Raw genomic sequence first — 72,089 nt, 5'->3', positions numbered from 1 at the left:
CACATGATATATAATTAATACTGAAACGACCTTCAGACGGCTATCCGATATCCCACCAGACAACATCCAAATCGAGGAAAAGGAAATAGGGCGTGCGACCTTCCTAAGCCTTTTAAACATTTCTTATATAATTATACATATACGGGCATGCAATTTATAATAAGTATAAAAAAGTTTAAGTAAAATTATTTGATAAGTAAAAGAGTTCGTAAAACATTTTGAAGTAAAACAACTTTGATAAACAGTTTGAAGTAAAACAGCTTTGATAAACAGTTTGAATAGTAGTAAAATCATTGGTTTTGTAGTTATTAATCACATGTGATTGATGTAATAACTATAATTATTCAACTTATATTCCCCCCCCCCCATAAAAGCATTTAAAACATTTAAAGTATTTCAAAGGTTAATTACAGGGGTATGAACTCACTTGTGGTGAGTGGATTGGATTGAAGTGTCGGGTACAATGCTAGGTGACAATTGAAGACTTGTACACATGCACGAGCCTAGTTATCACATAATGAACATATATATAACTAATTAGACAATTTATAACTAATAAATTAGGTTAGGATACCCTAGAACATAAAAACACTTTGTTTCAAGTGTTAAAGATCACAAGGATTGCATCCAAGTGTTGGTAGGGCAAGGCTAGGGTGTTTGGAGTTCAAGGGTAAACTCCCTTGGAGTTTATGGTTTTTATGGTCAAGACTAAGGGAGTTTACGACAGTAAACTCTAGAGTTTACGGTCATAAGCTCTAGGTCTTAATGTCCAAGTGTTGTTTTGTGGTTTAGCAAGCCTATTGAAGCCTTTCTACTAAGTGGTTTGGCCTTTTGAATGGACTAGGGCAACAAAACACCTCTTTTGAGGAGTTTACGGCCTCATGGCATTTTCCTTTGGGTTTAAAACCGTAAACCCATGTGGAGGAGTGTATAGCCATATTTTCAAGTCCCTAACACAATTAGGTAAGTGTATGTGCTAGTTTCTAAGCCTAAGGTAGGAAAATAACCCATTTAGACACACTTTAGGGTGTTTATGGTTTTGGGAGATCCCCAAACCGTAAACACCTATATTTGTGGGTATTTGATGTTTTTCAAGGCTTAAACACAATAAAGGAAGGTTTAAACATGTCAAGGATGGTTTATACATCAAACTAGGGCTTAGATAAGGACTTACGCATACTTTGGTGCACTTTATGGTGTTTAGGGCTTAGATTAAGTGTTTTACTAACTTGAAATGGTTAGAACACTTACAGGGTTGAAGATTTGGAATTAAATCTTGGATGATACTTGAGAGAGTTTTTGGAGTTTACTCTTTTGACTTTTGGGGAGTAAACACAAATGACTAACTTTTTGGGGAGTAAACTCATACATAGGCATGAGTTCACGATTTTGGGTGATTTCTAAACCCAAACCATAAAAGTTTGGTCGGGTGTTTCTAATACATGAAGTGTTTGTGGTTTTCAAAAATCAAAACCCGAGACGACACTTTCTTTCACCCATTCATTTAAAAATAATATTAAAATAATCAAACAGACTTTTCATTTCTTAAAAATAAGAAATAATGATATTAATTTATGATATGAAGTGGTTGACTTTTAGGGTTTGACCTAAAGGAAATTTCGGGTTGTCACATCATCCCCCTGTTAAAGGGAATTTCGTCCCAAAATTAAAGTCTAAACAAATAAAGTAGTTACACATAAATAAGCAAGAAGATGAGGGTATTTCAGTTTTATCTGATCCTCACGCTCCCAAGTGTATTCCGGTCCTCGCTTGGCGTTCCAGCGGACTTTCACAATCGGGATACGGCTTTGCTTCATCTGCTTGACTTCTCGGTCCATGACCTTCTTCCATGAAATTGAGGCTCTCGTTGATCTCGATCTCGTCGAGTGGGATTACGAGAGTCTCATCGGACATAAACTTCTTTAAGTTAGATACGTGGAATGTAGAATGTACGTTACGAAGTTCATCGGGTAGATTGAGTTTGTATGCTACAGGGCCGATTGCTGTGAGAATCTCGAAGGGCCCTATGTATCTTGGATTAAGCTTTCCATGCTTACCGAAGCGTATCAAGCCCTTCCAAGGTGAGACTTTGAGAAGGACTCAGTCTTCCACCTGGAATTCCAAAGGTTTCCTTCGCTTATCAGCGTAGCTATTCTATCGGTCTCTAGAGGCTTTCAATCGTTCACGGATCTGAACGATCTTCTCTGTCGTTTCCCGAATGATTTCAGGGCCGGTGAGAGGAGTGTCAGAAGCTTGCCCCCTAGCTAATTAGGTATCACCCACTTCAGCCCAGCACAGAGGGGATCTGCACTTTCGGCCATAGAGGGCTTCGAATGGAGCAGCCTTGATGCTCGTGTGATAATTGTTATTGTAGGAAAAATCGACGAGGGGTAAATGAGTATCCCACACCTTTCCAAAGTCAATCACACAGGCTCTCAATATATCTTCCAATGTTTGGATGGTCCTCTCACTTTTCCCGTCGGTATGTGCATGGTAGGCCGTACTCATATCCAGCCTAGTTCCTAGGGAACTTTGTAACGGCTGCCAGAACCTCAAAGTGAATCTACTATCTCTATCCGAGATAATAGATAAGGGAACACCGTGTAGTCTTAGAATCTCCCTAATGTAAGTTCTTGTAAGTTTCTCCATCTTGTCAGTTTCTTTGATAGGCAGGAAATGTGCAGACTTGGTCAATCTATTGACGATGACCCATATGGTATCAAGTCCACCCGTTGTCTTAGGAAACTTGGTTATGAAATCCATAGTGATCCGCTCCCACTTCCATTCTGGAGTCTCTGGTTGTTGTAATAAACCGAAGGGCTTGTAGTATTCGACCTTAACCTTCGTGCAAGTAAGGCATTTACTTACGAAGGTAGCCATCTCTGCTTTCATATTAGGCCACCAGCATAGCTTTTTGAGATCCAGATACATCTTATCTGAACCTGGGTGGATGGAATACTGAGTATTGTGTGCCTTGGTCATGACCAAGTCTTGGAAACGACCGTGTTTTGGTATCCAAATCCGGTCCATGAGATAATAAGCTCCGCCACCCTTAACCTCTAAGTTCTTATCCATTCCTCTCAGTGATTCACCTGCCACGTTTTCAGGTTTCAAAGCGTCGAGCCACGCTACCTTAATTTGTGTGGACAAGTGTGAATGGATATTCATAGTCAAAGATTTGACTCTTCGACCAAAATATTCTTTCTGATTTAGGGCGTCAGCTACTACATTGGCTTTACCCGAATGATAACGAATTTTGCATTCATAGTCACTAAGTAGCTCAACCCACCGTCGTTGTCTCATGTTAAGCTCCTTCTGATTGAATATGTGTTGTAAACTCTTATGGTCAGTAAACATAGTGCTTTTCGTTCCGTACAAGTAATGTCTCCAGATCTTTAGTGCAAATACAACTGCTCCTAGTTCGAGATCATGGGTCGTGTAGTTGACCTCATGTGTATTTAGATGTCTCGAGGCATAGGCGATGACTTTACCTCGCTGTATCAGAACACACCCGAGCCCTTGGTTCGATGCATCGCAATAGACTACGAGGTCTTCTATCCCTTCGGGGAGGGATAGTACTGGTGCACTGCACAAGGCTCGTTTGAGCGTTTTGAACGCTCTCTCCTATTTCTCTTCCCAGTCAAAGACCACACCTTTCTGGGTCAGTGTTGTAAGAGGTTTCGCAATTCGGGAGAGTTCTGTATAAACCTGCGGTAGTAGCCAGCGAGACCTAGAAATTGATGAAATTATGTAGGCGTCTTCGGTGCTGACCAGTTCTCGATGGCCTTAATTTTGGATGGGTTCACATGGATTCCCTCCTCGCTTACCACGTGTCCTAAGAATTCGACTCTTCGGATCCAAGATTCGCATTGAGCTTCTCCGTTCGTAAAGTTCCTACAACTTGTCGCAGGTGATCGCCATGCTCTTCCTTACTTCAGGAGTAGATCAGGATGTCATCTATGAAGACAATGACGAATTGATCCAAGTAAGGTCGACATACTCTATTCATCAAATCCATGAAAACTGCAGGCGCATTGGTCAATCCGAACGGCATCACCACGAACTCGTAGTGTCCGTAACGAACGGCATCACACGTAATTGGTGATATCCGGATCTTAGATCAATTTTGGAAAGGTAGTTTGCCCCTTGCAGTTGGTCAAATAGATCGTCTATGCGAGGCAGAGGGTAACGATTCTTGACCGTCAGTTTGTTGAGTTCTCTGTAGTCGATACACATACGGAATGATCCGTCTTTCTTCTTAACGAACAAGGCCGGTGCTCCCCAAGGCGAGAAACTTGGTCTTATATAGCTCTTGCTGAGCAGCTCGTTAAGTTGACCAGATATTTCCTGCATCTCTGCTGGTGCTAATTGGTAAGGCGACTTGGCTACTAGGGTAGCTCCTTGGACTATGTCGATTCTGAACTCAACTTGTCATTGCGGAGGTAATCCAGGTAGCTCTTCTGGGAAGATGTCGGGAGAGTCGCTCACTACTGGAATGTTCTTTAGTTCTTTCGTTTTCGAGGCTCATATCGACAACGTGAACAAGGACTGCATGGTATTCTTTACGTAGATACTTCTGTGCTCGAATACTTGATATAATAGGAAGACTCGCACCGGGTTTGTCGCAGTAGACGATAAGAGTTTCATTAGAGGGGCGGTTTAGATGGACTGCTTTCTCGTTGCACATGATGTCGGCACGATGAAGACTCAACCAATCCATGTCGATGATAACATCGAAGCTTTTAATCGAGACCAACATAAGTTCGATTGGAAATGAATGGTTATCTAGAGTTAGGGTACATCCTAAGTATATGCTATTTGCACTTTCGGTTTTTCCATTAGCCGTTTCTACGGTGAATAGTGCTTTAAGTGTGTGTGGTTGCTGTTTAAGCATGCGAGCAAATTTATGGTTCACGAAGCTTCGCTCCGCTCCACTAACGAACAGAATGCATGCATAGGAGTTATCGAGGAGGAATGTACCAGTCACCACTGTCGGGTCAGCAACTACTTCCCCATGGCCTATTGCTAGTACCCTCCCTACTCCACCAGCATTCTTTGCTTTTGGCCAGTCCCTCTTATAGTGTCCTGCCTTGCCACATCCATAACAGGTCTGGCTCACGCCAGAGCTGGAGACTTGGGTGATCGGCCTTGCCGGAGATTTACAGAAATGGACTGTGTGTCCTTTCCTGTTGCAGTTAGTGCACTGCATTTCACGGCAGGGGCTGTTGTGGTGGTAATTTCATTTGCCGCATTTAGGCAAAATTCCGGCATACTGCCCCACTAGAGCAGTAGCAGCAGCAGAGGTTGTTGCGGCATGCACTTTCACAATTTGCTACTTTTTGGCAGCTTGCTGTTTCTTCTTCTCCTCCCAGAACTTCCGCTTACTTTCAGCGGGTTTGGAGGGTTCTGAAATGGCTAGGGTTGTTGTTGCAGGGGTTTTGACTCCGTGGTCAAGGAGTCGCTGTGCCACTCGCTTGGCATTGTCGAAGGTAGCGGGTTTTGATGATAGGACATTCCCTTGATACGGAGGCACTAGCCCCCATATGTACCTTTCGATCTTTTTCCCTTTAGTGGGAACCGTATTGGGGCAGAGGGCCACCAGTTCGCTGAAGCTAGTGGTATATGCGTCTATGTTGGAGCCCTTCATGGTTAGGCTCCAAAGCTCATTCTCCAATTTCTGGATCTTGCCCCTCGGGCAGTATTCCTCAATCATGAGGTCTTTCATGGTTTCCCATCCCATGTCATTCGCCACCACGAGAGTTAGTGCCTTAACATGGTCGTTCCACCACGTCAGGGCTTTTCCTTCAAAGGTGCATGCGGCATATTTGACTTTGCTCGCAGCAGGACATGAATAGATTTTGAAGACTAATGCAGTCTTCTCGAACCATTGCGAGAGAGCAATGACTCCGCCGGTTCCCTAGAAGGATTTCTGCTTGCAGTTGGTGAAATCCTTGTAAGAGCACTCTTTCGAGCGCATAGGGATTTCAACTGGAATACAGTTAACAGGGGTTCCACCTCTGCTGGTATCAATAGAGTGATACTGAGCCATGGCAGTTGCCACTCCTACAGCTACGATAGCGTTCATGGCTTTAGTATCGATGACCAGAGGAGGAGGTGGTGGAGGTACAGGGTTATTCCTAGGAGATTTGCGAGGAGGCATCTTTCAGCTATAGGTTTATAAAGATAAACAAAATGGTAAGAATCAATTGTAAGTGGGGTGAGGGTGACACATAGACTAACTAACCATAGCCTAACAGTTGAATGAGTGTTTGAGATCACAACAAGCAAGATTTGTAGGAAAACACAGGTGTATAGATTTTTGGTATTATCGATGTAATAAGTTTAAGGAAAATCGACCTAACACTAAGTCTTACATCATACCATACAGAAAGTTTGACAGTTCCTAGGTTCCTAGTTAGAGTACTAAAAGTTAGGAATATTTACAGATAAGTGCTACTCAGAGAATAGATACTAAAGGCTAATCCTTAACCCAAAGGATAAAGATGTACTAGACTTCTCCTAACGGCAATGGGAATTCCTCGGGCGAACCCTGAGGTCTCCCACTTGACGGACCACCTCTTGAAGGTGTCGTTCATGAGCCCTTTGACGAACTCGAAGTTTTATGACCTCTTGAAGGTGTCGTTCATTGGTTCTCCTGGTTCGTTCCATTTCCTCCTCAAGACGGTGGATGCGGACTGTGTTGACACCAGAATTGGCATCAATCTCCATGACTCGGTCGATGGCCGCTCGACCTTGTTCAACATTACGGGCTATTCTGCGGATGATGATGGGCAGAGTTCGATCCGCAGAGCCACCTTCGCTGAGGTTGTAAAAGCTTCGGTCCCCAAAGTATGGTAAGGGTTGACCCTGTTCATCGCTCCAGCGATTCATGTTGGTTGCCCACAAAGGTGTAGGACCTGGGAAAACTGGTCGGGGGTTGTTGTTTGGGGCTTGACCTACTAGTGGTAGGTTGTTGACTTCAGGCTCAGAGTCAGATCTATCAGAAAAGCCTTCTGCTTGATGATCATCCAAAGGGATTTGATGTTCATCATCGGACTCTGCCTCAAGCCATCCAACATTTCCGTTGGGTGGAAAGTATGGGTCGCCATGATGGAATCCAGCCATTTGAATCTACGCGAGAAGAGAGGTATAAGAATTTAGTGCATAAATAGCTTGTAGTAGCACAAAATACTCCTATAGTATTTTAAGTTTAATGTTATGTTCTAGTGTTCTCATTGTGGTATTGTTGGTAAGATTTTAGACTTGTTGCAACCACACAACTACACTCAGGTACATGCTAGTCAACCCTCGGATAATATAGTTGATCAGTCCATATCTTTCCAGTTTTGACTATATGTCTCTAAGTCCACCTGTATTGTTCAACAATCGTAATTCTTTTGTACTGTCCTAGTGACACTGATTTTAGTATGAATGCAGACTTGTATACTTAATTAAATATTTTATTATTTATAAGTATAAACTCTTGGTCAGAGTATTCTAATCCCAATGTATTTACAGTTAGTATATCTTTTATGGGTTGATATACTAAATTCACTATAAATAATGCTTTGATACCAATCTGTCACACCCTAAAACCAAAAATGGTAGAAACGTTCTGTCGGCGGAGGACGTCATGTATAGTATCACAACATAGTATAACAGTAAAGAAGCAAACAACATCATCCATTGGATTAAATATATAATTTTAATACAAGCGTGTTCCGTACAGTTATAGACACAAAAAATGAAAATCAAAATAATAAGATGAGTCTTGAATGCGCTCCATCTTCTCAAAAGCTGGTCACGGTACGTGTCTACTGATGACCCGAGAATACAAGTTATTTTGAAAGAGTTTATCAGCATTAAGCTGGTGAGTACATAAGTATTTTAGTATCGGTGGTTGTATCAAAATGTTTGAACGTATTTATAAGTATGAGTTTGTAAACGTTTGTAAGTGTTTGTAAATGTTCGAATCTCCTAGAAAAACCTATATTTTCTATTGAAAAGTAGCCTTCTACCAATGCGTAATTGTTTTGTATGTTCATTTACTGTAAAAGTGTGTAATTTTCCCACCGTACTATTATCATTCTCAAAATATAGTTTGTACATTAATGTTTAAGTGAAAAAATCACTAAATATGCAAAGGGTAAATTAATGTAGTACTGTAGTGTTGTATTATAGGAACCACTGCTGTACTAACTACCTTAAACCGGATTTATATTAAGGTATCATGTGATTAATTGTACCATACTATCGACTGGAAAAACAACGACAAATGTAGATCGTAAAATGAAATGACGTTTGGCACCCGCAGACCTGCAGGTCCGCCTGTAGCTAGCAGCAAGGTGTAGGATACTCAATCCAGTATAGATCTATACGCAAACTCACGTTCTCTCTTCAAAGACTCTAGCTACAACACGGGTCATGACATTGAAGTCATGCTCCGATACGGATCACAATGGTTAATGTATTGATGTATATGTAATGTAATGTTACTTGTACTAGTATCGTTGTATATGTTCTCTTTCTAGTATAGTTGTATATGTTCTCCTTCTAGTATAGTTGTATATGTTCTCGTTCTAGTATAGTTGTATATGTTCTCTTTCTAGTATGGTTGTATATGTTCTCTTTCTAGTATAGTTGCATATGTTCTCTTTCTAGTATAGTGTATATGTTCTCTTTCTAGTATAGTTGTATATGTTCTCATAGTAATAAGTATTGACTCATGAATTAACTGACTCATTGATCTAACAATAGTATAAGTATGATCATGTGTTATCCCGATGGTAACTTACAAATGATGTAACTAGTATGTGTGAACATGGAAGAACTTCTATGACTATATATGTACACATGATATATAATTAATATTGAAACGACCTTCGGACGGTTATCCGATATCCCACCAGACCACATCCAAATCGAGGAAAAGGAAATAGGGTGTGCGACCTTCCTAAGCCTTCTAAATATTTCTTATATAACTATACATATACGGGCATGCAATTAATAATAAGTATAACAAAGTTTAAGTAAAAGTATTTGATAAGTAAAGGAGTTCATAAAACATTTTGAAGTAAAACAACTTTGATAAACAGTTTGAATAATAGTAAAATCATTGGTTTTGTAGTTATTAATCACATGTGATTGATGTAATAACTATAAGTATTCAACTTGTATTCCCCCCATAAAATTATATAAAACATTTAAAAGTATTTCAAAGGTTAATTAAAGGGGTATGAACTCACTTGTGGTGAGTGGATTGGATTGAAGTGTCGGGTACGATGCTAGGTGACAACTGAAGACTTGTACACATGCACGAGCCTAGTTATCATATAATGAACATATATATAACTAATTAGACAATTTATAACTAATAAATTAGGTTGGGACACTGTGGAACATAAAAACACTTTGTTTCAAGTGTTAAAGATCACAAGGATTGCATCCAAGTGTTGGTAGGGAAGGCTAGGGTGTTTGTAGTTCAAGGGTAAACTCCCTTGGAGTTTACGGTTTTGATGGTCAAGACTAAGGGAGTTTACGCCAATACACTCTAGAGTTTACGGTCATAAGCTCTAGGTCTTAATGTCCAAGTGTTGTTTTGTGGTTTAGCAAGCCTATTGAAGCCTTTCTACTAAATGGTTTGGCCTTTGGAATGGACTAGGGCAACAAAACACCTATTTTGAGGAGTTTACAGCCTCATGGAGTTTTCCTTTGGGTTTAAAACCGTAAACCCATATGGAGGAGTGTATAGCCATGTTTTCAAGTCCCTAACACAATTAGGTAAGTGTATGTGCTAGTTTCTAAGCCTAAGGAAGGAAATTAACCCATTTAGACACACTTTAGGGTGTTTACGATTTTGGGAGATCCCCAAACCGTAAACACCTATATTTGTGGGTATTTGATGTTTTTCAAGGCTTAAACACAATAAAGGAAGGTTTAAACATGTCAAGGATGGTTTATACATCAAACTAGGGCTTAGATAAGGACTTGGGCACACTTTGGTGCACTTTATGGTGTTTACGGCCCAAGCATCTCCTTGGACCGTGAACACCCCTAGACTTGTGTTCTTGACATATTTTCTTGGTGTTTAAATGTAATACTAGCTTAAAATCACTCAAGGATGGAAGCACTTACTATTAGAAGGCTTGATTTCAGCTAAAAGACCAAGAACACTTAGTGTGTGTTCTTGGTGTTCTTGGTGTTTTGGAAAATCTAAACAAAATACATAAATGAATGGATGAATAGATGCAAAAACACTAGATTAAGTGTTTTACTAACTTGAAATGGTTAGAACACTTACACAATTGAAGATTTGGAATTAAATCTTGGATGATACTTGAGAGAGTTTTTCGAGTTTACTCTTTTGACTTTAGGGGAGTAAACACAAATGACTAACTTTTCAGGAGTAATCTCATACATAGGCACGAGTTCACGGTTTTGGGTGATTTCTAAACCCAAAACATAAAAGTTTGGTCAGGTGTTTCTAATACGCGAAGTGTTTGCGGTTTTCAAAAATCAAAACCCGAGATGACACTTTCTTTCACCCGTTCGTTTAAAAATAATATTAAAATAATCAAACGAACTTTTCATTTCTTAAAAGTAAGAAATAATGATATTAATTTATGATATGAAGTGGTTGACTTTTAGGGTTTGACCGAAAGAAAATTTTGGGTTGTCACACCCGAGAAGTCTCATGAGCTCTCTTCCGCAATCGCATAAATGTGCTGACCCTGCCCTAGCATCCTCGGGTTGGGAACCCAACGCACTTACGGTACCTCCAGACATCCCCCAGGATGAACTTCACTACATACATAACCTCCTGATCACAATTATACTGAGAATCCAAGACTCCACCCTTGCATCCCTTTTGAACTCCTCTGGTTCTTCATCACCGGAAATCCTTCCGCAAACCTCAATAGACACTCAACGCGAATGTGTTTCCATACCACTGGTATAAACCCAGTACCTAGTACCAATAGTTGAAGCATTGACAACAATCCACTTATTCCACTTCATCCTCTTTTGAAGTACCCACGCTTCTTCCGGAGCTACATGCCCTTCCTTTCCAGGAGATCCAGTCATTCACCCTGCACCGGCACGTGCCACTAAGCTACACTTTTCTTTACATTATCCATGTAGAGCAACCACTACCCTCGAATTTCCATATATTCTAAATCTGCTCGCAAGGACTCTCGGTTCCATGCACTGCTTCCCACTAACATGATCAACACTTGGGGCCAGATCGTATCAATTATCACCCTTGGCGACGCGTTTCCTCAATCTCCTCATACCTAATCCACTTACACTTATAGAGTCTTCAACATGACTGGACTGCCTTACCAGGCCTTCATCCTATCTGGACCACTCTCGCAACCTTCAGCATGTTTGGACTGCCCTCTTGGGCCTTCAGCTTGTTTGGACCATTCTCCGAGCCTTCGGCCTGACTAGTACGCCCACAGGCCTTCAGTCTCCCAGACCGCTTAGACTATCATATATCATCCTAAGCTATCCTTCCTAGGAATCTCTCCCGAACATATTGTTCAAGCCCTCAAGGGGTTCCGAACTCTAACTCCATTCCGATCCCAGAATCCTTTCCATGGCCTAAACCCAGACCTAACATCATACACCATCTACCCTGAATCCATGGTTTGCTTCCTCCCCCCACTCGTCTGCCACTTACTCATACCAGCCCACACTCTTGGATGAGTGAAACACCGCTGACTTCCAAACAACTAATCAAACTCAAATACTTGTCGATCCTCCTGAGAATCTTCCAATTCTCCCCCACTTAGAACACTGACCTCCAAATACCGGTGACTCATCCGGCCTAGAAATATCATCTCTATCCCATACCTTCCTTATCCACAAACTGCTTTCCTCTAAATGAGTAACCTTCACAAATCTGCTCTCCTAACATTGCGCATCGTGAATCCCAAGGGAGTCCGACTCCCAGCTAAACACTTCTCACATCGCGAATGCTATACCCAACAAGACCACACAACCAATCCTGGCCATCCATCCCTTGGATACTTACTAGTTACAACTCCTTGCTATAAAACCTTCTACCAAAAGATAACCTAGATGAAAAGGCGAACAATACAACACTATAAATCATGCAAACAAGACTAGCATATGTAATAGTCCACAATAACCACAAGAAAACAAGATACCAAAATGAAAAGATACCCGTAGCTGCATATGGCTCTGCCCTAATCTACTCTGTAGTAAGCTGAAAAGAGCGCCCCTGAGCCCTGGAAGGCTCTGCTTCACCTTGTCCCCCGCCGATAATCCTCAACGTGGCTGGTGCTGGAGCCTGCACCGACCTCCCAACCAACTGTGGACAGTTGGCCCTCATGTGACCAACCTGATGACACAGATAGCAAATCCTCATATCCTGGACTGGGACTGACTGACATCAATCGCTAGTATAGTGCCCCTCTCTCCCGCACTTGCGGCACGCACCACCGGACCTACAAACTCCAATGTGACCCTTCCTGCACATTCCACAGGTGCGGCTACTCTGATCTCCCAACCTAGTATCAACGGTTTGGGACTGTTTCGGCACTGGATGCGACTGTGCTAGGGCCTGCCTTTGCTCCCTTATTTGTAACTCAATCTCCAACTCCACCGTCGAGCCGCAACCTACAACTCCAATAAGGTCTCGCACCTCTGTGTAGACACAAACTGCCTGATATCCCTCTTGAGCATACTCAGATATCGGGACATCTGAGCCTGCTCTGAAGTAAACTGTGGGAAAATCATCACCCTCTTAGTAAACATACTGGTGATCTCCGTCACCGACTCTGTATCCTGCTTCAGCTCCAGGAACTCCTGTGCCAACCTCTCTCTCTCAACCCGTGGAATATAACGAGTACTGAACATGTCTCAGAAATGATCCCAAGTAACAGTAGCCCGTTGTGCATCAGAAAAAGATCACGTAGTCAATGTCCACCAATCCTTTACCCTGAGCCTCAACAGGTTCAAAGCACACCTCACCCTCTGATCAACAGGGCATGAGCACGTGAAGAAACATCCCTCCACATCAGACAACCATCTCATAACAACGATCGGATCCTAAACTCCATCAAAGGTAGGGGCTTTGTGTCATCAAAGTCCAGATACTAGAAACCCCGACTGGCTCCTCCCCCTGCCGCAGTTACAGCCGCTGCGGCTGCTGCGGGCGCTGTCTCTGCTAGAGCTGCATAGCGCTCATCAAAATACTTGACCATGGCAGTCTTGATCGACCCAAACAGTTCCGGCACCTCGGCCCAGAACATAGCATCAACCTTATCATGCAAGATCTCGCGAATCGTAGCATCCAACTCATCCGTACTCATCTGACCGATGACCTCAGGTGGCACCGATCCACCCTAACCGCCCTATCCAGCTCCCGATCCTGACTCGGATCCACTCCCAGCATGTCTCGTAACCACCATACTGTAAACACCGCAATCATCAGATTACTCTCACAAACCTTGGAACCAACCCCCAACCCAACCCTAGGGGTTATGACTTCCTTGATGCGCGTATGGGTCCTGTGCTTTCAGTAGTACGGGCCCATACTACCTTCCACACCTACCAATATTTACATCAAGTATCACCACAACACCCTAAAGATGAACTAACATAACAACAACAAATCCTCACTCCTATAGGAAAACTAAATATCTCATACTTACCTACCGGTCCTACAACTCACCCGATCATGAAACTTCCACCAACTCCTGCAGCACTAGTGTATGCTAGTCATACATAACGCTGGACCCTATAGACTTTCGAATATTCAATCCTACCCTAAGCTCCCAATCAAAAAAGAACAGAACATAAGGCCAAATCAATCATTCTCGGGCTATAAGATCTTAGTTACATACAGCCGTGATGCATACACTAAATAACTACAGTAATGATGTCAATTTCATACAAGAAAACCCTAGGCTAGCAGGCATCATATAATTAGGAAATTTTATCATGCAATTCCTGAAGATCCCTAGCCTAGTACTAGCATGTTGTTCTATCATATCGCATAAACAAATAACTTGTATGGTATTTTGGGGCTACTTACTGGCTCCGGATGATCATACCTCCGTGTCCTCCTTTATTCCTTTTTTTTTAAAATCATTTTAAATTCTTATTTGAAAACTCTCCTTGATTTGAGACTGGATTCACACAAATGTTTCTCCAATTCACTTAAACCAAGGCTCTGATACCAACTTGTAACACTCTAAAAATTCAAGGCAATTTAAAATTTTCAAAAACAACTCATATTCATTAATTCATTGCAAAAAGGTTTTCAATACAAATATTATCCGAGTCTTCCCATAACCATATCATAAAACATAAACATGAGGAGCAGTACGATCATGCCTTCGCCTTGCCACGGTCTCCTAAAGTACCTGAAAAACATTAAACTACAACTGTAAGCCCGAAAGCTTAGTGAGATACCCCTAAAATACCAACCACATATACCATACACGTAACATATCATTCAGAACAGAAACAGAACAACATGCATTGGGTCCACAGCTTTACAAGATGAACTACCCCATGGGCCCTCAGTACGAGTCTGGAATGCCTACCGGGCCCTCAGCTCGTATCTGGAATCCCATCGAGCCCTCATTACGAGTCTTGAATGCCTACCGGGCCCTCAGCTCATATCTGGAATGCTCCCGAGTCCTCAGTATGAGTCAGGAATGCCTTCCGGGCCCTCAGCTCATGTCTGGAATACTCCCGAGTCCTCAGTATGAGTCTAGAATGCCTTCTGGGCCCTCAGCTCATATCTGGAATACTCCCGAGTCCTCAGTATGAGTCTGTAATGCCTTCTGGGCCCTCAGCTCATATCTGGAATACTCGAGGGTTTGTTGGCTACCACAATGAACAATATAACCTCAACCCATACCACATAACATGTCGACATGTAACAGATAAATGTATATACAGGTAATCAATAAGTATCACAGGCAGTCCTACAGATCTACCCGGCTAGCATATCAACTGGCATACATTACTAACTCAACTCAACATATCAACAACTACTAGGATATCAAATCCATTGGGCCAGCCTTGGTGCGTTAGACCCCTTAGTATAGTAAGGATAACTCCCTTCGCAACTGCTGGCTGAAAAGATAAGATCACGCTGCTCCAACCTCCGACACGAACTCTACCACTGATAATACCAAAAGACTGAACCCAATAAATACCAATAATTACCAAATTACCCCTGGAAGTCAACTGGTCAACTCTTGGTCAAAGTTGGCTCTACTCGCCGAGTCAGCCCGCTGACTCGTCGAGTCCCTAGGCTCTGAAAATTCCCATATCGCGACCCAACTCGCTGAGTCGCCCCAACACTCGTTGAGTCCCACAAACTCTATGTCACTTCCTTCTCAACTCACCGAGTCGTCCCTCGACTCATTGATTCACCGCTCAACCAAAAAAAGTTAGGACTTCGTGACCAGACTCGCCGAGTCCAAGATCATACTCATCGAGTCCAAGGCAATCTTCAACAGACTCGCCGAGTTGTTCTTCCAACTCGTCGAGTCCCTGCCTATCTTCATCTAACTAGCCGAGTACACCCATGTGACTCGCTGAGTACCTCTGGTTCTTAACCCATGCAGTGGATTTTTAAGCCATTCTGGAGCTCCAATCCATAGATCTACCCTTCCACAAGCTATTCCTCACGTAAAGTTGCAAACTTTACGTGAATCCAAAGAGATCTAAGCATAAAACACACTTGGGCTAGGGTTTTAGACAAAAGGGGCTTCACCAATCATCCAAGGACTGAAACTTTATGAACTTAGGACTCAAAAGAGGTTCAGATCTGAAGTTTCAGCTTCAGATCTAGTTTCTATAACAATTCCCTTAACCAAGGAAAACCCTAGCCTCTACATATGAATGATTCTAGTAGAAAAGGGTCAAGGTAACAGCTCAATACCTTACAAACGTGCCCTAAACTGGAGTGGATTTTGGATCCACACAAAATCCTTGATGGTTGCCTCTTGTTTCTTCAAGTCTCCTCCACCAAATTCACTTCTCAAAGCTCCAAACACTCTCCAAGCTCTAACTCACAACTATCAGGGTTTCTAGGACTCAAAGGGAGTGTAGAAGGGTTGAAGATAGGGTATTATGTCCTTTATATAAAGCACAAACTCCAGATTCGGGTTTTTCTCCACCCAGCACCAACTTGCCGAGTGACTCCTCCGACTAGCCGAGTTGGTCACTTAACGCATAACCAAATGTAACATCCCGAAATTCAGAAGTAAAGTGGAAGGGCTAAAAGTGTAAATAAGAAGGTTGAATCGGAGAATCTATGGATAGACTCGGCGAGCCGAGTCGCGTTTGAGGTCGCGTGATAAGTGACCAACTCGGTGAGTCGCATGGGTGGACTCGGCGAGTTGGTGCTATATGGAGAAAACCCTAATCCCAGGGGTTGAGCCCTATATAAAGAACATAATACCCTCTCCCCAGCCTCTTTACCTTCCCTTTAAGTTCCAGAGGCCCTATATTCGTGTGAGCTTTCCTTTGTGAGTAATTAGTGCCTTGGAGGAGGAAATCTTGGAGGGGAATTGAAGAGCAAGAAGATTTGGAGCAAGGGGCTTTGCAGAGATTTGGTTCATTCGCTAGTGGGAGCTTGCATTGGACGTAAGAGATCTGTTCTAGAGCTTTTGTGCATCTAGATTTATCAATTGTGGGGTTTTTGGAGCATAAATGAGGTCCATGTCGAGTTTGGTGTAAGATCTGAGGTTGCTACCTCAGATCTGGGATTTGTAATGGACCATGAAGCCATAAATTCATGCCCAACAGTTGTAGTGAAGCCTTCTTGTCCCAAACCCAAGCCCAAGAGTGTTTTATGCTTAGATGTCCTTGGATTCACGTAAAGTTTGCCACTTTACATGATGGATGGCTTGTAGAAGAGTAGATCTATGGATTTGAGACCCTACATGGCTTGGAAAGCCACTGTATGGGTTAAGAGCTAGTGGTACTCGGCAAGTCACATGGGTGTACTCGGCGAGTTGCTTGAAGATAGGAAGTAACTCGACGAGTTGGAAGAGCAACTCGGCGAGTTGGTTGAAGCTAGCCTTGGACTCGGCGAGTTTGTTCTTGGACTCGGCGAGTCTGGTCGTGAGGTCCTAATTTGTGACAACCCGAAATTTCCATTTGTACGAACATTATCTATTCAATAAAAGCTAGTCCAGTTTCAGGGATTTTCAGACTTGTCCGAACAAGTTTGTGTACATTAGGGTTTACGTTTCTGGATATATCAGGAGAGTGGATGCTCTTGTATTTGTGAAACTTGAACGTTGTAAGTTTCATAATGTTATAGTCCGACTTCCGGAATAAAAATATTTTTTGTCAAAATATTTCAGGACTATAAATAGATTTCTGAATTTAATTAATTCATTATTCACAATTCCAACTAGAGAAAAGCCATTTTCTCTCTGACGGATCTTCGGGTTTTCATCCCGGATTGTGAGTCTACTTTCCTAAATGTGTTTTAATGCTTGTTATATGCTTTATAACATTGTTTACATGTATAAAATACAAGATCCGAGAGCTTACGGCCCAAGAACGTTATTGGGGTGTAAACTCCAAAACAAAGCCTAAAGGCTTCCTAGTCCCGATTCCTTGTTAGACAACTTGTATAGGACTTATTGTATGATCTATTGAGGCTAGAAATCATCCAAGATCATAAGACTTTTGGAGTTTATGGCCCAAGAGTTTCTTGGACCGTAAACACCATTTCCAAGGGCCAAAGTGTGCCCTAATCACCCCTAAAGCTTAAGGACTTTACCCTCTAATGCTTGTAGTTAATTTGGACACCAAAACACTTCAAAATCATAGGGTTTTAGGAGTTTACAGCCAAGGAAGGATCTTGGGCTATAAACCCCTTTTTCAAGGGTTAAAGATGCCCTAAACACCCTTAAAGCCTCAAGACAATTACCCTTAAATACTTAGGACTTGAATGGGGAACAACTTACATCAAAATCATCCCTAAAAGGGAGTTTACGGCCAAGGAACATATCTTGGGCCGTAAACTCCAAGTAAAGGCACAAAGGTGTGCCTAATGTCCCCTTTAGCCTTAAGCAAAAACATGGAAGTTATCCTACATGTGCAAGGGCCTTAAATGAATTAAAACCAACACCCCATAGGCGTTTACGGCCGTAAACTCTAGGGAATATGGTCCTTTGGCCGTAAGCTCCCCAAAGGATCATTCCAAGGCCTTAAACTACTTCAAGGATCATTCCAACAAGGCTAGGCTTATTCTAGGATCAAGATAGCACTTCAAAACACCCAAAACCACGAAGTGAGGAGTTCACGGACGTAAACTCATGGGTTCACGGCCGTAAACTCCAAAGGGTGGGGTTTGTTGGGTGGTGAACTCATATACAAGGTCATTGGTGCATTAAACCCCTTTTGCCTTGTCCCGTATCAACTTAGATGCAACCATTAGGACCTATAACACTTATATAAAGTGTTTACATGTTCCTAAGTGTTTCAACTTACTTTGTTAAGTTATTATTTGGCTAATTAGTTATATATATGCTCATTATATGATAACTAGGCTCGAACGTGTGAACAAGTCTCCGTTTGCCACCTAGCACGGTACCCGATACATCAATCCAATCTACTCACCACAAGTGAGTTCATACCCCTTTAATCAGCCTTTGAAATACTCTTAAATGTTTTAAATACTTTATGGGGGGGATACAAGTTAAATACTTATAGTTATTGCATCAATCACATGTGATTAATAACTAGAAAACCAATGATTTTATCACTATTCAAACTGTTTATCAAACTGCTTTAATTGAAAATGTTTTACAAACTCTTTACTTATCAAATGCTTTTATTTAAACTTCGTTTTACTACTTATAAATTGCATGCCCATATATGTATAGATATATAAGTAATGTTTAAAGGGCTTAGGAAGGCCATCCGCCCTATTTCCTTTTCGCGCACTGAGATGTGTCTGGTGGGATTTCGGGTGACCATCCGAAGGTCGTTTCAATATTAGTTATATATCATATATACATGTATAGACATAAAAGTACTTCCATATTCATAATTATCAGTACATCAATAGCTAGTTACAATTGGGGTAACACAGAACATATACAGCTATACTAGAAACATAACATATACAACTATACTAGAAACAGTAGAAATACAATTATACTAGAAACAGTACATATACAACCATACTAGAAACAATACATATACAATTATACTAGAAACAGTACATATACAACTATACTAGAAACAATACATATACAACTATACTAGAAACAGTACATATACAACTATACTAGAACGAGAAACATTACATATACATGAAAACGTTAACAATTGTGATCCACTGTGTCGGAGCATGCCTTAAATGTCATGGCCCGAGTTGTAGCCAGAATTCTCTTGGAGGGAGAGCGTGAGTTTGCGTATAGATCTATACTGGATTGACTATCCTACACCTTGCTGCTAGCTACAGCCGGACCTGCAGGTCTGCGGGTGCCAAACGTCATTCCGTTATTACGACCATTCATTATGTCGTTGTTACCAGTCGGTAGCATGGTGCAATTTATCACATTATACCTTAATATAAATCCGGTTTAAGGTAGTTAGTACAGTAGTAGTTCTTATAATACAAAACTACAGTACTACAATGATTTACCCATTACATATTTTAGTGATAACCTCACTTAAACATTTATGTACAAACTATATTTTGTCAAATGATAGTTACACTTGGTAAATCACACACTTTTAAAATAAACGAGCATACAAAATAGTTAAGCCTTGGTAGAAGGCTACTTTAATAGAAAATATAGGTTTTTCTGAGAGATTCAAACTTTTACAAACAATTACAAACCTTTACATACATTTTACAAACTTATACTTGATACATGTTCATACATTTGTGGATGACAAATACCGACACAAAAATACTTATGAACTCACCAGCTTAATGCTGATAAACTCTTTCAGAATAACCTGTATTCTCAGGTCATCAGTAGACAGGTACCGAGGCCAGCTTTTGAGAAGATGGAGCGCATCCAAGACTCATCTTATTATTTTGATATACATTATTTTTGGTGTCTATATTGTACAGAACACGCTTGTACTAAAATTATATATTTAATGCAATGGATGATGTTGTTTGCTTATTTACATTTACTGTGTTGTGATACATTACATGACGTCCTCCGCCCCAGAACGTTTCCGCCGTTCTTGGTTTTGGGGTGTGATAGATTGGTATCAGAGCATTGTTTATAGTGAATCAAGTATATCAACCCATAAAAGATATACTAAACTATAAACCCATTTGGGATTAAAACACTCTGACCAAGAGTCTATACTTTAAATACTAAAATATTTAATTAAGTATACAAGTCTACATTCATACTAAAATCAGTGTCACAATGACAAGAACAAAAGTATTACGATTGTTAAATATCACAAGTAAGCTCGGGGATATATGGTCAGTCCCGGGAATGGCATAGCCTGATCAACTATGCTGGTCCGAGGAGTGATTAGCATATGCCCTAGAATGGTTGTGATGTGTTAACGAGTCTAAAAACTTACCAACAATACCACAAGAAGATCAATAGAAACTAAAATTAAAATACTATAGGTGTATTTTGTACTACTAACTACATATATACTATATCCTTATACCTCTCTTCTCGCGTAGATTTAAATGGCTGGATTCCATCACGGCGACCCGTACTTTACAAATGAAGGCAACGCATGATGGCTCGAAGCAGAGTCTGAAGATGAACACCAAATCCCGTTGGATGATCATCAAGCTGAAGGTTTCTCAGATGGATCAGACTCTGAGCCCGAAGTCAACAACCTACATCCAGTAGGTCAAGCCCCGAACAACAACCCTCGACCAACTTTTCCAGGTCCCACTCCCTTGTGGGTAGATAACTTAAATCGCTGGAGTGACGAACAGGGTCAACCCTTACCATACATTGGGGACCGAACCTTTTACAACGTCAGCGATGGTGGCTCTGTTGACCGAGCTCTACCTGTCATTATCCGCAGAATAGCTCGAAATGTCGAGCAAGGTCGAGCAGCCATCGACCGGGTCGTGGAGATTGATGCCAACTCTGGTGTCAACACAGTCCACATTTGCCGTCTCGAAGAAGACATGGAACGGACCTAGAGAACCAATGAAACCCTACAGCAACATCTGGTTGCCTCTCAAGCTGAAGTCATGGAACTACGAGCTCGTCAAAGGGCTCATGAACGACACCTTCAAGAGGTGGTCCGACAAATGAGAGACCTCAGGCTTCTCCCGAGGAATACTCATCGCTGTTAGATGATGTCTAGTACATCGTTATCTTTTGGGTTAAGGATTAGCCTTTAACATCTGTGCTCTAAGTAGCACTTATCTGTAAAATATTCCTAACTTTCAGTACTCTAATTAGGAATCTAAGAATTGTCAAACTTTATGTATGGTATGATGTAAGACCTACTGTTAGGTCAATTTTCATTGAACTCATTACATCAGTAATACCAGTATTATTGACAACTACCTACTCTGTGGGGAGAATCTTTACATTTGGGTTTTCCTACACATCTTTCTGGTTATGATCTCAAACACCCATTCAATTGTTGGGCTATGGTTAGTTAGTCCATGTGTCATTCGCACATTACATACAAATTGATTCTTACCACTTTTCTCATCTTTATAAACTTATACTACCCGGTTTAGCGAACTGGTGGCCCTCTGCCCTAATATGGTTCCCACTGAAAGGAAAAAGATCGAACGGTACATATGGGGGCTAGTGCCTCCGTATCAGGGGAATGTCCTATCGTCAAACCCCGCTACCTTCGACAGTGCCAAGCGACTGGCACAGCGACTCATTGACCATGGTGTCAAAACCCCTGCAACCACAACAACCCTAGCCATCTCGGAACCTTCCAAACGCGCTAACACCAAGCGGAAGTTCTAGGATGACAAGAAGAGGTAGCGAGCTGCCAAGAAGCAGCAAATTGTGGCAGTACATGTCGCGGTAACCCCTGCTGCTACTACTGCTCCGATGAAGCAGTATGCTGGAAGTCTGCCGAAGTGAAACAAATACAACTTCCAGCACAACGGCCCCTGCCGTGAAATGCAGTGCTCTAACTGCAATAGGAAAGGACACACCGTCCGTTTCTATAAGTTCCCGGCACAACCGATCACACAAGTCCCTGGCTCTGGCGCGAGCCCAACTTGCTATGGATGTGGCGAAACGGGCCACTATAAGAGGGACTGCCCCAAAGCGAGAAATGTTGGAGGAGCAGGGAGGGTACTGGCTATAGGCCACGGGGAAGCAGTTGCTGACCCGACAGTGGTGACTGGTACGTTCCTCCTCGATAACTCCTATGCATGCATTTTGTCCGATAGTGGAGCGGAGCAAAGCTTCGTGAACCATAAATATGCTCGCATGCTTAAACCACAACCACACGCACTTAAAGAACAATTCACAGTAGAAATGGCTAATAGAAAAACAGAAAACACCAGTAGCATATACTTAGGATGTATCCTAACCCTAGATAACCATCCATTCCCAATCGACCTTATGCCGGTCTCAATAAAAAGCTTCGACATTATCATCGGCATGGATTGGTTGATTCTTCATCGCGCCGACATCATGTGCTTCGAGAAAGCAGTCCGACTAAACCTTCCGTCTAACGAAACTCTTATAGTCTACGGCGACAAACCTGGTGCGAGTCTTCGCATTATATCAAGTATTCAAGCACAGAAATATCTGCGCAAAGAATACCACGCATTCCTTGCTCACGTCGTCGACACAAACCTCGAAACGAAAGAACTAAAGAACATTCCAGTAGTGAGCGACTTCCCCGACATTTTCCCAGAAGAACTACCTAGATTACCTCCACAACGATAGGTCGAGTTCAGAATTGACTTAGTCCCAGGAGCTACCCCAGTAGCCAAGTCGCCCTACCGCTTAGTACCAGCAGAGATGCAGGAATTATCTGGTCAACTTAACGAACTACTCAGCAAGGGCTTCATAAGACCAAGCTTCTCACCTTGGGGAGCACCGGTCTTGTTTGTTAAGAAGAAAGACGGATCATTCCGTATGTGTATCGACTACAGAGAACTCAACAAACTGACGGTCAAAAATCGTTACCCTCTGCCTCGCATAGACGATCTATTTGACCAACTGCAAGGGGCGAACTATTTTTCCAAAATTGATCTAAGATCTGGGTATCACCAGTTACGGGTACTAGAGGAGGATGTTCCGAAGACAGCCTTCCGAACTCATTACGGACACTACGAGTTCGTGGTGATGCCATTCGGATTGACCAATGCACCAGCAGTCTTCATGGACATGATGAACAGAGTATGCCGACCTTACTTGGATCAGTTCGTCATCGTTTTCATTGACGACATCCTGATCTACTCCCAAAGTAAGGAAGAGCATGGCGATCACCTACGACTAGTTTTAGGAACTTTACGAACGGAGAAACTTTATGCGAAGTTCTCGAAATGTGAATTTTGGATCCGAAGAGTCGAATTCTTAGGATAGGTGGTAAGCGAAAACGGAATCCACGTGGACCCATCCAAAATTAAAGCCATTGAGAACTGGTCAGCACCCAAGACGCCGACAGAAATTCATCAATTTCTAGGTCTTGCTGGCTACTACCGTAGATTCATTCAGAACTTCTCCCGGATAGCAAAACCTCTTACAACCCTGACCCAGAAAGGCGTGGCCTTTGACTGGGACTAGAAACAAGAAAGACCATTCCAAACGCTTAAGCAAGCTTTATGCACCGCGCCAATACTATCTCTCCCCGAAGGGATACAAGACTTCGTAGTTTATTGCGATGCATTGAACCAAGGGCTCGGGTGTGTTCTGATGCAGCGAGGTAAGGTCATCGCCTACGCCTCCAGATAGTTGAAGACACACGAAGTTAACTACACGACCCACGATCTTGAACTGGGAGCAGTGGTGTTTTCCCTTAAGATCTGGAGACATTACTTGTATGGAACGAAAAGCACTATCTTTACCGACCACAAGAGTTTACAACACATATTCGATCAGAAGGAGCTCAACATGAGACAACGACGGTGGGTCGAGCTACTCAGTGATTACGAATGCGGTATTCATTATCATCCGGGTAAAGCCAATGTAGTAGCAGACGCCCTAAGTCGGAAGGAATATTCTAGTGGCAGAGTCAGGTCATTGTCAATAACTATCCATTCACACTTGTCTAATCAAATTCAGGCGGCCCAACTTGAAGCCATGAAACCTGAAAATGTGACGAGTGAATCCCTTAGAGGAATGGACAAGAATTTAGAAGCCAAGGGTGACGGAGCCTTATACTTCATGGACCGGATCTGGACACCGAAACATGGTGGTTTTCGAGACTTAGTCATGACCGAGGCGCACAACACTTGGTATTCCGTCCACCCAGGTTCAGATAAGATGTATCTGGATCTTAAAAAGCTATACTGGTGGCATAATATGAAAGCATAGATTGCTACCTTCGTAAGTAAATGCCTTACTTGCGCAAAGGTAAAGGTCGAGTACCAGAAGCCCTCCGGTTTACTGCAACAACCAGAGATTCCAGAATGGAAGTGGGAGCGAATCACTATGGATTTCATAACCAAGTTGCCCAAGACAACGGGTGGACTTGATACCATATGGGTCATCATCGATAGATTGACCAAGTCTGCACACTTCCTGCCTATCAAAGAAACCGACAAGATGGAGAAACTGACGAGAACATACATTAGGGAAATCGTACGGCTACATGGTGTGCCTATATCCATTATCTCCGATAGAGATAGTAGGTTCACCTCGAGATTCTGGCAATCATTGCAACATTCCCTAGGAACAAGGTTGGACATGAGCACAGCCTACCATCTACAGACCGACGGACAGAGTGAGAGGACGATCCAGACTTTAGAAGATATGTTGCGTTCTTGTGTAATTGACTTTGGAAAAGCGTGGGATACCCATTTACCCCTCATTGAATTTTCCTACAACAACAGTTATCACACGAGCATAAAGGCAGCACCATTTGAAGCCCTCTAAGGCCGAAAGTGCAGATCCCCGCTGTGCTGGGCTGAGGTGGGGGATACCCAATTAGCTAGGGGGCAAGCTTCCGGCAGTACTCTCACTGGTCCGGAAATCATTCGGGAAACGACAAAGAAGATCGTTCAGATCCATGAACGATTGAAGGCCTCTAGAGACCGACAAAAGAGCTACGTTGATAAATGTAGAAAACCTTTGGAATTTCAGGTGGGAGACCGAGTCCTTCTCAAAGTCTCACCCTGGAAGGGCTTGATACGCTTCGGTAAGCGTGGGAAGCTTAATCCTAGGTACATAGGGCCTTTCGAGATTCTTGCAAGAGTCGGCCCCGTAGCTTACAAACTTGATCTACCCAACACACTTCGTAACGTACATTCTACATTCCACGTATCTAACTTGAAAAAGTGTCTGTCCGACGAGACTCTCGTAATCCCACTCGACGAGATCGAGATCAATGAGAGCCTCAACTTTGTGGAAGAACCGGTAGAGATCATGGACCGTGAGGTCAAGCAGACGAAACAAAGCCGTATCCATATCGTGAAGGTTCGCTGGAACACCAAGCGAGGACCAGAATTTACTTGGGAACGCGAGGATCAGATGAAACTGAAATATCCTCATCTTTTCGCTTAGTTATTTGTAACTTCTTATTTTCTTAAATTCTAATTTCGGGACGAAATTCCTTCTAACGGGGGGATGATGTGACAACCCGAAATTTCCATTTGTACGAACATTATCTATTCAATAAAAGCTAGTCCAGTTTTAGTGATTTTCAGACTTGTCCGAACAAGTTTGTGTACATTAGGGTTTACGTTTCTGGATATATTAGGAGAGTGGATGCTCCTGTATTTGTGAAACTTGAACATTGTAAGCTTCATAATGTTATAGTCCGACTTCCGGAATAAAAATATTTTTTGTCAAAATATTTCAGGACTATAAATAGATTTCTGAATTTAATTAATTCATTATTCACAATTCCAACTAGAGAAAAGCCATTTTCTCTCTGACGGATCTTCGGGTTTTCATCCCGGATTGTGAGTCTACTTTCCTAAATGTGTTTTAATGCTTGTTATATGCTTTATAACATTGTTTACATGTATAAAATACAAGATCCGAGAGCTTACGGCCCAAGAACGTTATTGGGGTGTAAACTCCAAAACAAAGCCTAAAGGCTTCCTAGTCCCGATTCCTTGTTAGACAACTTGTATAGGACTTATTGTATGATCTATTGAGGCTAGAAATCATCCAAGATCATAAGACTTTTGGAGTTTATGGCCCAAGAGTTTCTTGGACCGTAAACACCATTTCCAAGGGCCAAAGTGTGCCCTAATCACCCCTAAAGCTTAAGGACTTTACCCTCTAATGCTTGTAGTTAATTTGGACACCAAAACACTTCAAAATCAAAGGGTTTTAAGAGTTTATGGCCAAGGAAGGATCTTGGGCCGTAAACCCCTTTTTCAAGGGTTAAAGATGCCCTAAACACCCTTAAAGCGTCAAGACAATTACCCTTAAATACTTAGGACTTGAATGGGGAACAAATTACATGAAAATCATCCCTAAAAGGGAGTTTACGGTCAAGGAACATATCTTGGGCCGTAAACTCCAAGTAAAGGCACAAAGGTGTGCCTAATGTCCCCTTTAGCCTTAAGCAAAAACATGGAAGTTATCCTACATGTGCAAGGGCCTTAAATGAATTAAAACCAACACCCCATAGGAGTTTATGGCCGTAAACTCTAGGGGATATGGTTCTTTGGCCGTAAACACCCCAAAGGAGCATTCCAAGGCCTTAAACTACTTCAAGGATCATTCCAACAAGGCTAGGCTTATTCTAGGATCAAGATAGCACTTCAAAACAGCCAAAACCACCAAGTGAGGAGTTCACGGCCGTAAACTCCAAAGGATGGGGTTTGTTGGGTGGTGAACTCATATACAAGGTCATTGGTGAATTAAACCCCTTTTGCCTTGTCCCGTATCAACTTAGGCATATTAGGACCTATAACACTTATATAAAGTGTTTACATGTTCCTAAGTGTTTCAACTTACTTTGTTAAGTTATTATTTGGCTAATTAGTTATATATATGCTCATTATATGATAACTAGGCTAGAACGTGTGAACAAGTCTCCGTTTGCCACCTAGCACGGTACCCGATACATCAATCCAATCTACTCACCACAAGTGAGTTCATAACCCTTTAATCAACCTTCGAAATACTTTTAAATGTTTTAAATACTTTATGGGGGGATACAAGTTAAATACTTATAGTTATTGCATCAATCACATGTGATTACATTAATTACATGTGACTAATAACTAGAAAGCCAATGATTTTATCACTGTTCAAACTGTTTATCAAACTGCTTGAATTCAAAATGTTTTACAAACTCTTTTACTTATCAAATGATTTTATTTAAACTTCGTTTTACTACTTATAAATTGCATGCCCATATATGTATAGATATATAAGTAATGTTTAAAGGGCTTAGGAAGGCCATCCGCCCTATTTCCTTTTCGTGCACTGAGATGTGTCTGGTGGGATTTCGGGTGACCATCCGAAGGTCGTTTCAATATTAGTTATATATCATATATACATGTATAGACATAAAAGTACTTCCATATTCATAATTATCAGTACATCAATAGCTAGTTACCATCGGGGTAACATAGAACGTATACAACTATACTAGAAACAGAACATATACAACTATACTAGAAACAGTACATATACAATTATACTATAAATAGTACATATACAACTATACTAGAAACAGTACATATACAATTATACTAGAAACTGTACATATACAACTATACTAGAAACAGTACCTATACAACTATACTAGAAACAGTACATATACAACTATACTAGAACGAGAAACATTACATATACATGAAAACGTTAACAATTGTGATCCACTGTGTCGGAGCATGCCTTAAATGTCATGGCCCGAGTTGTAGCCAGAATTCTCTTTGAGGGAGAGCGTGAGTTTGCGTATAGATCTATACTGGATTGACTATCCTACACCTTGTTGCTAGCTACAGCCGGACCTGCAGGTCTGCGGGTGCCAAACGTCATTCTGTTATTACGACCATTCATTATGTCGTTGTTACCAGTCGATAGCATGGTGCAATTTATCACATTATACATTAATATAAATCCGGTTTAAGGTAGTTAGTACAGTAGTAGTTCTTATAATACAAAACTACAGTACTACAATGATTTACCCATTACATATTTTAGTGATAACCTCACTTAAACATTTATGTACAAACTATATTTTGTTAAATGATAGTTACACTTGGTAAATCACACACTTTTACAACAAACGAGCATACAAAACAGTTAAGCCTTGGTAGAAGGCTACTTTAATAGAAGATATAGGTTTTTCTGAGAGATTCAAACTTTTACAAACAATTACAAACCTTTACATACATTTTACAAACATATACTTGATACATGTTCAAACATTTTTGGATGACAAATACCGACACTAAAATACTTATGAACTCACCAGCTTAATGCTGATAAACTCTTTCAAAATAACTTGTATTCTCGGGTCATCAGTAGACAGGTACCGAGGTCAGCTCTTGAGAAGATGGAGCGCATCCAAGACTCATCTTATTATTTTGATATACATTATTTTTGGTGTCTATACTGTACAGAACACGCTTGTATTAAAATTATATATTTAATGCATTGGATGATGTTGTTTGCTTATTTACATTTACTGTGTTGTGATACATTACATGACGTCCTCCGCCCCAGAACGTTTCCACCGTTCTTGGTTTTGGGGTGTGACATAACCTTTCCTGGTTGAGATGTGAATCGGTGAGTCAAGGGATGACTCGGTGAGTTGAGCAGGAAGTGGCTCAGAGTTCGTGGGACTCGACAAGTCTTGGGGCGACTCGGCGAGTAGCGTCAGTCAGGAAGTTTGACTTTGACTAAGGACTTAGACTTTGACCAAGAGTTGACCAGCTAACATCCAGGGGTAATTTGGTATTTATTGAGTTCAGTCTTTTGGTATTGTCAGTGGTAGAGTTCGTATCATAGGTTGGAGCAGCGTGATCTTATCTTTTCAGTCAGCAGTTGCAAGGTGAGTTATCCTTATATATCAACAGGGTCTAAGGCACCAAGGCCGGCCCTTTATCAAATTGTAATTTGTATATCATTGTTATGTTGTTGCTTAGCTATGTTTGCATCCTGGTAGTTAGGATGGTATATGCTAGTGATCGGTTAGGTCGGTATCTTGTTTAGAGTATGTCATGTTATGTTATCTACTAGATCGGTTTGATTAGATGTGAATTGTTATATGATCGTATGTTTATGTGCACATGGGTGTTTGACTAGGGTTGGGTTGAGGCGGGTCCTGCTGTGTGATGTAGGCCAACATACCCAGGGCGTACGGGTTATCCCGAAGGCCCAGCGAGCGGTCTGGATAGGTTGTAGGCCCCACGAGGGCGGACCAGACGTGCCGAGGCTCGGAGAGTGGACCAGGCCGACTGAAGGCCCGATGAGGGCGGACCAGTCATACTTTAGACTCAGAGAGTGGACCAGGTGGGTTGAAGGCCCGGTGCGGGTGGACCAACCACACTTTAGACTCGAGGGATATGGCTAGACTCGGAGGGTGGACCTGGTGGACTGAAGGCCTGGTGCGGCGGACCAGTCACACAGTAGACCCGAAGTGCATGGTTGTTCTGTTCGGTTATGATATGTTATGCGTGGTATATGTGGTTGGTATTTTGGGGGTATCTCACTAAGCTTTTGGGCTTACAGTTGTGGTTTAATGTTTTTTAGGTACTTCAGGAGACCGTGGCAAGGCGAAGGCGTGATCGTACTGCTCCTCGTGTTTAAGTTTTACGATATTTTTCTGGGAAGACTCTGATAATAATTGTATTGAAAACCTTTTTGTAATGACTTAATGAAACTAGGTTGTTTTTGAAAAGTTTAAATTGGATTGAATTTTTAGAGTTTTACAAGTTGGTATCAGAGCCTTGGTTTGAGTGAATTGGAGGAACATTCGTGTGCATCCAGTCTCAAATCAAGGAGAGTTTTCAAAAGAGAATTTAAAATGGTTTTCAAAATGAGTAAAAGAGGACACGGAGGTATGATCAGCGGGACCCATCAAGTAGCCCCAAAATACCATGCAAGTTATTTGTTTATGTGTTATGATAGAACAACATGCTAGTAGTAGGCTAGGGATCTTCAGGAATTGCATGATAGTGTTGCCTGATTCGTGATGCTTGCTAGCCTAGGGTTTCTTTTTGTATGAGATTTTTAGAGATTCCTCTAGGAGTGAGGGTTGAGTGCTTGTTATGTATGTTCTTTCTAGGGGATTGTGGTGATACTTGAGATAAATATAGGTAGGTGTGGAAGGTAGTATGGGCCCGTACTACTGAAAGCACAGGACCCATACGCGTATCAACGAAGTCACAACCCCTAGGGCTGGGTTAACAGTTAGTTCCCGGGTTACAGGGAGGTTTCTGATGTTTGCGGTGTTTTTCAGTATGGTGGTTACGAGGCATGCTAGGAGTAGATCGGGATCGGGATCGGGAGCAGGAGAGGGCGGTCACGGTGGGTTATCACCACCCGAGGTTATCGGTCTGATGAAAACAGACGAGTTGGATGCTAGGATTCGTGAGATCCTGCATGATGAGGTTGCTGCAATGTTCCGGGCTGAGTTGCCAAAACTGTTTGGGTCGATCAAGGCCGCTATGTTTGAGTATTTTGATGAGCGTTATGCAGCTCATACAGAGACAATTTCCGCGGTAGGGGGAGGAGCCGGTAGAGGTTTTCAATATCGGGACGTCGATAATACGAAGCCCCCTACCTTCGATGGAGTTGAAGAACCGATTGTCGCTATGAGATGGTTGTCAGATGTGGAAGGGTGTTTCTTCACGTGTTCATGCCTTGTTGATCAGAGAGTGATCTATGCTATGAACCTATTGAGGCTCGGGGCGAAGGATTGGTGGAGATTAACCACGGGGTCATATTCGGATTCACAGCGGGCTACGGTTTCGTGGGATCAGTTCCGGGAAATGTTCAGTACCTGTTATGTTACAAGAGTTGAGAGGGAGAGGTTGGCTCAGGAGTTCCTGGAGCTGAAGTAGGATATAGAGTCATTGACGGAGATCACCAGGATGTTTACTGAGAGGGCGATGTTTTGCCTGGAGTTTGCTTCAGAGCACGTCCAGATGTTCTAATATCTGAGTATGCTGAAGAGGGATATCAGGCAGTTTGTGTCTATGCAGAGGTGCGAGACATTATTGGAGTTGCAGGAAGCCTTTAGGCGGCGGGAGTTGGAGATCAAGTTACAGTTGAGGGAGTAGAGGGAGACCCCGTCACAGTCGCAACCGGCACCGAAACGGTCTAAGACCATTGATTTAAGTTTGACCAGTCAGAGCAGCCTCACTTGTGAGAAGTGCGGGAAGGGTCATGCTAGAGCCTGTAGGTCCGGTGGTGCGTGCTGCAAGTGCAGGAGAGAGGGGCACTATACAAGGGATTGTCGTCAGTCAGCCCCAGCCTAGGATATGAGGATTTGCTATCAATGTCATTAGGTTGGTCACTTGAGGGCCAACTTTCCACAGTTGGTTGGGAGGTTGGTGCAGGCTCCAGCACCAGCCACATTGAGGATTACGGGTAGAGGTCAGGGTGGAGCAGAGCCCCCAAGGGCTCAGGGTTGCGCTTTTCAGCTTACAGTAGAGGAGGTCAGGGCAGTGCCGGATGCAGCTACGAGTATGTTTCTTTTGATATTTTGTTAGCTTGTGATTGTTGTGGGGTATTCCATATGCTAGTCATGTGATTTATTGAGTTGTATTGTTCTTATTTTTGTCTAGGTTATCTTTGGTAGAGGTTTTCATAGCTAGGAGTTGTAGCTGGTTAGTATCCAAGGGATGGATGGTCAGGATTGGTTGTATGGTCTTCTTGTTGGGTATAGCATTCGTGATGAGAGAAGTGTTCAGCTAGGAGTTAGACTTCCTTGGGATTCGAGATGTGCAATGTCAGGAGAGAGGTTTTGTGAAAATTACTCGTTCATAGGAAAGCAGTTTATGGATGAGGAAGGTATGGGATAGAGATGATTGTTCTAGACCCGATGAGTCACCAGTATTTGGAGGTCAGTGTTCTAAGTGGCGGAGAGTTGGAAAATTCTCAGGAGGATCGACAAGTATCTGAGTATGATTAGCTGTTTGGAAGTCGACAGTGTTTCAGTCAACCAAGAGTGTGGGCTGCTATGAGTAAGTGGCAGACTAGTGGGGGCAGGAAGCAAACCATGGAGTCAGGGTAGACATTGTTTGATGTTAGGCCTGGGTTAGGCCATGAAAAGGATTCCGGGATCGGAATGGAGTTAGAGTTCGAAACTCCTACAGGGCTAGAATAGTACGTTCGGGAGAGAGTCCCAGGAAGGATAGTTCGGGATGAGATACGCTAGTCTGAGCGGTCCCGGGAGACTGGAGGCTTGTGGGTGTACCAGTCAGGCCGAAGGATCGTAGAACGGTCCAGAAGGCTGAAGGCCCTGGAGGGCGGTCCAGACATGCTGAAGGTTCTTAGAGTGGTCCAGATTGGCTGAAGGCCTAATAAGGCGGTCCAATCATGTTGAGGACTCGGTAGGTGTTGATAGATCAATATAAGGAGATGGATTGAGTATGCTGAGGTGCAATGGAAACCAGTAGGTCTGGCCCCGAGTATTGATCAGGTTAGTGGGAGGCGGTGCATGGACTCGAGAGTCCATGCGAGTAGATTCAGAGGATGTGCGATGCACGGAGTAGCGGTTACTCTACAAGGGATAGTGTAAAGTGGAGTGTGTACACCGTGGAACTTGTCTGAAGCGGCAAGATTGGCAAGTAGACTCCGTTGGATAGGGAAATGGAAAGATATGTAACTCTGGGAGGGAGTGTTGGTTCACGGAAGTGGAAGTAGTAGTGAGAATGGGGGATTGAAAGTATTTCAATTATGGTTGTTGAAGCACTGTGAAATACCAATGGTATGGGGGCACATCCGGATTGGGTGTCTGTTAAGGTTGCGGATGAATTTCCTGTGGTATAGTACCAAGACGAGTTCGGAAGGGATGCAAGGATGGAGCCTTGGATTTTCGGTATGGTTCTAATTAGAAGGCCACGTATGTGGTGGTAATTCATCCTAGGAATGTCAGGAGGTATCATTAGTTTGTGGGGTTTTCCAACCCTAGGATGCTAGAGCTAGTTCAACACGTGTATGTGATGGCAGAGAAGAACTCATGGGAGTTGCTCTAAATCTGAAGGATGTGTCATCCTGTCAGCATGGAAGGGATAAATTTGGACTCAGAAAAGGAGCAGGTTAAGTCTCAGCAGTGAATTTGGTGAAGGATATGTCTGACAAGGAAAATGATAGCAGTGCGGTACCGGGTTGGGATCCCGGTGGTTCAAGGTTATATCTAGCTCGTAAGAGTCAAGTGATTATGTGATCCGGAACGAGTGAAGTACGATGGAGTGGTACTCAGTTGATAAGTGTGGTTATCAAAGTATGAAGCCGGTGGCCGGCTTGAGGTGGTGGTCTGGACACCGCAGGGGAAGAGTTGGGTTTCGGGTTTTGATGGTAGTGTCTTCAGGAACCTGGTTTGGTTAATGCCAGGTGGTGCATTGCGAGAATAGTTTCTCGAGTTGTGTTGTTGTAGGCTGCGAGCACGAAGCCTAATTTAAGTGGGGGAGAATTGTAATATCCTGGAATTCAGAAGTAAAGTGGAAGGGATAAAAGTGTAAATAAGATGGTCGACTCGGTGATTCTATGGATACACTCGGCGAGTAGAGTCGCGTTTCAGGTCGTTTGGTAAGTTACTAACTCGGCGAGTCACATAGGTGGACTCGGCAAGTTGGTGTTGTATGGAGAAAACCCTAATCCTGGGGGTTGAGCCCTATATAAAGAACATAATACCCTCTCCCTAGCCTCTTTACCTTCCCTTTGAGTTCTAGAGGCCCTAGATTCGTGTGAGCTTTCCTTTGTGAGTAATTAGAGCCTTGGAGGAGGAAATCTTGCAGGGGAATTGAAGAGCAAGAAGATTTGGAGTAAGGAGCTTTGCAGAGATTTGGTTCATTCTCCAGTGGGAGCTTGCATTAGAGGTAAGAGATCTGTTCTTGAGCTTTTGCGCATCTAGATTTATCAATTGTGGGGTTTTTGGAGCATAAATGAGTTCCATCTCGAGTTTGGTGTAAGATTTGAGGTTGCTACCTTACATCTAGGATTTGTAATGGACCAGGAAGCCATAAAGCTCATGCCCAAGAGTTGTAGTGAAGCCTTCTTGTCCCAAACCCTAGCCCGAGAGTGTTTTATGCTTAGATCTCTTTGGATTCACATAAAGTTTGCCACTTTACATGGTGGATGGCTTGTAAAAGAGTAGATCTATGGATTTGAGACCCTGAATGGCTTGGAAAGCCTCTATATGGGTTAAGAGCTAGTGGTACTCAGCGAGCCACATGGGTGTACTCGGCGAGTTGCTTGAAGATAGGCAGCAACTTGACGAGTTGGAAGAGCAACTCAGCGAGTTGATTGAAGATAACCTTGGACTCGGCGAGTTTGTTCTTAGACTCGGCGAGTCTGGTCGTGAGGTCCTAACCTTTCCTGGTTGAGCTGTGAATCGGTGAGTTAAGGGACGACTCGGTGAGTTGAGCAGGAAGTGGCTCAGAGTTCGTGGGACTCGGTGAGTCTTGGGCTGAATCGGTGAGTATGGTCAGTCAGGAAGTTTGACTTTGACTGAGGACTTTGACTTCGACCAAGAGTTGACCAGCTGACTTCCAGGGATAATTTGGTATTTATTGAGTTTTGTCTTATGGTATTGGCAGTGGTGGAGTTCGTGTCAGTGGTTGGAGCAGCGTGATCTTTCAGTCAGCAGTTGCAAGGTGAGTTATCCTCACTATATCAACACGGTCTAAGGCACCAAGGCCGGCCCTTTATCGGATTGTAATCCGGGTATCGTTCTTATGTTGTTGCTTTGCTATTTTTGCATCCTGGTAGTTAGGATGGTATATGCTAGTGACCGGTTAGGTCATTATCCTGTTTAAAGTATGTTATGTTATGTGATCTGCTAGATCGGTTTTATTGGATGTGAATTGTTATAGGATTGTATGTTTATGTGCACATGGGTGTTTTACTGGGGTTGCGTTGAGGTGGGTCCTGCTTTGTACTGTAGGCCAACATACCCAGGGCGGACCGGTTATCCCGAAGGCCCAGCGAGCGGTCCGGATAGGTTGTAGGCCCCACAAGGGCAGACCAGATGTGCCGAGGCTCGGACAGTGGACCAGTCATACTGTAGACTCAGAGAGTGGACCAGGTGGGTTGAAGGCCCGGTGCAGGCGGACCAACCACACTGCAGACTCGAGGGATATGGCTAGACTCGTAGGGTGGAACAGGTCGACTGAAGGCCCGATGCGGCGGACCAGTCACATAGTAGACCCGAAGTGCATGACTATTCTGTTCGGTTATGATATGTTATGCATGGTATATGTGGTTGGTATTTTGAGGGTATCTCACTATGCTTTCGGGCTTACAGTTGTGGTTTAATGTTTTTCATGTACTTCAGGAGACCGTGGCAAGGCGAAGGCATGATCGTACTACTCCTCATGTTTATGTTTTACGATATGGTTCTGGGAAGACTGTGATGATAATTGTATTGAAAACCTTTTTGTAATGACTTAACGAAACTGGGTTGTTTTTGAAAAGTTTAAATCGGCTTGAATTTTTAGACTGTTATACCAGATTCGTGACCCGACTCGCCGAGTCTACCCATTGACTCGCCGAGTCGGTCTTCCATAATTACACTAAGCACCCAGAACTTTGCTCTTCTAAACTCGGGGTGTTACATTTGTGAAGAAGAAGGACAGAAGCATGAGAATGTGTATAGACTACCGAGAGCTGAACAAGGCAACGGTGAAGAACAAGTATCCATTGCCAAGGATTGATGACCTATTCGATCTGCTGCAAGGTTCGAGCTACTTCTTAAAGATCAATCTTAGGTCAGGATATCATCAGCTGAAGGTGAGAGAGCATGATATTGAGAAGACTGCATTCCAAACTAGATATGGACACTATGAGTTCTTGGTAATGTCATTCAGATTAACCAATGCACCAGCAGTGTTCATGGATTTGATGAAAAGGTTTTGTAAACCATTTCTTGATAAATTTTTGATAGTGTTCATAGATGACATTCTCATTTACTCGAAAATCCAGGAGGAGGATGGCCAACATCTACGATAAGTGTTGGAAGTCTTGAAGAAGGAGAAGTTGTATACAAAGTTCTCCAAGTGTGATTTTTGGATCCCAGAACTCCAATTCTTGGGTCATGTGGTTAACCAAGAAGGGATAATGGTTGACCCAGCAAAAATCAAAGCGGTGATGAAGTGGGAACGACCAATAAGTCCCACAAAGATTCGAAGCATTCTAGGATTAGCTGGATATTACCGACGATTTATCCAAGGCTTTTCTTCGATTGCTGCTCCATTGACAGCTTTGACCCAAAAGGGGGCTATTTATACATGGAGAAAGAAGCATGAAGAAGCATTTGAGAAGCTAAAGAAGAAGTTATGTGAAGCACTGATTCTTTCTATACCTGATGGAGTTGAAGACTTCGTAGTCTATAGTGATGCATCTGGAGTCGGGTTGGGTTGTATTCTGACCCAAAGAGAAAAGGTGATAGCATACGTATCTCGACAATTGAAAGAGCACGAAAAGAACTACACCACTCATGATTTGGAGTTGGTAGCGGTAGTTTTTGCTCTAAAGATATGGAGGCAGTACCTCTGTGGTACAAAGTGAAAGCTTTTCACAAATCATAAGAGTCTCCAGTATCTCTTTAATCAGAAAGAATTGAATATGATACAACGACGTTGGCTGGAATTACTCAAAGACTACGACTGTCAGATACTTTACCACCCTGGTAGAGCCAATGTTGTTGCTGATGCTCTCAGTCAGAAAGTCAACCTTGAAAGGAAAAGGCCTAGAGCATCGAGAATAGAAGTTGTCTCGACGATTGTGGAAAGTATCAAGAAAGCTCAATGAAGAAGCTACAGTAAAGAATGACCGAAAAGAAGAACGTTTGGGCAAGACGTTAGAATTCAGTACAAATAGTCAAGGGCTGAAGGTATTCCAAGATCGAGTTTTGGTACCTAACACGGGATGGATGGTATATCTTCTGATGGAAGAAGCGCACAATACCATGTACTCAATTCATCCCGGTAGCACTAAAATGTATAGGGACCTAAAACCCTACTACTGGTGGCCGATGATGAAGATCGATGTTGCGAAGTATGTAGTCGAGTGTGTGACTTGTGCAAGAGTTAAGGCACAACATCAGAAACCGTATGGGAGTTTAGAAACTTTACCTATACCGATGGGTAAATGGGAAGACATCACCATGGATTTTGTGACTAAACTGCCCAAGATGAAGAACAGTCATGACACGATTTGGGTGGTCGTGGATCCTTTCACTAAGAGTGCACACTTCACAGTAGCCAATGATAGGTGGTCTATGGATAAGCTCGCAAATGCTTACGTGAAGGAGATAGTAAGACTTCATGGTGTTTCTCTAACGATTGTATTGGATCGTGATAGTCGTTTCACATCAAGGTTCAGGACAAGTCTACAAGAGGAATTAGGTACGAAATTGTGTTTAAGTATAGCTTACCATCCGCAGACTGATGGCTAGAGCAAAAGAACGATTCAAACACTTGAAGATATGCTAAGAGCATATACCCTAGAGTTCCAAGGGAACTGGGATGAGCACTTACCTCTGTTAGAGTATCCCTACAACAATAGTTTCCACTAGAGCATCAAGATGGCACCGTACCAAGCTTTCTACGGACAGAAATGCGTACACCGTCTTGTTGGCTTGAGGCTGGAGAAAAGCGGTTTATCGGCCCCGAGATAGTCCATGAGACTGGTGAGAAGTTGAAAATGATCGGGGAAAGAATGTTAGCAACTCAGGATCGTCAAAAGAGCTTTGCTGACAAGAAAAGACGACCGATGACCTTTGAAATTAGGGATTCAGTGTTGCTTAAAGTCTCGCCGTGGAAGGGACTTATAAGATTTGGGAAACAAGGAAAGTTGAGTCCAAGGTTTATTGGACCATTCAAAGTTCTTCAGAGGATTGGGAACCAAGCTTACAATCTCGAATTACCCGAAGAACTAGATGGTATTCATAACACTTTCCATGTGTGTTATTTGAGGAAGTTCACGGGAGAAGTTCCCGACATAATTCCAATCTCAGAGTTAAGAATGGATGAGAATAAGAGGCTGATTGAAGAGCCTGAGATAAATGTTGACCGTAATACTAGGAATTTACGACGCAAGATGGTCAACTTAGTGCTAGTCCATTGGAAATATACGAATAGACCGAATCTCACTTGGGAAATAGAGAGTGACATGATGAGTCGCTATCCGCATCTGTTTGTTGATGATCCTAAGGGGGGAGGGGGGGAGAATTGTAATCCCCGTGTTTCTAGACTAAGCATTAGTATAGTCATGTAATAGTTAGGTCAACCATTATAACCTATTTTGAAGTAATAAAGATGAATTATTTGAGTAATACGTGAACTATGTGAATTTATGTGCTTATTACTTGTTTATAATGATATAATAAATAATGGATAAAAATAAGCGTAAAAAAAAATAAAGTGTTAAATAAACCCAATATTGATTAAGAAAGTCGTATGGTTCGTGACAATGATTACGAACATATAAAGAGCACCGAAATCCGAGTTATAGCAAAGAAGTTATGACCTGTTGAAGTTTCACGACAAAACCTGCACGACGTTGTGTGATGTAAATAGTGAATTTACGATAGAGGACTTTTTGGCCTTAGTAATCTAAACCAAAGTTGTAGTATACATTAAACCGACAGCGTGCATAAAAAGAATGCCCAAATCTGACTTCGTATGAGGAAGTTATGAATTTTCTAAGATTTGGCTTACCAGTACACAGCCCGAAATTCGAGTTTTAGATCGAGCGATTTTTGGCCTACGTGACCTGAATGAGAATTGAAGATCTCATTAATAGGAACTCAACGGTAAAAAGACAAACGAAAACAGAGTCCGTATGTAGAAGTTATGATTTTTACACGACATTTAATAGTATAATTCTCTTGTACTGTTAAATTTAAGATCGGTCGAGAATTAGCCGATGGAGTCAAAATGAAAGTTGTAGATCTTATTTTTACCTAGGGATGGATATAAAGAACGTAAAAAACAGAGCTCGTATGTGAAAGTTACGGATTTTAGAAGTTGGAAGTATGTTGTGCAAAAATGGGTGACGTGGCACAATCTTGGCCATTGCTTTCTCCCCAAGTCTTGCCACCAGATTGTGACATGTGGCACAAAGGTCAGCTATTTTTCACCCTATAAATATAACCTCTCCCACCCTCATTTTCTTCACACCTTTCCCATTCTTTCTTTTATTTACTCTCTCTCTCTCTCTCTAGAACCTCTCTCTAGCCCCGAAACCCCCCGAAAAGCCTAGGGAACCTCCCTAGCATTAGGAGGAAGCCTCGGAGTGCTCAAAGGTTCCAAGAAGAAGAGCTTTTTGGCTTAGGAACGCTGCTCAAAGCAAAGCCTAGTTTTCTATAAAACCCGTTGTAAGTGAGCTACGCCTCCGCTATTTTTAATATATCTTTTACTTAATTATAGTAACGTTGTCAGGAACTTATAATAAGTACTTGGGCTATTATAATGGGTTATATAAGTATTGTTTAACGCTTATATAATAGTAATAATAGCTAGACTATTAATTAGTCTTAGCGAATAATAGACTAAACTCTAGTGGTAATAATACTAGGTTTCGTCGAATGAAATTATTTTTAAGAAGCGAAGCGCTGTGTGAGTTCAGAATCACCATCTTTTCAAGTGAGTGCATGGTCCCTTTCATCTTACACACAGATATGAAGTATTTTATATAAACTACGTGCTATGTGTGCATATTATCTATATACTTGCTATCTATTTTGGATGAATGATTTTATACAAGTTTTATATGATTTAAATTGTATATGTATTTTATATCTACAAAAATGTTGGGGTAAAACATGGGTAGATGTATTAGACGATGTGTGATAAAACGATGAGAGGCCTCGATGTTGTTGTTGTTGATTATGTCATCTAGCGGAGTATGGATGATGACCACAGACTCTTCTAGACAATCCAGTGGAACACTAGCAGGCTCGCAACCTGTAGGTGTTTGTGCACGATGTGTTCACCGGTGTACTCCATCCCCCACATGGTTGCCTTAAGGACATTTATTGCTGAGGAATCCCCTTAGCATCAGTGTCCATCCCGATGTTGATCCTTAGTCTAGGTCCCTTATGATAGGTGTTTTAGGGACGTAATGTGAGGATAACAGGAACGGATAATCGGGTTATTGTTGGTTGATGAAATTAATAAACTTATTTATTATGGATTGAAAACTCTATGTGCTCACCAGGCTCCCAAGCCTAACCCACTCAGTTTCATGTATTAGAGGTAGTGACGCTCGAGCATAAATGTGATGTTTTGGATGAGGGATTACAGATATTGTCCTGTAGATATGAAATAATGTAGTAAGGCTTATATTGTACTGTTTATGCTTTTGATTTTTATTGAACATGACATCCCGAGTCTTTTTAATGAAATAAATTTCTACGGAAACGCTTTGATAAATGTTTATCATATTTTATTTTAGGAACAAATTCCACAACACTTTTATGAAAAATATTACTCTGGTTTTCAGAAAAGCATAAATAAAATCGGTCTTTTCTGACCGTGAAAATGGGGATGTCACATGCCACAACCATGTTTTTTATATAGTATTAAAGAATCAATATTGTATACACAATCTGTCACACCCCGCTAAAGCGGAAACGCAAGGTATGACAGCGATAACGGTTTCATTGCAAAAGATAAAGATACATCACCATAGCAGTATTTAAAGTTTACAACCCATAGCTTAAAAGAAACAAAGTACAAGTTTTTCCAAAACAACATTGATCAAAATATAACTTCATAATAGCCTCAACACGATGCAGCATGCTCTATGATGATGAATCTCTACATCCACTTACTAATTATTTCCTGAACAAGCATGTAAAACGAGCATCAACTATGAAAATAGTTGGTGAGTTCACAAGTTTATAAAATCGAGCGTAAAATAAGGTTTTTCGTAAATACAAGTACATTGCTTCAATGATAAACAAGTTGATTTCTATTAATGAATACAAGTTTATTGCAATAACGAGAAACGAGTTTGTATGTGTATGAGCAAACAATGAGTCTCAACCAAACCTATGACTGAATCCCTATCGAGATCTATGCTTATCATTCCATAGATGAATATGGTATCATGCACTCCAGCGATACAGGCGAGTGAGGAGTTGTCAATTCCTAATAGCGCTATCCATAATGACCATTGGCTCAAAGAGTTAATGGTTAGAGATAAGGGAAGGGCCTTAGTACGATAAGTTCTCATGTTCCATGTTGCATAGACATACATAAAGAAACATAGCAATACAATAGCAATTATGTTTGATACAATTCAATTTAAATACAACATGCAAACAGTAGTTTTTCTGGACATGCTTTTCCACCCCAAAACATAAAAACCGAAAATAGGGGAGTGCGTGAATACTCACGGTATTTCGTGTAGGCACAAGCGGTACTTCAGAATGCACCAACATCTTTCTACTGGGATCCTACGACATCAAACACACACACTAGTGAGTTTCCATGTCGAAATCTAATGCTAATATACTAAACTCAACATACAGGGAAATGCCAATTTATGTTTTAGTATTGGATTTTATATCAATTGGTTACACTTTTGCTGAAATATTGAAATTTTAGAAGTCGTGCGATTAATTACAACCTTGGAAGGTTAATTTTCCACATTTTAAGTCTCAATGACAACATAAATTCACGAAAAATAGCATTCGAGGGATAAAATTCTCAAACTTTTTATTTAACTGTTATTACACAATACTAAACTGGTAAAAATATAAAAATGGATTTCCAAGCTGTTTAATTATATTTTATAATTTATGGGCATTTATTCCAATAAAAATTGAAATAAAGAGAAAACAGTTTCCAAAATTACCCAAACTTTTTATTTAATTGTTATTATACATAACTAGGTTGGGAAAAATATAAAAAATATTTTTCAGTAGGTATTTCCATTTTTCCTTGTTTTATTCCATTAAATAGTCATAAATTAAAGAAATAATATTAAACAGTTAAAATAAATCACCATAAATTTTTGTAACATCGTTTACAGTATAAATAACCTGGGAAAAATATCAAAAGTGGTTTTCATAATGTATAAACTCGTTTTGGGTATTTATGTGTATTTAAGTGTATTTTAGTGCAATTAACTTTAGAAAATAAGAGAAAAATAGTTTACAATAGAATAAAATCCTCAAAATTTTTATGTAACCTCCTACTATACAATATGATATCCCGGTAATTTTTCATGAATGTTGGATAATCAGAACTATTTTTCCTATTTTTAGACCATTATAATTACCAAATTTGGGAAAAATAGTAAGACATGATGAAAAATCTTGGAATTATTTTCCAGGAGTCACCATTCACAGGTAAGGTATGCGAAAATTGTTAGATGCAATTTTCACATTCTCTAAAGTGGTTTTGTGATTTATTATGCCCTAAACAAAAGAAAATCGGAAATCGTATTAAACCGTAATAAAAATTGATGAAATTTGGTGAGGGGTCATTATTCACCATAAGGATCATCCATGAATTTATTCAAGATTTATTGACCACTGGAAGTATTTTATGTGATTTATGCCCTTGATTTTAGCAATAATTTTAATAAATCAAGGAAATAATAAAAGCTCTTGAAATTGCAACCAACGTTCACTAGATATGTTAAGTTTCTAAGGTATTTTTCGTCAGATTTATGGTTGGGTTTCAAACCATTGATCATGCAAGACAAAAATAGTGATCACAGAAAAAGAGCTGTATGCTCAACCATTTTGTAAAAATTGCCAAAAATCGGATATTTAATATTTTACAGTGAGACTAGTTGGGTTTGAAATTTAACTCGTGGAACTATCCAATACAAAAAGAATATCATGATTTGGTTAAGAAATGACCAAGTTATGGCCGTTAAAAGTCGAACAAAGTAATCTGGCAGATTGCATGTTTGTTTTTGTGCATTATTAGGGTATTTTGACAAGAACATCATGCATGCCTTTTGGTAAGGTCCGATTTCTAACACATGCATGGAGTGAATGAGCATCCAATATGTACTATAAATGGTTTAAATGCTTTTGTTCATGCAAGAACACAAAAGAAATGGAGAAGAAGATGAAACATTCGGTTTTGATGTCACATGATCATATGTGCATCTTTTCACTCCTTGCATGGGTTTGATCCCGGATTTTCACCATCTCAAACACATGCATTGTGTTATGGTGAGAATCTACAAACCACAAGGGAAGAATAAAGATTTCTAGCCATGGAAAGGTATAGAATCCGAAAAGTAGAGAAAACTATGAAGAAGAAGAAGTTTAACCATGAAACTATGCGAGAAGATGTTGTTGTTTACCTTGGTTTTGACCATGAGAGAAGTACGAACACTTCAAAGTCTTCAAAATCTCGAAATTTGGCAGAGGAATGAGAGAAATTTCGTGAGTTAGAGAGAGAGAAAGGAGAAGAGTTTGTGTGAGAAGAGTGGAGTGTAAGAGAGTGAAGAGGGAAGAGGTAATGTGAGGGAGAAGTTCTAATGATTGAAGTTTTTGGGAAGAAAGAGTGCATGGGGAGGGGAGATGGTCGGCTCTATCATGCATTAGGCCTCCTCTCTCCAAAATTTTAAACTTTATAAAACTCCCTCTAATTTCTTTTATAAAACCCTAACTTTTATAAAAATATTTATTAAGCAATTCTTGATTTGTTTTAATATCTTGTATATAACCAATAACTTATGATTAATACTTGATAATTTAATTTCTATTTCATTTATTATAATTCCTAATTTGATTAATAAAAATTTTCTATTAGAAAGTTTATAGCCAAATTTTATAAAGTTTTTAAGCTTTATAATTTATAAGTTTGGATTTTGGGCTCTTTAGGGTTTTTGGAATATTGTTTGACATTCATCAACATGTTGAAGTATAATTAGAATGTTTTAATTTATTTTTATGGTTTTATACCCTATTTCAATTATAACAAAGCTTGAAGCTTTATTCTAATTATAGTATTGGCATTTCCTATTGTAGCTAAGCAACTTACTAGAATTGTAAGTGTCAAGTATATTAGTCCTAGATCGTAGTTGGATCCTAGTTTATGCAAGAATTTTGACATAATTTATACTACTAGGTCATGGCATGTTGTGCATGAATGGTTTTTATAAAGATGCATGAGTCCGAAAATGACCTGAATTGGCAGTTGTCACAGTATCCCCAATTAAAAAGAATTTCGTCTCGAAACTCATTCTATGTCATCGCTTACTGTCGCAAGGGAAAAGTTGTGGATAATTTTCCTTCATGAAGTCCTTGCGCTCCCAGGTGTACTCCGGCCCGCGTTTTGAGTTCCATCGAACTTTCACAATCGGGATCTTACTCCTCTTAAGTTGTTTGACCTCCCTGCCAAGGATTTCTATCGGTTCCTCAACGAAGTTCAGCTTATCATTGATCTTAATTTCCTTCAGGGGTACTATCAATGCTTCGTCGGCTAGACATTTCTTAAGGATGGAGACGTGGAATGTGTCGTGAATGGCGCTTAACTCTTGGGGCAACTGGAGTTTATAAGCTACCGGACCAATCCTTTCAATGACTTCAAAGGGTCCAACATATCTCGGGCTTAGTTTTCCTTTCTTACCAAAACGTACAAGCCCTTTCCAAGGCGACACTTTTAAAAGTACCTTGTCTCCTACTTGGAATTCTAATGGTTTTCGACGATTATCCGCATAACTTTTCTGACGATCTCTGGCAGCTTTAAGCCTATCCTTGATGATAGCAATCTTGTCAGATGTTTCTTGGATAAGTTCGAGTCTAGTCAACTGTCTGTCTCCGATTTTTGTCCAACATAATGGCGAACGACACTTGCGTCCATACAATGCTTCATATGGAGCACATTGGATACTCGTGTGGTAACTGTTATTGTAGGAGAACTCAACTAGAGGCAAATGAGTATCCCAATTTCCTTTGAACTCAATGACACACGCTCGTAGCATGTCTTCCAATGTTTCTATTGTTCTCTCTGTTTGCCCATCTATCTGAGGGTGGTAAGCTGTGCTCAAATCTATCTTGGTTCCTAGTGCCTTCTGTAACATCCACCAAAATCGAGATGTGAAATGACTATCTCTATCAGAAATGATAGACAGGGGTACACCATGCAGAGAAACAATTTTGTCGATGTAGATTTGGGCCAATTTTTCCATCTTGAAATCTTCCCAATGAAGCGTCTGTAGTACCCAGCTAATCCTAGGAACTGTCGTGTTTCTATCGGGGTTTTGGGGGCTTCCCATTTCTTGATTGCCTCGATCTTAGCTGGATCTACATGAATTCCTCTTTCGCCGATCACACGACCAAGAAAATATACTTCCCGAATCCAAAATTCACACTTAGTGAACTTGGCATACAATTTCTGCTCCTTCAACCGCTCCAACACTAGCTTCAGATGTCTATTGTGATCTTCTTTGGTTTGCGAGTAAACAAATATGTCATCGATAAATACAATTACAAACTTGTCTAGGTATGGTCTACATACCTTATTCATCAAATCCATGAAAACAGCGGGTGCATTCGTTAATCCAAAAGGCATTACTAAGAACTCATAATGTCCATAACGGGTTCTAAATGTTGTTTTGTGAATGTCCTCTTCGTGAATTCTTAGCTGATGATACCCGGACCGGAGGATGATTTTCGAGAAGTAGGAAGCGCCCTGCAATTGATCGAACAACTCATCTATTCTAGGGAGGGGATATCGATTCTTGATTGTCAACTTGTTCAATTCTCTGTAATCAATGCACATTCGGAACGAACCATCTTTCTTTTTGACGTATAACACTGGGGCTCCCCACGGTGATGAACTTGGTCGAATAAACCCTTTGTCTAGAAGTTCTTGAAGTTGTCCGGATAGTTCTTGCATCTCGGATGGTGCAAGGCGATATGGTGCTTTTGCTACCGGTGCCGCCCCGGGAATTAAGTCTATCCGAAATTCGATCTGTCTATAAGGGGGTAAATCGGGCAATTCCTCCGGAAATACTTCGGGATAGTTTTCAACCACCGAAATCTCCTTGAGTTGCTTAACTTCAGGTTCTCTCTCTATCACGTGATCCATGAATGCAATACAATTCTTCTTTAAGTATTTGTGAATCTTCATGTTTGATACTATGTTTAAACTTCTTCCTGGCTTCTCATCTTGTATGATAAGGGTTTCTCCATTAGGGAGAGGCACTCTAATGACTTTCTCGTAACAACCAATGTCCGCTCTATTTTTGGATAACCAATCCATTCCCACTATCACATCAAAACTACATAGCTCTATGTGAATTAGGTCAATACTAAAGAGTTTATCAGCTAAATTCAGAGTACAACTAGGAATTATATCACTAGCCCTAATTTCATACCCATCAGCAAGTTCAATAGCATAAGCATTCCTCATCTTTACCGATTTCAAGCCAATTAACGGTCTAAATGCTAAAGAAACAAAACTCCTATTTGCTCCCGCATTGAATATTACTGATGCAAAATGGTTGTTCAGGAGAAACGTACCTGTTATCACTTCAGGATTCTAACGAGCTTCTTCTGCACCAATCACAACGGCTACACCTCTTGGTCGTCCAAATTGATTTCGTTGGAAGTTTTGCCTAGCTTGGCCTTGTCCATTGTTACCAGGTCCATTGTTCAGTTTGGGACATCCTCTACGGAGATGATCAGTACTCCCGCACTCGTAACATGACCTTTTTCCCTCCTTATTCACCTTACAATACTTGGAGTAATGGCCTGTTTGCTTACAGTTTTGGCACACTGGGCAAGCTCCCTTGTGATGGAAGTTACACTTATTGCACTTCGGAAGCAGCCCTGAGTACTGCTTTCGCTCCTGCACTTCCTGTTCTTGAGTTTTCACTGGTTCTTGCTCCTAGGCTCTTATCATAAAGTTTCTTGAGACTTTCTGCTTTCTCCCTGACTTGCCTCCATACTTCTTCTCTCCCTAATCTGCTGGCTTCCTCTTGCTACTAAAGCTTGTTGGATAAGGTGTCTAAGTCCATAACTATTTCTGGTATGTACTTGACCCGACCCGGCATGGTCCATTTGGGTTGCATGGCACCGTGCAATTGGATAGACTAAATGAGAGAAATAACACTTGGAGATTATTAATATATTATAAGTTCTAATATATTAATAATATTATTTGATTAGTTTGATCAAGAATTAATTTAGAATTAATTATGTGATCAAAAGATAACTAATTAAATATATGGGTTGATTATGTAAATCATCCATATCTTGTATAGTGGGCTAAGAGGCTCCATGGATTATCAAGTTGGGTTCCACCCATAGGATGCTCCATGGATGCTCCATGGGAGTTACAAACCCATGGGTCATGGAAATGAAAAGTCATGACACATTAGGGTTTAACCCTAGATGTGTCAACACTATATAAGAAACATGTTCTCCACCTAAAATCGGCTACACTAAGAAACAAGAGGGCTTGACCGATTTTTGAGAAGTGTGTGTTCTCTCATAAGTTCTTCCAAGAGCATTTAGTGTTGTGTGAAGCATTTGAGGCATCACACTTGGGGTGCTAGGCTCACAAGGTTTCAAGGAACACAAACAACAACAAGGTAAGTTATTCTATATATACTTTAAGTTAAAATTGTTCCCCATATATGCTAGATAGGAATATAACCTTGGAATTCAACTTTGCATGATAATTAGACAAACATAGATCCAAGGTTATTAAGGTTGCATGTACACTTAGGAAGTGTTAGAATGCTCAAAACCCATCAGTGGTACCAGAGCCTAGGCTTGTTTGCTTTTTATTTGTGCTTAAAAGTTGAAAAAAGTCGAAAATCTTGCTGTCCACGAATGGACTCGTCGAGTCCATAAGAGGGACTCGTCGAGTTCATGTGTATCTTCAACCAACTCGGCGAGTAAGTTCATGCACTCGGCGAGTAGGGTCGATTGATTGCAGAATTTCGATTTAGTTGCTGGAAATGAATTAGAAACATTACCCTAAACTTTTTGGTACTTGAAAAACTTGTTTTAGATGGTGTAATGTATTTGATAATTCATTTACAACAACTAGTTATCAAAATTACAAAGTTTTAAGTGTAATTTTTGATTTATGAATAAGTTCATATTCATGTTCTTATTCTTATGATGTTTTAGATGATCATAGGAATTATTTGTAACCTATGTGGTAGATTAATTCTTGATCATAATGTGTTTTAATGGAGTCCATAACTTGTCCTCAAGTTATGGAAAACCAAGAGTCACACTTGAATTAAAACCATTAAAACAAACACAAGAGTTAGAAAAATGAAGAGTCTTCATTTTATTACTCTATTAAACTCATAAGTTACAAGAAATGAAAAGTTTTGAAAGTTACAAAACTTGCCCTCAAGTTTTGGAACAAGTAAAGTTAAGTTAAAACTTTAAGTTCCAACCCCTAGAATTTTAAAAGTTAAAATTCAACCCTTATACTTATATTATGATGATTTAATAATTATATATATATGTATAAGAATAAAGTCATCTTACCGCTAGTACGCATCATTCACGAAGCCGGTCTATAAGGTGGGTATAAGGTTGTTGCCTATAAAATGGTGACTTAATGGGTGTCTACTCTCACCCACCGCTTGCTTGACTGGTGGAGGGTCGTTAGCCGAACGGGTAAGACAAGGACTTATAAATTCTCATTCAAACTATGATGAATATAATAAAGTAACTAAATGTTTTATTAAATTCCCAATCTTAGTTACTTTAGGAAAATGTGAATAAGGTGCTAATCCATGAAATTACACTTTACACTTTGTCTAAGTCGTTGGTGGAGCGTGTGTGGTTAACCGTCACACTAACTTGGACTTAACAAGGTAGGTAAAGGGTGACTTAAGGTTTATTATAGTATCGGTGGAGCGTGTGTGGTTTACCGGCACATCGATTGAGTGATAAACTTTAAGGGTACCAAGTGATTTGCATGGTTACTTCACACCTCGTTTTGTGATCCTCGGTATCCCAGTCACAAAACTTGGAGGGCACCCTCGAGATTGAAACATGCCTTTGAAAAATTCATTGAATCTCAAAGAATCTAGGAATTTCTAAAAACCAATAAAACCTAATGTCTAATATTTCGGTTTTCGTGGTGGAAATTGGTGAATCGTCATTCACCTACCTTTCAAATATGGTATAGCTTAGATTACGGCATACCTCTTCTAAGTTATATTATATTGTGATTGGATCCTAGCCTTAATATTACATTTGGGTGTTTTGTTAAGGACTCTCTTAAATCTAAACTAAACTTGTTCTCCTCTTTCAGATGTCTTCAAATAATGCTTCTGGCTCGAATCCTAATGGTTCCTTTACTCTTATGAGTTTGTGTGGGAAAGTCACCTTTGATGGATCCAACTTCAATGAATGGATCAGAAACATCAGGATGATTACCCGCTACGAGGACAAAGAATATGTCCTTGACAAGGAGCTTAAGGAGATTGATGAGACCACTGCAACTCCTCAAGAGATCACTGACTTTCAGGCACATGAAAGGGATGCTACGAAAGTAGCATGCATCATGTGGCCACAATGACAGCAGAACTCCAAAAGTCCTATGAGGATCTCTACCCTTATGAAATGCACCAAGATTTGATGGAAAGATACCATCAAAGTGCACGACAAGAGAGGTACGAAATCATCTGCTCCATGATAACAACCATGATGAAGGACAGGGATTCCGTCACGAGCCACATGCAGAAAATGCAAAGGCATGTGGATCGATTGCTGAAACTTAATGTGAACCTCCCTGAGGAGCTAGCAATAGATATAATTTTGCGCTCCTTACCATCGTGCTATGATCAATTCCGCATGACATATCACATGAATAAGGAAGAGGTCACTCTCAGCAAACTTCAGGGACTTCTCAAGACCGCAGAAACAGGTCTTAAGGGGAAGTCGGTTGCTATCACTCCTACTCTAAACTCAACTCCGGTTTTGGCAATCGGGAAAAGTCGAGGGAGGAAGAGAAAGAGATCTTCGAAGGGTACCAAGGCTCGTACCCTTGATGGCTCTTCTTCAAGTGGAACCAAGAAAGGTTTCATTACTCCTTCTTTTGACCCAAAAGAGGCTGAATGCTTCTATTGCCATGAAAAAGCTCATTGGAAGCGGAACTGCCCAAAGTACCAGCAGGATGTGAAGGATGGGAAAGTCAAACCCAACCATGCAGGTATTTACACTATCATTTCTAATAACTCACCCCATTCGAAATCTTGGGTCCTTGATACCGGTTGTGGTATTCATATTTGTTGTGACTTGTAGGGACTAAGAAGAAGTGAGGATGTGGAACAAGGAAGAATAAACTTGATCATGGGGAACAGGAAAGCTTCACCTGTCACCAAGATTGGAGTTTATACTTTATCGCTAAGTAGTGGGTTTAGTTTAAATTTGAATAAGTGTTGTTACTCGCTAGGAATGGCAAGAAATATTATTTCCTTTCATGCTTTGTACAAACAAGGGTTTACCTTTTCGTTTAATAATGAAGTTGGTTCTATTGATGCTTTCTTTAATAATGTTCTTTATTTTAAAGCATTACCTTGTGATGGTGTGTATGATGCTGTGTCTGTTGTAGATAACTTAGGAAATAATGTTTTGTGTATTGATTCTACTAATAATAATAACTTGGATAAAGCATCATTATGGCATTGTCGTCTTGGTCATATAAGCAAGAAACGCATAGGCCAACTCCAAAAGGATGGAGTCTTGGAGTCATTTGACCTAAAGTCAGATGATAATTGCGAATCATGCTTACTTGGAAAAATGACAAAGTCACCCTTCACAGGCTCGTGTGAAAGGGGTGAAGGTTTGTTGGACCTTATACACACGGATGTGTGTGGGCCATTCAAACATGCCACAAGGGATGCTAATCGTTATTATTTGACTTTTACTGATGATTACAGTAGATATGGATATGTCTACTTAATCAAGCATAAGTCAGAGACTTTCGAGAAGTTTAAGGAATTTAAACAGGAAGTCGAGAATCAATTGGGCAGGAACATTAAGATGCTTCGATCCGATCGGGGTGGTGAGTATCTTAGTTCAGAGTTCCTCGACTATCTAAGGGAATGTGGGATTGTCTCACAATTGACACCTCCCAGGACACCACAGTTGAATGGTGTGGCTGAGAGGCGTAATCGAACCTTGTTGGACATGGTTCGTTCCATGATGAGTCGAGCTTCGCTACCAATCTCATTCTGGGGGTATGCCTTAGAGACTGCCGCCCATATCCTTAATCTAGTCCCTACAAAGAAAGTTGCCAAAACTCCTCACGAGATGTGGACTGGTAAAGTACCTAAACTAGACCACATCAAGATTTGGGGTTGCGAGGCTTTCGTGAGACGTGAGACTCATGATAAGCTCGAACCCCGAAGCGAGAGGTGTATTTTCATCGGCTACCCACAGCAATCCTTTGGTTACCTCTTCTACATACCTAGTGACAATGTGGTCTTTGTAGCTAGAAGAGGAGTCTTTCGAGAAAGAGAGTTTATAAGCCAAGGAGACAGTGGGAGGCAAATTGATCTTGAAGAAATTCAAGAGTCAAGTGGTGAAGGAACTTCAAACTCTAGCCCTCAACTTGAGGAGGAAACTCCTGTTGAGCCAATTGACGAATCTGTACCTCTGAGGCGTTCCACGAGAGTTAGGAATGCACCTGAGCATTACTATGGATTCCATATTACTACAGAAGGTGAGACACTTATTAGTGATGGAACACTAGTAAGTCAAGATGACCCTAACAGCTACGAGGAAGCCATGGCAGGCCCCGAGTCTGCTAAATGGAAAGAGGCTATGGATAGCGAGATACAATCCATGTATGACAATCAAGTTTGGAAGTTGGTTGAGAATGTACCAGGTCGAAAGGCTGTAGGGTGCAAATGGGTCTTCAAGAAGAAGACCAACATGGATGGTAAAGTACACACTTATAAGGCTAGACTGGTTGCAAAGGGCTTCTCTCAGATTCCTGGAGTGGATTATGATGAGACCTTTTCTCCGGTAGCCAAGATTAAGTCTATTCGGGTTCTGTTAGCCATAGCCGCATTTCATGACTATGAAATTTGGCAAATGGATGTCAAAACCGCTTTCCTTAATGGAAAGTTGGCTGAAGATGTTTACATGAGACAGCCAGAGGGTTTTGTCAGCAACAAGTACCCCAATAGAGTGTGTAAGCTTGAGAAATCCATTTATGGGTTAAAGCAAGCACCTCGCAGATGGAATCTTTGCTTTGATGAAAAGGTCAAGGAATTTGGCTTTTCTAGGAGTGAAGATGAATCTTGTGTGTATGTCAAGGCTAGTGGGAGTATAGTTAGCTTCTTGGTATTGTATGTGGATGACATACTACTCATAGGAAACGAGATTCCAACCCTGCAGGAAGTAAAGTCCTGGCTTGGAAAGTGTTTCGCTATGAAGGATCTTGGTGAAGCTGGCTATATTTTAGGGATAAGGATCTTGAGAGATCGGAGTAAAAAACTAATTGGACTTAGTCAAAGTACCTACTTGGATAAGGTGCTGAAGAGATTCAGCATGCAAGACTCCAAGAAAGGAGAGTTGCCCATCCAGAATAACGCCAAACTGAGTAAGACACAAAGCCCTAGCACTGAGGCTGAGATAGCACAAATGAGTCGAGTACCTTATGCTTCGGCTGTAGGATCGATCATGTATGCTATGACGTGTACTCGACCTGATGTAGTTTTTTCCCTGAGCATGGTTAGCAGGTTTCAGGGGAACCCTGGCAAGGCACACTGGACTGCGGTAAAGAATATTCTCAAGTACCTACGAAGGACTAAGGACTGGGTCCTTACCCTTGGTGGGAGTGATGACTTGAGAGTTGTAGGGTATAGTGATGCTAGCTTCCAGACTGATAAGGATAACTTCCGCTCTCAGTCGGGCTGGGTCTTTACCCTAAATGGAGGAGCAATTTCTTGGAAGAGTTCCAAGCAAGAGACAGTGGCAGATTCTACTTGTGAATCAGAGTATATTGCAGCTAGCAAGGCGGCAAAGGAGGCGTTATGGCTGAGGAACTTCATTGGAGACCTTGGAGTTGTACCAGCTATTAAAGAGCCAATGGAAATTTTCTGTGATAGTGAAAGTGTTGTTGCCTTAGCCAAGGAACCAAGGGATCACGGGAGATCCAGACACATCGACAGAAAATACCATTTCATCAGACATCGGATCGAAGAAGGACTCCTCGTGGCAAAGAGGGTATCATCATATGAGAATCTGGTAGATCCCCTCACGAAGGGACTGACTCGGGTTAAGCATCTCCAGCATGCTCGGAGCATAGGGCTGAAGGATGATATTAGATTTAGTAGTTAGATAACCTCGAAATTTGTAAAGTGTAATTGACATCTGATGATGAATAAAAGTGTTTTATTTATGAGTAAAGTGTTGCTATCTCTTGTCGATCGTTTACTATATTTCTTTTGCATGTTTTGACTTCCAGAATAATTTTTGTTTGGTATAACATATTATTCAAACCTCCACAGTCGGTCATATGTCGGAAGTAGGTATGAATCAAGATTATCATGTTTGGTTGTAGAGGTCTTGGACAAGGCTACAGCAATCATGAGTGCTCATAAGTTCTGAGCATTGGACTCAACCCACGCTCACTGGAATCACTTCATGGAATTCTATCTCGAGTGATCGTGAGACGGTAATATCGTATAAGTCTTCAAACCTAGAGATATGATTTGTTACTTACAAGTTGGTTATGCATTGATTGTACGAAAAACGCATTGGTAACTCGATGTTATAAATCGCGCTCTTGTGTGTAATTCAATGAGTGGTAGAACAAACATATGAGTCGAAGTTTATCTATTCCTTCTTGGATTAGAAGCTGATATTTGGGCCCCTCGATGATTTTCTTTTGACCTATGTGTCGGGCCCAGTCAGAACTAAATTGATGTGTTCAATGAAGTTCTTTGTCAAACAAATCGGAAATCGGGAAACAAACTGTTGGACAATAAGTAAGACATTGTTCCGTGTATTTGTCCGACTGATATCTAGAACAGAGGATTATATGATCACTTATCTTAAATGGCATACCATCATCTTCTCAGTTCCGAGAAACCTTGTAAAGAGCTACGATTGTCGATCGGTTCTTGAAGTCATACTTGCAGTAATAGTTATTAGACTTATCCAAGTGGGAGACTGTTGGATAAGGTGTCTAAGTCCATAACTATTTATGGTATGTACTTGACCCGACCCGGCATGGTCCATTTGGGTTGCATGGCACCGTGCAATTGGATAGACTAAATGAGAGAAATAACACTTGGAGATTATTAATATATTATAAGTTCTAATATATTAATAATATTATTTGATTAGTTTGATCAAGAATTAATTTAGAATTAATTATGTGATCAAAAGATAACTAATTAAATATATGGGTTGATTATGTAAATCATCCATATCTTGTATAGTGGGCTAAGAGGCTCCATGGATTATCAAGTTGGGTTCCACCCATAGGATGCTCCATGGATGCTCCATGGGAGTTACAAACCCATGGGTCATGGAAATGAAGAGTCATGACACATTAGGGTTTAACCCTAGATGTGTCAACACTATATAAGAAACATGTTCTCCACCTAAAATCGGCTACACTAAGAAACAAGAGGGCTTGGCCGATTTTTGAGAAGTGTGTGTTCTCTCATAAGTTCTTCCAAGAGCATTTGGTGTTGTGTGAAGCATTTGAGGCATCACACTTGGGGTGCTAGGCTCACAAGGTTTCAAGGAACACAAACAACAACAAGGTAAGTTATTCTATCTATACTTTAAGTTAAAATTGTTCCCCATATATGCTAGATAGGAATATAACCTTGGAATTCAACTTTGCATGATAATTAGACAAACATAGATCCAAGGTTATTAGGGTTGCATGTACACTTAGGAAGTGTTAGAATGCTTAAAACCCATCAGAGCTTTCCTTTGTTGATGTTCCCATCCTTATCACATCATTGGTTAGTCGATTTGCTAGACTTACTACACTTTGAATGGTAGTTGGGTTTGCTGAGGTAACCATTCCCCGAATCTCTGGTGCCAAACCCCAGATGTAACGATCTATTCGTTTCTCCTCAGGAGTAACCATGTGGGGTACCAGTTTTGCTAGTTCATGAAATCGGACTGTGTACTTCTTTATTTGTGTTCCAACCATAGAATGGTTCCAGAATTAAGATTCAAGCTTCTGAAGTTCACCCTTGGGACAATACTTCTCTATCAGCAGCTTCTTTAGGTCTTCCCAAGTTAGCTGATATGCCGCTGTACGGCCTCGGGTTTGCACTAGGGTATTCCACTAGGTCAATGCCCTATCTTGGAGTAGGCAAGTTGCATACTCAACTTTGTTGCACTCGAGGCATTTGCTAATGTGAAGGACCGACTCCATGCTGTCAAGCCATTTCAGCAACCCGACCGCACCTTCCTTTCCATGGAACTCCTTAGGTTTACAGGCCATAAAGGACTTGTAGTTACATTCTCTTTCATTGTTTCCACAGTTTCCTCCACTACTTCCTTGGTTATCATTAAGTCCTGCAGTTACTTGAGTAACAATGTTTGGGATTGCTTGCATGAGTTTCTGTGCTACAACTTGAGCAACATCGGGTGTATCATTCTGTGGGCGCCCGCGATTAGGCCTTCCTAACATGGTTCTCTCGTCTAGCAGCACTAGCAGTGTCAGTAGCCTCCATTGAATGCTGAAACAGGATTTCCATCCCTATCATCACTTCGTTCAATACCTCCTGGTGCCCAGCTATCACTACGAGACTGTGGCGTAGATCCGCTGCCATCGAATGCATCCTTCGGAACTCCTCCAGGGTCATACCTGGCTGCCTGATGTAACAGCCCGGAATTTCAGGTATTGCTTTAAAACTATTTTTGGGCATTTTTGGAAGGGACTCGGCGAGTTGAATCCAGACTCGCCGAGTAGGACCACAGACTGGGTCGCGGGTTCGCGACTGGACTCGACGAGTCCATTATGGACTCGGCGAGTCTACGCTGTTCAGCAGAAACCCTAGTCGTTTGGTTTTGGATCGTATATAACGCCCCATATGCCGTCATTGTCCGTCTTTTAGCCGATTGAGAAGAACCCTAAGCGTCTGTGGACATCTAGAGCAAGATTTGAGGCTATTGGCACTTTGAAGAGATTGTTGGGCAAGAAGGAGAGGAGTTTTGGCTAAAGGAACAGCAAGGGATTAGAGTTCTGAGGTTTGGGGACACAGAGAGTACGTTTTTCAAGTAATACTTCGGATCATTCCTGTTATTTTGATGTGTACATGGATTTAGGGTTTATGAAACCCATTTGGTGATTAGATGGATTATTATGTTGTTACCCAAACATTTATACCCCAGTAATAGGATGTTTAGAGGTGCAGAAAGTCCCATGATTGTGTATTTCGGGACCATACGTATTTCAGGAAGCAGTTGATCGACTGCATGGCATGGACTCGCCGAGTCCAATGAACAGACTCGGCGAGTAGCTTGAAGATACACTAGGACTCGCCGAGTTGTTCTTCAGACTCGGCGAGTGGAGTCGGGGTGGCCCCGCGATTCTTCCACGTGGATCTCATCGAGTCAAGGGGGATACTCGACGAGTAAAAAGGGAACATCAGGGAAAGTTGGAGAGGACGTCTCGACTCGTCGAGTCACCTTTGCACTCGACGAGTCCGGTCCAGTTGACCGTTGGCCAGAGTTGACCTGCATATAATTTCTTAGGGTCAGTTGTCTTGAATGATAAGAGTATTAATAAGGGTATATGGTATTATAGGGAGTCTGCAGATCGGCGGATCGAGTGCGAGTGATTTCAAGAGTTGATAGTTTTCATTACCACGAGGTGAGTCTTCTCACTATACTGTACCCGGAAGGGTTTGACTGTGTGACCGGAAGGTCGGATATGATTTGTGTTATACGTGCTATAAATGGTAAGGTATTTGCTATGTGTGTTATGTGTGTTATACGGGCCGGAAGGCAATACGTTATGTGACTGAAAGGTCGGATATGATATATGATATATGTGCTATATGTGTTAAGATTAATGTATAAATTGTTGTGTATGTTTATCGGCCGGAAGGCAATATGTTATGGGCCGGAAGGCAATATGTTATGGGCCGGAACGCAATATGTTATGGGCCGGAAGGCATTATGTTATGGGCCGGAAGGCAATATGTTATGGGCCGGAAGGCAATTACCTCAAGGCCTGGAAAGGCGTATATGCGTAAGTAGTATACTGGGGAACTCACTAAGCATTTATGCTTACAAGTTGTTATGTATGTGTTTCAGGTACTAGCGAGGACCGTGGGAAGGCGCCGGTATGATGCATACACACTGCTGCTATTTGAGATCTTGGGGATTTTATATATGTATTTGATATGAAATATGGAATAAATACTATTGGTTGAATGAAATCACTTTATTTTAAAATGAAAAAATTTATTTGAAAATTTGCGTTGTTACAATTGGTATCAGAGCCTTGGTTTGAGGGATTCGGGTGTACCTTCGGGTGTAACTAAACTCAAACCGAGGATTTGAGGAAAAATCTTTTAAAAATAATAAAGACATAAATTTTTATAAATGGTAAAGTGGTAAACAAGAACGGAGCAGTGTGTACGATCAGCCAGCGCCCGAACGGTAAAGATCCCCAGAATACCTTACAATGTTATGTTATGCACTGAATTATGAATTGTTATGCATGCTAGAAGACTAGGTATTCATGATAGAACTAGAATGGCCTGTTTTGTGATGCCTTAGTCTAGGGAGTTTGCTTATATGAGATATTCGATAGCGTGCAGGTAGATAGTGCATACTAGAGGTAGAGTACTCACTATTCGGGGTTTGGGGAGGAAGATTTGGGACGAATACTGACACGGTGTGGTCGGTAGTATTGGGCCCGTACTACCGAAGACACCGGGTCGGTGGAAGACCCAAGTAAGAATCCCTGGATATCGGAGACTGAGTAGGGTTGCGTTATCGAGTACAATTGTACTTGATGGAGTCTCTGATAATTTTATGTTGTATTTCAGAGACATCATGGTTACCACACGTCATGGCGCGAGTTCGAGCAGTGTGAGCGACGAGGATATTCGTCAGATGATTCAGGAGGAGGTAGCTGCAGCGATCCGGGCTGAGATCCCGGAGATGTTTGGGTCTACTAAGACCACACTGATGGAGACGTTTGAGGAGCGGTACGCCGCACTGACTGAGGCTGCAGCCGCTGCCGCTACCGCAGCCGTGGCCGCTGCCAGGCCGCAAGGGGGCGATTCGTTGTTGTTCCGGGAATTCAGCAACACGAAACCCCCTGAGTTCGATGGGACGCATGATCCGATTGCTGCGATGAGGTGGATCGCCGACATTGAGGGGTGCTTCTACACTTGCTCATGCTCGGAGCACCTGAGGGTACGGTTCGCCTTGAACCAGCTCCGTCTGGGAGTGAAGGATTGGTGGAAATTCATGACGGCGAACTTCACTTTGGCAGAGATTACAGCGGTGACATGGGAGAGGTTTACTGAGATGTTCAGGGACGAGTACGTTCCCCCAGTGGAGAGGGAACGATTGATTCAGGAGTTCTTGACCCTTAAGCAGGGTACTGATTCCATTGCGGTGGTCACACGGAAGTTTCACGAGAGGGCGATGTTCTGCCCCGAGCTGGTGTCTACAGAGCAGTCACGGATGAGCCGGTATTTAGGCATTTTGAGGAGGGATATCCGGGAGTTTGTGTCAAACTCCACCTATCGTACTTTCACTGAGCTTCAGGCGAACGCCAGGAAGCGCGAGATCGAGTTGGAGACCCAGGCCAGGGAGGAGGCAGAGTCTCGGCAGGTGGATCGGCGGCCGGCTCAGTCTCAGCTGGCAGCCAAGCGGATCAAGCCCGCTGATTCGAGGATGGGAGGTCCGAAGGGCCGCACTTGCGGAAAGTGCGGCAAGGGTCATGAGGGGGCGTGTCGAGATGGTGGTTGCTACAAGTGTGGCAAGGAGGGACACATCGCCAGGGATTGTCCTAAGGGGTTTATGGTTTGCTTTCACTGCAACCAGACAGGCCATCGGAAGGCCGAGTGCCTGCAGCTTCGTCAGGGATCGACACCGATTACCAGGACTACTGAGACTCAACCAGCGAAGGTCGAGGCCCCGAGGGCTCGCGGGAGAGCCTTTCAGCTGACTGCGGAGGAGGTCCGCGCTGCGCCCGATGTTGTGGCAGGTATGCTGTAATTCATGTATTTACTTCAAAGTCGAAATGTTATGCTTATGTTAATGTATGTGTAGGTACTTTTCTTGTGAACTCTATGCCTGCTCTAGTGTTATTTGATTCGGGTGCGAGTAGATCCTTTGTATCTTTAGCTTTTAGTCAGCATATCAGCATTACTCGTGAGCCGTTAAGTCGGCCTCTGAGCGTTTCTATAGCGGCCGAGAGGGTGGTTTGTGCCACGGAGGTTCTTCGGGGATGTGTACTAGAGATTCAGCGCTGTCATCGACTGCGAGCGTCAACTGGTGACTATACGAGACCCTAGTGGGGGAGTTCTTACGGTATACGGCGAGGGTACCCGTTCGGGATCAGCTTTTTGTTCGGCCGCTAGGGCGAGGCAATGCCTACAGCAGGGATGTAAAGGTTTTGTGGCGTATGTGATGGATACGCGGGAGACTTTTGAGGCACCGAGGGCAGTGGAGGAGGTTCCAGTGGTGCGCGAGTTTCCAGATGTTTTTCCCGAGGAGTTGTCGGGAGTACCTCCTGCGAGGCAAGTAGAGTTTGGTATCGATCTGATTCCGGGGGCTGCGCCTATTGCGAAGGTGCCTTATCGTCTTGCACCTCCAGAGATGCAAGAGTTGTCCTCGCAACTCCAGGAGTTGCTGGGGAAGGGATTTACTCGGCCGAGTAGCTCGCCGTGGGGAGCACCGATTCTGTTCGTCAAGAAGAAGGATGGTTCACACTGGATGTGCATTGATTACCGGGAGTTGAACAAGGTGACGGTCAAGAACCCCTATCCGTTACCTAGGATCGATGATCTATTCGATCAGTTGCAAGGGGCATCTTGGTTTTCCAAGATCGATTTGAGATCAGGGTACCATCAGGTAAGAGTGCGGGATGAGGACGTCCAGAAGACAGCATTCAGGACGCGGTATGGGCATTACGAGTTCGTGGTGATGCCTCTCGGGCTCACCAATGCCCCGGCAGTGTTCATGGACCTCATGAACAGGGTATGCAGGCCGATGCTGGATCGGTCTGTGATTGTATTTATCGACGACATCCTAGTGTATTCGCAAACTAGAGAGCAGCATGAGGGACATTTGAGGGAGGTCCTTGAGGTATTGAGGTCGGAGAAGCTATATGCAAAATTCTCCAAATGTGACTTCTGGTTGCGGGAGGTCCAATTTCTTGGACATGTTGTTAATCAGGCAGGGATATTGGTCGATCCGGCCAAGGTGGAAGCAGTGATGAGTTGGGAGGCACCGAAGTCACCTTCCGAGATCAGGAGTTTCCTTGGGTTGGCGGGGTACTATCGGAGGTTTATTAGGGACTTCTCCAAGATCGTGGTACCGCTTACCAGATTGACCCGGAAGGGTGTTACATTCTCATGGGGACCCGAGTAACAGACTTCCTTCGAGACACTACGTCAGAGACTGTCACACCCCAAAACCGAGAACGGCGGAAACGTTCTGGGGCGGAGGACGTCATGTAATGTATCACAACAATGCAAAGTAGTAAACAAGCAACAACATCATCCATTGCTTTAATAGTATAATTTTAATTACATTTGAGTTCTTTCATAGTATAATTCTACAAAATGAATATTCAAAAATAAAAGACGAGTCTTGATTGCTCCGTCTTCACAGAACCTGGTAGTCGTACCTGTCTATCCGTATCCTGGGAATACAAGTTATTTTAAAAGCGAGTATCAGCAATAATGCTGGTGAATTCATAAGTATTTATGTGACTTTGATTTGTAAAGCTGTAATTGAAAGACCTGTAAATGTTTTCGAAGGAAAGTTTGTACCAATGAACATGTTTGTAAATATCTGTAAACGTTTGAAAAACTCTAGAAAATCCCATATTTTCTACTAGTGTAAAATGTAGCCTTCTACCAAGACCCGACTGTTTTGAATGTTTGCTACAGAAATCCAATATTTGTTTGTAAATGAGTGGTAGTTTAAAAGTCCCAAAATGAACTACCATGATGTTTTTCATGTCATAAAATAGTAGATTTGTGTACAATTATAATCGCTAAGATATATGAAAACTCCGTAAATCAAAGTGTTTTTAATACTCCATGTGAGTTTTATAACCATACTATTGACACTGATGGCCTGTAACAACGTTCTTCAGGCGTTGGAATGTTATGACATTTGTCACCCCAGACCTGCCGGTCTAACTATAGCTAACAGTTTAGGTGCGGGATTGTCAATCCCGTATAGATCTATACACAAGTATCACGCTCCCCCTCCAAGGGATTATGGTATATAATACAGGACTTAAAATGCATACATAAATGTACGTTGAAGTTTGAATATCTCACAACTTAGTATAAAACAGATTTACGTATGAAAATGTCCATTTGTTTTTATATGAAAATACCTTCTTGATATGGCACTTATAGTATATAAAATGTTACGAATATCTAGTATACTATCTCATGAAATTGTATTCCTTGAAATGGTATGTCTCGAAGTTGTATGCTTTTGTAATTGTATGTCTTAAGATTGTATGTCTTTTAATTGTATATGATTGTATCTCTTCGCATAGTATGTAATGTATTTGTATAGACTCATGAATAGATTGAATCTTGTATGAATCCTGGTACTTGGAATGGTAAATAGTATATCTTAACTATACCTATTATAGTTACTAGTAGTGTGTGTGTATCATCGAAATATGCCTTTGTTACCCAAAGGTACTCAACCAACTGAATAGAAAAGTTTTATGTCTATATCTGTATACATGAGATATATATATATACATATATATAACCATGCGTGTTTAGGTGTGCATTTGACAAATAAAATATAAAAGAAGTTTTGTATAACTTTTGAGAAGTTTAATAAATAATAAGAAGTGGTGACTTGATGTCAGTTTATAAAACGGTTTGAAAGTAGTTTGTTTGACAAGAATAATTTTAAGTATAAGAAGACCTTTGTTTGAAATACGATTCTAATGGTGTTTGAAAGGAAATAGAATGTATGTAAGATAGTTTGATAAAGAGTTTTTAACATGTAAAAATGTTTGTCGTAAACTATTATAGTTTTTTCCAAAAGTTCGTTTCATTTGTATAGTAAACCTTAGTGTGATGCTCACTTGTATTGTAATGTGTAACTTTTTGTGATGACATAAATGAACACATGTACTCAAGGTACAAATAAACCGTTTGATTCGTATACGTATAACCACCTATTTAATTTCAACGGATAATATGATATCGTGTTATGTTTTCCGTACGAAGGATTTCATACATATGTTTTACTTGATAAAAATGAGTATTTAGTGAATCTTTGAGTTACACACGATAATAATCGTGTGTTTACTTGTATTCCCCCCCTTAAAAGTGTATATTAAAACAATATTGATAACACATTTAAAAATGTAGATTATAGGGGTATGAACTCACCGAAGAAAGTGCGTGATTTGAAGAAAACGACATTTTCCCGGGCAGCACCTCGACCAGAGAGTGACGAGATTCTCGGGAATCTCGGGGATTCGAACTTTCTTCGGGGCTCGAGTGCGGAAATCGAGGTCTTCGGGATAGCTTCTAGTGCTTGGAAGTGTGTGAGAGTAATTGGAGATTTGAGAAAGTGTGTCTAAAATTCGAAGCTTATGCCATCTATTTATAGTGCTGGGGGCGTGAGTACGCGGGGCGTAATTTTGGAGTACGCGGGGCGTACTCACTTACGCAGCGCGTACCTCGTTACGCTGGGCGTAACAATGCGTCATGGCTTACGACTCCTGGCTAGCTAAGCGTAGAGTGGGCGGGCCGATGGGACTCGACTCTGGGTCTAGTACGCGGGGCGTACTCCCAGAGAACGCGAGGCGTAATCCGGCCTGTCCTCTTCTAAATTCCGTAACTTTCGCGTACGAGCTCCGTTTTTGACGTTCTTTATATCCACGCGAAGGTGAGAAAATACTCCACAACTTTCATTTAGACTCCATCGGCTAATTTTGACTTTATTTTTAATTATATTTTAATTAATGGGTCGGGACACGATAACTTCGTTAAAAATCCGTAACTTCTTTATCCGGAGTCCATTTTCATCAGACTTTTTATGGTTATACTCCTATTGTCGGGCTCTCCAACTTTCATTTAGGTTGTGTCGGCTAAAGATCACTCGATCTCTGTTTCGAGTTTTTAGTTGTCTACTGCTAGGTTAGAAACTTCGGAAAATCATAACTTCCTCATACGAAGTCAGATTTGGGCGTTCTTTTTATGCATGATCACGGTTTAACGTAATCTACGATTTATGTTTAGATACCTAAGGCTAAAAATTATTGTATGGAAACTTTGCGTTTTACGTCTATCAGCGTTGCCGGCTTTCGCTGTGAATTTTAGATTGGTCATAACTTCTTCGTTATAACTCGGATTTTTGTGTTCTTTATATGTACGAAAACCTTGATACGAGTCCTACCACTTTATTTACCCCAAATATGATTTTAGGAAAGTTAAATTTTGGCTTAAATTTGACTGGCTATTGTCTCAAAATATCGGGTTGTCACAGAGACTGTGCGAAGCCCCGGTATTAGCCCTCCCGGAGGGGATGGAGGATTTTGTCGTATATTGCGATGCATCGATTTCGGGACTGGGTGCAGTGTTGATGCAGAGAGGCCATGTGATAGCTTATGCATCGAGGCAATTAAAGCCTCACGAGGCGAGATATCCCACGCACGACTTAGAGTTGGGGGCAGTAGTGTTCGCTCTCAAGATTTGGCGTCACTACCTGTACGGGGTTCGTTGTACTATATACACGGACCATAAGAGTTTGAAGTATTTGATGGATCAACCCAACCTAAATATGCGTCAGAGGAGATGGTTAGACGTGGTTAAGGATTATGACTGTGAGATCCTATACCACCCAGGCAAGGCTAACGTGGTAGCCGATGCATTGAGTCGTAGGGCGGAGAGCACTCCATTGCGAGACGTATGTCTGAGACTGACGGTGATGTCTCCTGTATTAGATGCTATTCGTGGGGCACAGGCCGAGGTTGTGAGATTCGAGATGCAGAAGAAAGAGCGGGTCATTGGGTTAATTTCGGAGTTCGTTAAGGATGGACGAGGACTTCTGACGTTTCAGGGTCGGATTTGGGTACCATTCGTGGGCGGTACGCGTGCTACTTTGATGGAGGAGGCTCATAGATCGAAATTCTCGATCCATCCCGGTGCTACGAAGATGTATTTGGACTTGAGGAAGGAATATTGGTGGCCTTGTATGAAGAGAGACGTCGCATGGTTCGTTGAGAGGTGTTTGACCTGCCGTAGGGTTAAAGCCGAGCACCAGAGACCGCATGGTAAGTTGCAGCCCTTGGAGATTCCTGAGTGGAAGTGGGAGCAGATTACTATGGATTTCATCACCAAATTGCCGAGAACTGCTAGGGGAGTCGATGCAATTTGGGTGATTGTGGATAGATTGACGAAGAGTGCACACTTCCTTGCCATTAGCGAGAGTTCATCAGCGGAGAAGTTGGCGGAGTTATACGTGAGAGAGGTAGTATCTCGGCATAGAGTGTCGATCTCGATTGTTTCAGACCGTGATGTACGCTTCACTTCCAGGTTCTGGAAGAAATTCCATGAGGAGCTGGGTACTAAACTGCATTTTAGTACCGCATACCATCCCCAGACAGACGGTCAGAGCGAGCCGACGATTCAGACATTGGAAGACATGCTTAGAGCGTGTGTGCTAGACTTCGGGGGTAGCTGGGATGCGCATTTACCCTTGGCTGAATTTTCCTACAACAACAGCCATCATTCAAGCATTGGTATGCCACCTTTTGAGTTGTTGTATGGTAGGAGGTGTCGGACTCCCATTTGCTGGGGAGAGGTGGGACAGAGAGTGATGGGCAGTACAGAGATCGTACTCCAGACGACAGAGCAGATTCAGCAGGTTAGGCAGAGGTTATTGACCGCCCAGAGCCGAAAGAAGAGTTATGCGGACAGACGTCGGTCCGAGCTGGAATTCCAGGTTGGCGACTTCGTTCTCCTGAAGGTTTCTCCTTGGAAGGGAGTGATCCGGTTCAGAAAGAGGGGCAAGTTGGGGCCCCGGTTCATAGGTCCATTTCGTGTAATTGCAAGGGTAGGTCGGGTAGCTTATCGGTTGGAGTTGCCAGCAGAGTTGGGACAGATTCACAATACCTTTCACGTATCACAGTTGAGGAAGTGTATAGCCGATGAATCGGCAGTGGTTCCGTTAGAGGATATTCAGGTGGATGCGAGCCTGAATTACGCCGAGAGACCGGTAGCTATCAGGGATCGGAAGATCAAGGTTCTGCGGAACAAGGAAGTACCTCTGGTGTTGGTTCAGTGGCAACATCGGAAAGGATCGGAGATGACTTGGGAGCCGGAGCGTGAGATGCGGGAGCAACATCCGGAGTTATTCGCAGAGTGAGACTTCGAGGGCGAAGTCTAGTTCTAGTGGGGGAGAGTTGTAACAGCCCGGAATTTTAGGTATTGCTTTAAAACTATTTTTGGGGCATTTTTGGAAGGGACTCGGCGAGTTGAATCCAGACTCGCCGAGTAGGACCACAGACTGGGTCGCGGGTTCGCGACTGGACTCGACGAGTCCATTATGGACTCGGCGAGTCTACGCTGTTTAGCAGAAACCCTATCCGTTTGGTTTTGGATCGTATATAACGCCCCATATGCCGTCATTGTCCGTCTTTTAGCCGATTGAGAAGAACCCTAAGCGTCTGTGGACATCTAGAGTAAGATTTGAGGCTATTGGCACTTTGAAGAGATTGTTGGGCAAGAAGGAGAGGAGTTTTGGCTAAAGGAACAGCAAGGGATTAGAGTTCTGAGGTTTGGGGACACAGAGAGTACGTTTTTCAGGTAATACTTCGGATCATTCCTGTTATTTTGATGTGTACACGGATTTAGGGTTTATGAAACCCATTTGGTGATTAGATGGATTATTATGTTGTTACCCAAACATTTATACCCCAGTAATAGGATGTTTAAAGGTGAAGAAAGTCCCATGATTGTGTATTTCGGGACCATACGTATTTCAGGAAGCAGTTGATCGACTGCATGGCATGGACTCGCCGAGTCCAATGAACAGACTCGGCGAGTAGCTTGAAGATACACTGGGACTCGCCGAGTTGTTCTTCAGACTCGGCGAGTGGAGTCGGGGTGGCCCCACGATTCTTCCACGTGGATCTCGTCGAGTCAAGGGGGATACTCGACGAGTAGAAAGGGAACATCAGGGAAAGTTGGAGAGGACGTCTCGACTCGTCGAGTCACCTTTGCACTCGACGAGTCCGGTCCAGTTGACCGTTGGCCAGAGTTGACCTGCATATAATTTCTTAGGGTCAGTTGTCTTGAATGATAAGAGTATTAATAAGGGTATATGGTATTATAGGGAGTCTGCAGATCGGCGGATCGAGTGCGAGTGATTTCAAGAGTTGATAGTTTTCATTACCACGAGGTGAGTCTTCTCACTATACTGTACCCGGAAGGGTTTGACTGTGTGACCGGAAGGTCGGATATGATTTGTGTTATACGTGCTATAAATGGTAAGGTATTTGCTATGTGTGTTATGTGTGTTATACGGGCCGGAAGGCAATACGTTATGTGACAGAAAGGTCGGATATGATATATGATATATGTGCTATATGTGTTAAGATTAATGTATAAATTGTTGTGTATGTTTATGGGCCGGAAGGCAATATGTTATGGGCCGGAAGGCAATATGTTATGGGCCGGAAGGCGATTACCTCAAGGCCTGGAAAGGCGTATATGCGTAAGTAGTATACTGGGGAACTCACTAAGCATTTATGCTTACAAGTTGTTATGTATGTGTTTCAGGTACTAGCGAGGACCATGGGAAGGCGCCGGCATGATGCATACACACTGCTGCTATTTGAGATCTTGGGGATTTTATATATGTATTTGATATGAAATATGGAATAAATACTATTGGTTGAATGAAATCACTTTATTTTAAAATGAAAAAATTTATTTGAAAATTTGCGTTGTTACACCTGACAGGTATCCCTATGACTTGCTGCGGTGACGGTGCTCTCGGTCCTGCAACGCTGGGTCCTACCTCGCTAGGTCCTGCCATGCCAAGTCCGGTTGTGCTGGTGGGTATCCTTCTTGGAATGGGAACACTAATCCTCGCTGTCCTCCGAATGCGAAGCCCATAAAGCGGTGGCTGTGGCAACACCGATGAAGGCGATGCCTCGCGTCGTTGACTCGGGGTGATGTCATTACTGATCTCCACCGAGTTCCTTGTTTCTTCCATGTCCTCTGATGGGTCTTCTTCTACCGAGGCGGGGGGATTACGTCGAGGGATAATAGTGATGTAGCCGGACTCATCGGCTGAGGCGGTAGCGCGGGAAGATGACGATGTTGACATAGTGGACTGTGACATAATTTCAATGAGATATGAAATAAATGACAATGCATGCCTATAATATGCAATGCTTACACACACACCAAAATTAACCTTTTGAATTTTTGAAATAAAGTTTTCTCAAATATTTTTGTTGAACATATTCCCATTATAATTAGCTCAGGCTTTGTATAAACATTTCCTTAATTAAACATAGGTGATCAGGCTATGTTTAATCGAGGTCCAATAATACAACTCCCGACCTAATTATGCTAGTAATATGTTTGATGTCAAAAGAATTTCTTTGTAAGTTTTAGTTATAGGTTGTGTTTTCTTAAAGAAAAACCGATGTTCTTTATAACTTTAGCTCTGATACCACTTCTGTCACACCCCGCTAAAGCGGAAACGCAAGGTATGACATCGATAACGATTTCATTGCAAAAGATAAAGATACATCACCATAGCAGTCTTTAAAGTTTACAACCCATAGCTTAAAAGAAACAAAGTACAAGTTTTTCCAAAACAACATTGATCAAAACATAACTTCATAATAGCTTCAACACGATGCAGCATGCTCTATGATGATGAATCTGTACATCCACTTACTAATTATTTCCTGAAATAGCATGTAAAACGAGCATCAACTATGAAAATAGTTGGTGAGTTCACAAGTTTATAAAATCGAGCGTAAAATAAGGCTTTTCGTAAATACAAGTACATTGCTTCAATGATAAACAAGTTGATTGCTATTGATGAATACAAGTTTATTGCTATAACGAGAAATGAGTTTGTATGTGTATGAGCAAACAATGAGTCTCAACCAAACCTATGACTGAATCCCTATCGAGATCTATGCTTATCGTTCCATAGATGAATATGGTATCATGCACACGAGCGATTCGGGCGAGTGAGGAGTTGTCAATTCCTAATAGCGCTATCCATAATGACCATTGGCTCAAAGAGTTAATGGTTAGAGATAAGGGAAGGGCCTTAGTACGATAAGTTCTCATGTTCCATGTTTGATAGACATACATAAAGAAACATAGCAATACAATAGCAATCATGTTTGATACAATTCAATTTAAATACAACATGCAAACAGTAGCTTTTCTGGACATGCTTTTCCACCCCAAAACATAAAAACCGAAAATAGGGGAGTGTGTGAATACTCACGGTATTTCGTGTAGGCACAAGCGGTACTTCGGGATGCACCAACGTCTTACTACCGGGATCCTACGACATCAAACACACACACTAGTGAGTTTTCATGTCGAAATCTAATGCTAATATACTAAACTCTACATATAGGGAAATGCCCATTTATATTTTAGTATTGGATTTTATATCAATTGGTTACACTTTTGCTGAATATTGAAATTTTACAAGTCGTGCGATTAATTACAACCTCGGAAGATTAATTTTCCACATTTTAAGTCTCTATAACAACATAAATTCACGAAAAATAGCATTCGTGGGATAAAATTCTCAAACTTTTTATTTAACTGTTATTACACAATACTAAGCTGGGAAAAATATAAAAATGGATTTCCAAGCTGTTTAATTATATTTTATGATTTATGGGCATTTATTCCAGCAAAAATTGAAATAGATAGAAAACAGTTTCCAAAATTACCCAAACCTTTTATTTAATTGTTATTATACATAGCTATGCTGGGAAAAATATAAAAGATATTTTTCAGTGGATATTTCTATTTTTCCTTGTTTTATTCCGTTAGATAGTCATAAATTAAAGAAATAATATTAAACAGTTAAAATAAATCACCATAAATTTTTGTAACATCATTTACAGTATAAATAACCTGGGAAAAATATCAAAAGTGGTTTTCATAATGTATAAACTGGTTTTGGGTATTTATGTGTATTTAAGTGTATTTTAGTGCAATTAACTTTAGAAAATAAGAGAAAAATAGTTTACAGTAGAGAAAAATCCTCAAAATTTTTTTGTAATCTCCTACTGTAGAATATGATATCCCGGTAATTTTTCATGAATGTTGGATAATCAGAACTATTTTTCCCATTTTTAGACCATTATAATTACCAAAATTTGGGAAAAATAGTAAGACATGATGAAAAATCTTGAAATTATTTTCTAGGAGTCACCACTCACAGGTAAGGTATGCGAAAATTGTTAGATGCAATTTTCACATTCTCTAAAGTGGTTTTGTGATTTATTATGCCCTAAACAAAAGAAAATCGGAGATCGTATTAAACCGTAATAAAAATTGATGAAATTTGGTGAGGGGTCATTACTCACCATAAGGATCATCTATGAATTTATTCAGGATTTATTGACCTCTGGAAGTATTTTATGTGATTTATGCCCTTGGTTTTAGCAATAATTTTAATAAATCAAGAAAATAATAAAAGCTCTTGAAATTTTCCAGATTATCTCATGCATGTGAGGAATTTCAAAAGGAAAAATGTTAAAAATGTATTCAGAAGAGAAATGAGGGTAATGAATCTAAACAAATTAAGAAAGGTTGCATGAAATGATGCATGAAATGTAGATGTGGCTGAAGTTCATGAATTTGTGTAGTCCATTCAGTGAGGTTTTAAGCCACGAAATTGCAGCCAACATTCACTAGATATGTTAAGTTTCTAAGGTATTTTTCGTCAGATTTATGGTTGGGTTTCAAACCATTGATCATGCAAGACAAAAATAGTGATCACAGAAAAAGAGTTGTATGCGCAACCATTTTGTAAAAATTGCCAAAAATCGGATATTTAATATTTTACAGTGAGACCAATTGGGTTTGAAATTTAACTCGTGGAACTATCCAATACAAAACGAATATCATGATTTGGTTAAGAAATGACTGAGTTATGGACGTTCATAGTCGAACAAAGTAATCTGGCAGATTGCATGTTTGTTTTTGTGCATTATTAGGGTATTTTGACAAGAACATCATGCATGCCTTTGGTAAGGTCCGATTTCTAACACATGCATGGAGTAAATGAGCATCCAAGATGTACTAGAAATGGTTTAAATGCTTTTGGTCATGAAATAACACAAAAGAAATGGAGAAGAAGATGAAACATTCGGTTTTGATGTCACATGATCATATGTGCATCTTTTCACTCCTTGCATGGGTTTGATCCCGGATTTTCACCATCTCAAACACATGCATTGTGTTATGGTGAGAATCTACAAACCACAAGGGAAGAATAAAGATTCCTAGCCATGGAAAGGCATAGAATCCGGAAAGTAGAGAAAACTATGAAGAAGAAGAAGTTTAACCATGAAACTATGGGAGAAGATATTGTTGTTTACCTTGGTTTTGACCTTGAGAGAAGTAAGAACACTTCAAAGTCTTCAAAATCTAGAAATTTGGCAGAGGAATGAGAGAAATTTCGTGAGTTAGAGAGAGAGAAAGGAGAAGAGTTTGTGTGAGAAGAGTGGAGTGTAAGAGAGTGAAGAGGGAAGAGGTAGTGTGAGGGAGAAGTTTTAATGATTGAAGTTTTTAGGAAGAGAGAGTGCATGGGGAGTGAAGATGGCCGGCTCTATCATGCATTAGGCCTCCTCTCTCCAAAATTTTAAACTTTATAAAATTCCCTCTAATTTATTTTATAAAACCCTAACTGTTATAAAAATATTTATTAAGCAATTCTTGATTTGTTTTAATATCTTGTATTTAACCAATAATTTATGATTAATACTTGATAATTTAATTTCTATTTCATTGATTATAATTCCTAATTTGATTAATAAAAATTTTCTATTAGAAAGTTTATAGCCAAATTTTATAAAGTTTTTAAGCTTTATAATTTATAAGTTTGGATTTTGGGCTCTTTAGGGTTTTTGGAATATTGTTTGACATTCATCAACATGTTGAAGTATAATTAGAATGTTTTAATTTATTTTTAGGGTTTTATACCCTATTTCAATTATAACAAAGCTTGAAGCTTTATTCTAATTATAGTATTGGCATATCCTACAGTAGCTAAGCAACTTACTAGAATTGTAAGTGTCAAGTATATTAGTCCTAGATCTTAGTTGGATCCTAGTTTATGCAAGAATTTTGACCTAATTTATACTACTAGGTCATGGCATGTTGTGCATGAATGGTTTTTATAAAGATGCATGAGTCCGAAAATGACCTGAATTGGCCGTTGTACACAATTGCCTAAATTATACACTCACACACAAAAATTTCATACATTCCATTTCAAGGATAATCTTTGAAAATAAAAACGCCATTCTTATAAACCAAGAATGAACTATTATCATTATTAAACGAGTAACGAAATCCTTGTCTAAATAAAGCATGAAATGAAATTATGTTCATTGTTATATCCAAAGAATAACATCAATTAACTAA

Source organism: Lactuca saligna, chromosome 6 (genome assembly GCF_052625555.1).
Source record: "Lactuca saligna cultivar CGN05327 chromosome 6, ASM5262555v1, whole genome shotgun sequence".
Lineage (NCBI taxonomy): Eukaryota > Viridiplantae > Streptophyta > Magnoliopsida > Asterales > Asteraceae > Lactuca > Lactuca saligna.
Note: the sequence above shows the minus strand (reverse complement) of the source record.